The sequence below is a fragment of the Magnolia sinica genome, chromosome 11 (genome assembly GCF_029962835.1).
Source record: "Magnolia sinica isolate HGM2019 chromosome 11, MsV1, whole genome shotgun sequence".
In the NCBI taxonomy this organism is placed as follows: Eukaryota; Viridiplantae; Streptophyta; class Magnoliopsida; order Magnoliales; family Magnoliaceae; genus Magnolia; species Magnolia sinica.
This window is the reverse complement of record NC_080583.1, coordinates 21,614,218-21,686,306: the sequence shown is the minus strand read 5'-3', so window position 1 is coordinate 21,686,306 and position 72,089 is coordinate 21,614,218. Positions and strand designations below refer to the sequence as shown.

The window sequence follows — 72,089 nt, the reverse complement described above, 5'->3', positions numbered from 1 at the left end:
TTATTATGCCTCTGCACTTTCATAACCACGAGTGCCCTTTTAAAAACACCATTAAAACTGGTGAACTTGCACCCTATAGCCTCAAGTGCACCGAGAGAAATCAAACTCTTCTTCATATCAGGAACGTGCTTGACCTCAGTCAAGGTACACTTCATCCCATCAGACATCTTGATACACACTATACCAATAGCCACAACGTTACAGGCATTATCGTTGCCCATAAACACTTGTCCACCATCGCACTCCCTGTAATTGATGAACCAACTCCGATGAGGAGTCATGTGATATGAAGCCCGTGTGTCAAAGATCCATTCGTCTCTATGATCATCGTACAAGTGTCCAATCATGGATATTGACAACACATCACCTCCACTTATCTCTTCATCAGATGTGGTAGTGTTGGCCTCCCTGAAAGAAGCCTTTAAGTTTTCTTTCTTCGACTTAGGATTTATACAATGTTCTTCATGTGCCCAACCATCCCACAGTTCCAACACTTTAACTTGCCATTACCCTTAGATTTCGATTTAGACTAAGAAGATCTTGTATCTCGATTGGTATTCCTGCCCCCGTAAACAACGCATCAGTAGAGGCCCCTATGGTACCATTTTTCTTTCTCATGGCCTTTCCATGAAGGGCTGAGATAACGGTGTCTACACTCAAGGATCAATTATTGGTGCAACAAGAATTCATGAAAGACTCATATAATGCCAGTAAAGAATTCAGCAAAATACATACTGGATCTTCATCTTTGACCATTTCCTCCATGCCTAGCAACTTGCAAATCAACTTGTTAAAATTACTGATGGGGGCTCCACATCTCCACCTTCTACTATCCTGAAGTTGAACAACTATAACTTCAAGTGTAGGTGATTTTCCGGGGACCGTTTTTCATAAACGTCTTCTAATTGTTCCCACAACTCTGTCACGGTTTTCTCTCTCATGACGTTGTAGAGAACCTCATCCGTTAGACACGGTCGGATTTAGGATTTAGCCTTCTTATCTAGGATCCTTCATTCATCATCATCCATAGATGCACGTCACTCCTTAAGATCTGCATCAAGCCCTTGTTGAGTTAATCGACTAATCATCTTAATCTTTCATAACTCAAAATTATTTTTACCTGAGTACTTCTCAATGGCATACTTTGGATATTCAACAATTGATACTTCTCCTCACAGATTCAAGCCTACACCCCATTGTTAGCTCTGATACCACTTATCGAGGGACCGCGAAAGCACACAGAGATGAATATGGGAGAGTAATCGAATTACACCAAGAAAACACAAAGATAACACAACGATTTAACATGGAAAAACCCTTGCGGGAAAAAACCATGGCACAAAGCGACAGATGATCCCTATGAAACCAGAAATTACAAAGAGAGAGAGCTTACCCGATTCGAACAACCTTGAATCTCATCCTTGCTACACCCTTTGAAATCCTTGGACGAATTAGAAGCCCTAGTTATCCCTCTCAATCCCACTTAAACCCATATATATAGCTTATAGAAGGATCCTAAGAAAAATCAGAAATAAATCCCACAAAACCGTAGCTCTACGTAAAATTGTGCGGAAACTGTCGATGGCATTGAACAATGTTTGATGTCATCGAAACTAATCCTTTGATGGCATTGAAGCCACATCATTGGCATCGAAATAACACCTCAACTGTCTAAAGATAACATGATTTTTCAAAAATTCTCAATTGCATCAAGCCATGTTCGATGGCATGGAAGGTGTCATCGAACACCCTCCGATGGCATTGAAAGAATGCCCTGATAGTCCAATGACCAACTAGAGAAAAACTTAAAAATCTCTATGGGATCGAACTCTATTCAATGCCATTGAAGGTAACATCGAGCAATCTGTCGATGGCATCGACAGGCCTTATATCTGACTAGATTTAAGACATCAAATACAATAGCGAGCCCTCACCTCAACTCCCTCTCTCTTTCTCTCTCTCTCTCAATGGTGGAAATGGATTAATTTTACATATTATGGTTTCAATAAATGGGGATTTTAGGGTTCTCAGATTTGAAATTTCAGATTCTTAAATCTGAAAAAAAAAATGTATATATTGGAATGAGAAAAGATGGGTCATAACTTGCCTAACTTAGGGTGACTTACTCGAGCCAACCCTTATCCATACTTATGATGCAAATGAGTCATCAACCCACATAGACGGGCTCTACATTGACATGCAACTATATGATTGGAAGTGTCCATCTTTATAGTTTTTTTTTCTCTTTTATTGTTTTTTTTTATGGGGGTGGCTAGAAGTTTAAACAATTAGGGGTCAAGGTTCAATGATCAAAGTTATTGAGTGATGGGTCCCATTACGAAAAAATACCTAGACCAGAACATTGTTATTCATCGAATATCTGGCCTTTTCATTATTGAATGTGGACTAATGCTCTATTTTATTTCTTTACCACTATTTGTTGGACACATATTGAAGGGTTACGATTTTCCTATAAGGGATATTTTGGTGTTGATGCTCTCAATTCAACCAGTCAAGGCCACTCATGTGACTAAGTCTAACGCCCCATGTTTTCAGGACCCAGGACCCGAGTATATGACTTGTTTCCTAAAAACCTTTGTGTTAACCTATAGAGAGCCAAGTTCCATATTTTTTTTTCTTTCTATCAAAGTTAGTAGTTTAGCTTAGAATTGACAAATCAACATAAAAGAAATTTTGCAATTTTATTCAGAATATACAAGAGGCTGCCCATAATGACTTATACAAACCAATGTCTCTGAAATTAAAAAATACAAGATTTACATAATTTAATACATGAGAAATAATAGAATGCATGTAAATTTGAGCTACAAGACTGCCCAGCTTCTCGTAACAACACAGCCGTGCATCCCCGGCACTTGTACACGACTCCTCATCAATCTGAACCTAAAAATCACTTAAGCCACATGTGCTACCTGTACGGTTATATATTTGATGGATGAGTGGCCAACTCAGTGGGAATTTTTCTCAAGATTACACACCGCCACATTAGGTAAGCATAGTTATAAAAACATAACAAGGCACACAAAATAATATATGATGCAATCTTACTAAATGCATGGATGTATCATCGACTCGAGGATGCTCATCCATTTGGCAGTTGAGCTCGTCACCCTTGCAAAGGCTAGCCATTAGCGAAGCACATCACATGCGTACATCACGTACCGTATAACGACTACTTATCGTACATCATATACGTAAATCAATAGTTGGTGGTTTGGCAACTAGCGAAACGATACCCCAATAACTCGAAGGCACGTACTACAGCACCCAGAAATATTCACCCATCATCGTAAATATGTCATGTATGCATGATTAGCCAAATCATTATTAGTCCATATATAATCAGCCGGTTTAATAAAGCTTAAAGGTCACTACGGGGGGTTCATAACCCAACGTAGGTCGACAGCTTAAGCATAGGTCCTATACTACCATCTCCGGCTCATTAGGCTACCACCTTAGGATGTTTAATGGAAACTTGTTGACTAGTAGCCAATCATATTTCAGTATATGGGGCTTACCATCGCATGGTTGCACAAAATAATATAACAAACCTATATAGGAAAAATACCAAAACAAAGCCACATAGGGCGAATATCAAAACCAAACCACATAGGGCAAATATCAGACTAAGCCACATAGGGCAAATATCAAAACCATACGATAAAGATCATTCTTAAAAATCATTTAGACACAACAACCCTGGATGGTAGGCCCACATCAATATTCGATTTAAACCACTAATTCAATAACCACCAACTCGAAGGTCTATTACAATCACAATCAATCGAGTTACATTCCAAGTATGGGTGTACATTTATAAGTGGAGGTTTTCCACTAATATACCAATTTAAGTTCCATAAGTAATCCACAAGTAGTTTACAAGCATGAGAAATTATGCATGATAAATATTGAGCATGTAATCTAGTAATTCAATTCCAACAATTAACACATGTGATTATAAGATAAAGATATCTAATATCAATTAAAATAAAAATTATTACTTAAGCTAATGGGAAAATGAAAAGCTCGAGGAGAATAAATCATCACCTGATGAACCGAATCACCTTTTAATGTCGCTAAGTGCTTCGCCCTTAGAATTGAATCCTACCATAAATCATGAACTTATACAATTAGATCCAAGTTCTACGTACTACCTAGGTTTAAGATCATAGCCTAGGGTTTGAATTATTTATCTTAAGGTTTTTAATCTAAATTTAGGATTTTCATCCTAGGGTTTAGTCCTAAACTTAGATTCTAGGATTTAAACTCTAGTTGGTGTATTAGTTACAATTTAATCTCAATAATTACGAGATAACTATTAGCGTCAGTGTTATAATTTATATTAGCTAACATATTAATAATGATGATTCATAAGTTTGTATTGAAATAAACTGACATTATCTATTATCCTTATAATGACTAGTAATCTCTCAAATAATGTAATTAATAGTAATAAAATCTTTACTAACGATGATATAATAAAGACTAATATTAATAATCATATTAACAAGAATTATACTAATTTTATAAGTAAAATGATAATATTTTCTAATGATAATAGTCATAACTATCAATAATGAATCTAATCATCATAATAGATACTATGATCTACCATGAATTATGAGATTCTATAATTAGAACCAAACCTAACCCGCTATTTATGTTTTAAGTATTGACGTAGAGTTTAGATTACTTAGGTCTAGGATTTCACCCTAGAGTTCAGGTTTAGGTTTGGATTTTTGGATTCAATTTCTAATTGATGTAATAATGATATTAATGATATTACTAATTAAAAATAATAATCTAATAATAGCTAAATAATAACAACAACACTAATTATTAAATTATAATATTAATTATAATTTCTAGTCAATAGCATTAAAATAACATTAATTGTTATAATAGATAGAAAATAATAACAATATTATTGATAACAAAAGTAACTAATGATGAATATGATTAATAAAAGAAAGTGAAAATTCTCACCTATGTTGACTTGGTCCTCTTCTCTCTTCCTTTCTTCCCTTTTCTTTCTCCTTCTTCTTTCCTTCCTCCTCTGCTTCTCTTTTTTTTTCTTTCTTTCTTTCCTGCTGGAATGTCCAGCGATGAGCCTGGACAAACAAAACCCAACTCAACTTGGTTGGACTCGGTAAAGTTACTCGAACCTGCTGACATTTAAAACTTGCGTTGGTGGCTGAACTAGGGGTGAATCTAAATTAGATCACCAACAATGCCCAACCTAGAAGGACTTACTGAGTTAACTCAGTAATGAGTTGAAGTAACTTGATGGTGTCCCGAACAACTCAGTTTCCATCTCGAGATCAAAACAACTAGTAGGCAACTTAGGTTTCAATCAAGCATCTTGAAAATCTATTGACACAAAACTGAATAGATGGACTAAGCTCGATCCAAGACTTAGTGGAATCAAATTGAGGTGATTCAACAATAGTAGGAAACAGCCCAACCTACTCAACTTTAAACCTGAGATCAACTCAGCAAGCATTGATTCAAACTACCTGAATCAACCCCCAATGATGAACTAAATCGCACCCAAACTCGATTACCACTCCACTCTCTTTCTCTCATTCTCTAATTTTCTTTTCTCCTTTCAATCTTTCCTAGGATGACCTAGATCGAACCAGGCCCAAGCCTAACCTGAACTACTGGACTCGATTCCAGACATGGAAGCTATTGCCTTGACAGTGAGTCAACTCGACAACAACCCATGTGTAAGACCCGTATCCTAGTTTGTACCGTTCCATATACGGTCCTCCAGGTCGAATTTCGGCAACCCGCGACCTGTAACCGACGTTTGTGTGCAAACCTAAGCTGAGTCCTGCATATCTGAGTTGACTCGACCTGAGACTTGTACCAGTGCGACCGCACCGTCGCCGCGGTTCCGACGTCGCATCTCGCATAGTGAGGCGATGCTCGGGCCAGGAGATGTGGGTTTGCGTTCAATTCGGGGAAAAGGCCGCGCTTTGCGAATTTCGATAGAATCTCTACAATATATCCCATCAATCACATCAATTATAAGTCAAGTATATCCTATCACAAGCCATCACCCACCCTTACCTCTCCTTACCCAAAGTCAATGCAACCCATGCTTAACCCATTCTTTTCTTACAAAAGTCAAAAGAACCCATCCCTTTCTACTCTATCACCACTCCTCTCTCTCATTTCTCACTCTCCCAAGAAACTCCCAAGGAGAGGAAACATCCAAGCTCTCCATGAGAAGAGCTATGTGTGGCCCACTCCCTACCACCCTATTTCCCATCTTCACTCTTGGATCATCATCTCCACCATTGAAGGAGCACTTTTAGAGCATTGGAAGGCTAAGGAGGAAGAAGAAGGATAGGTGGGTGCTTCTCTCTCTCTCTTCCTCTCTTTTCCATTTTTTTGGGGGATGATGTCGCAGTGTGGCCTACCCAAATGTACCCCACCTTGATGTATGTCTTGTCCAAACCATCCAAGCCATGTGGGCTCTACCTTAATGGGATGGGAAAAACATAAATATCAGATTGATCGAGTGGGCCACGTCTGTGTGCGACCCACCTTTATGGACATTCACACGTCCGTTCCTGGATGTTGGACGTGGTCCAGTGAGGTGTGAACCAACAGTGGGTTGCACTCACAGCAAATATATACATATATATATATATATATTATAATAATAAAGTATCAGCTTGGTTCCAAACTTTTGGGTGGGCCACTCATACAGGCCCCACCTTGTGCATTGGTTCAATCCACGTCATCCATCCTATTTCGCAACCCATTTTAGGTGTTGAGCTGAAAAATGAAGCTGATCCGATTTTCTGGTGGGCCATAGCATAGAAAACAGTGGTTTTCACCGTTAAAATGCACTCTGATCTTCTACACACTGAAACATGCCAAATATTGGACTTGTTTGGCTTGTCTTAAGCCATAGGAGCCAATAGACAGGGTGGATTTTGCTAATGCAGGCCCCACATGGGAAAAACCATAGAAAAATAATTTTTTAAAAGAAAATAATATATATATATAGCAGCAGGTGCTGCTGCTGACTGTCAGAGGACGCCAGCAACGTCCTGCTACGTGCAACGGTAGCCAGGGACCATGGGTCCTAGCGGTGGGTCCCATGTGATGTGCGTGGGACATCAACATCGTGAATTTGGTAGGCCCCCTTTGGACAATGGGCTACCCCAAAAATTAGCTATTTGTAGAGCTCAGGTGGCCCACATCACATAGAACAGTGTGATTAAACGTCTACCATTAGAACCCTTTCTGGGTCACAGAAGTTTTGGATCATTATGAAATTTATTTTCCCTTAACACTCAGGTCCCTGTGTGACCTTATTAACGGATTCGATGGAACATCAACGTTATGGTGGGCCCCACGTGGGACCCACCTTGATCCATGTGTCATGCCAAAGGGACCACCATGATGTATTTATTCACACCGTCCATCCGTTGATGGAGTGGGCCACTATGATGTATGTTGTGTATTCACGTCGTCCATCCGTTGATGGAGTGGGCCCACCCCATACGTGTGACACATGTGGGTAGGTGGGACACACCTTGATTTATGCATTGTATACCCAAGTCGTCTGTCCCTGGACAGTGTACCATGGAGTACACACTGACGTATGCGATTTCAGTTATGCCATTCACCCTGCTTGCTGGATAGGTATGGTCCACCGTGATGTATTTGTTTTATCTCCACTCTATCCTTGTCCAGGACCGTGGACCCCACGGTGATGTATGTGCTACACACACCGTCCATCAATGAGGACCTCACCTTGGTGTACGTTCCTTACACCCAAACCGTCCATTCAACCAAGCTTCTGGACAGTAGCTTTGTATATTTTTTTTAAGAAAATATAATAATAATAATATTAATAATAAATATATATATATAATAATATATATAATATATTATAATATATAGGTATGTGGTGGGGCCCATGTGAGACCCACCTGCTAGACAGACTGGTTGGGATCCCTACACCAGCTATGTAGCTGTGTAATGACGTCACCAAATTCCGTAGGACCCACCTTCATAGTATGTGTTTCATCTGCACCATCCATCTGGACGGTGCCGTGTGCTGCCCCACCAGGACGCAGTGTTAGACCTGCACCGTCTGTCTAGTGGCCCACCGTAATGCTTGTGTCTATCAAGCCGGCCATCTGTTGAAAACCCGCCGCGATGTATGTTTTGTATTCCATGCCGTCCAGTCCGCTAGACGTGCGGCCCACTCGATATACGTGTTGTATATGAGGCCCATGTAATGCGGCCCACTTGATGCTTGTATGGCGCATGTGGTGTACTTTAGGGCCCATGAGCAGGGCCCACCTATTATGTATCTGTGGCCTTCGTCAAGGCCCAATATGATGTTTTTATGGCCCACCCTGATGTATCTTATGGTCCATTCAAGAGGCTCACTTTGATATACTTGTGGCCCATTTATGAAGCCCATTAGTGCTGCCTATTGATGTAGCCCACATGATGTGTATGAGGCCCATTAGTGCGGCCCATTGATGCAGCCCACATGATGTATATTTGAGACCCATGTGATAGGGCCCACCTGCCTTGTATTTAAGGCCCATATGATAAGGCCCACCTGCTTGAATCTTAGGCCTATGGGCAAGGCTCATCGTGATATATTCGTGGCCTATGGGCAAGGCCCATTGTGATATGTATTAGGCCTATGACGTGTGGTCCTTTTAATGTATTCAAGGCCCATATACGTAGCCCATTTGATGTATATGAGACCCATGTGTAGGGCCCACATGTTATGTATTTAAAGCCCATGAGTAGGGCCCACCTGTTGTGTATATGAGGCCCATTGACGCAGTCTGCTTGATGTATATGAGGCCCATTGTGATGTACGTGAAGTCTATGAGTGAGGCCCATTGTGGTGTGTATTAGGCCCTTGCGTGAGACTATGGGCCCACTATACGTTTGGCCCTATGTAGGCAACTCTTGGGAGCAATGATGGTTAAATGTCCACATTGATGGGTGATGATGGTTGAATGTCCACATTGTGACCTTCCCTTAAGCCTGGTTAGGCCCATTCTCATCATTCTCTAATGGGTTAACCCAAACGAATGGGTCTAATTGATATTGCTTGGACCATCATCGGCCATCCATCTACGAACCCCGTCTTACGTCATGACCGATTGCTGATTCTGATTATCGAGGCCGATTATCATGACCGATTATCGATCGATTCTAATTATTGTGGCCGATTGCCGATTTCGATCATCGAGGCCGATTATTGTGGCCGATTATTGATCAATTCCGCTTGTTGAGGCCGATTGTATAGGCCGATTGTTGAGGCCAGATATCAAGGTCGATTGTCGAGGCCCAATGTGATGAATATGTGGCCCGTATTTGAGGCCCATTGTGATGCACATTCGGCCCGTGTTTGAGGCCCATTGTGATGTATATGTGGCCCGTTTTTAAGGCCTGTTGTGATGTGTATTCAGCCCATTTTTAAGACCTAATATTATGTATTTAAGGCCCATGAGTAAGGCCCACATGTTATGTATATGAGGCCCATTAACGCGGTCTACTTGATGTATATGAGGCCCATTGTGATGTATTCATGGCCCATGGGCAAGGCCCATTGTGATGTATTCGTGGCCTATGGGCAAAGCCCATTGTGATATGTATTAGCCCATGATGCATGGCCCATTTGATGTATTTGAGACCCATGTGCAGGGCCCACACGTCATGTATTTGAGGCCCATGAGCAGGGCACACCCCTTGTGCATATGTGGCCCTTAAGTAAGGCCCATTATGTTGTATATTAGGCCTTTGTGTGAGGTCATGGGCCCATTATATGTTTTTCTCTATGTGGGTCATTACTTGGGGGGCAATGTTGGTTAAATGTCCACATTGTCAAGGCTGATTGTTGATGCCGGTTATTGATACCGATTATGAGTATGTGACAGCATAGCATCATGATACATGCCCATACGCATCATCTGCATGTTTGTTTGAGATGTGGTTAACCATTGCATATGTCATTGGGCAGGTTGTTATGAGACTCCCTGATAGGCGGAGGTTATCTCACATGAGCATATGGTATGCACAGGATTGATGCATGACTGGATTGTATGACTCATGCATCTTGTATTGTGTGTTATGACTACTGTACGCCCTAGCAATATAAGGATTATAGCCTCCACAGGCATATCGTGGATGGCCAGATGAGACACCAAAAATGTTTGGTTCTAGCATACGGGCGCCATAGATGTCCCTGGGTGAAAATTCCTAAACCTCTGTGGCTAGGAAACGCCCCAACGTCGAGACCGAGTGGATCTAATGAGCGCATGAAGGCCGAATACCAGGAGGTCATGTCTCCCACTATGTTATGGTCGGTTGGGAGGGGGTGTGGCCTTACCCGCCCGAGGGTAGGGGGCATAGCTAGGCTGAGTTTGACCAGCTCGTAAATGGGTCCGCTATCGACGTGCCGGATAGATATTGGCAGACTATTGGCCAGGTGGATAGTGAGGTTTCTTATGCTCACTTGGACTGTGTTGCTAGGAGAGGGGCAGTGCCATTTGGAGTGTATTAAACCCCAATGATAATCCCAGAGATGAACAGTACTGATATGTGGACTTATTGAGCAGGGTTGCATACTCATTCATTCTTTCATTCACTATCCACTCGGGCTGGTGGTGCGTAACTATTTGTTAAATGTGCCTTCGCAATGGCCAGAATTTCGGTTGGGGCGCGCAACTAACCTGAGATCAGGAGTTTACCACATTAAGTCTGACTATCCAAATTTAGGTATGGGAATGGTTTGGATAGAAGTCCCTTGTGATGGACCCCATAGCCTGTGATACTACGTATTATCATCCCGACTTCACACTCCAGCATGGTCATTACATCCGCGGCATATGGTATTTTGGGTTACCTGTGTTTCTACATTTATATGGTTTTGATACGGCATCTGATATTTGACTCTTTATGACTCCTCATTTGTATAACTGATCTGTATCGCGTATTCTGATATTGTTCCGCATTTATATAGTTGATATGTATTACGTATTCTGATATTGTTTGACTCATGGACTTGTCAGTATATTCGCTTACTCTGATAACATATGATTCATGATCTTGCGCCTATTTCAACATTGTATGATTATGGCATTGCGTTGAATACTTGGCACTTACCTTATGCACACACTTACACCACCCTCTAAGCTTTCTATAAGCTTATACACAATAGATGCATGCAAGTGATGTTAGGTTGCAGCAGTTTTGAGCTTGGAGTATGCAGCAGTCTTCTGGAGCCTTAATTTTTGACATATGTATTTCCCTTTTAGTATTGTATTCAAAATTTATATTAGTGGATATATGATGATGATGTTGCCTTTATGATTTGGGTATACTTGTGGTTATACCTATTAAGAATTAAATGTACATTGAAAAAAGAATCCTCCTCGTAGGATCCCAAGATCGGAATCTGGCGTATGGACGCTAGAAGCCGAGAATGGGGTACTACGGAGGCTGTCGGCACTGGATTCAGCAATTGAAAACTGTGAATCTGATTTTTGAGTTTGGGGCATGACACCATGAGTTAGACAGAGTTGATGTTACACACACACACACTCCCTGTCACATCTACATCTTCCCGTCACTCTCTCTCTATCTCTCTTAGGATACTAGAACTGAGCCTGGACACATGCTCCAGTAGGATTGCTGGCCTGGACCAGACCTAACTCAGACCGAACTTGGCCGGGTCGAGTTCGGTGCAACACACACCTTCTTTCTTATTCTTCTTCCTCCTTCTCTGCTTCTACTGTATCGACCAGCAACTCCTGGACCTGACTTGAGTCTGAGTTGTGGTTAACTCAGTGACTCCACATAACTCAGTCGTGCTCGGTTCGAGTTGGCCCAGTGTAGGCTGCACTCTCTCTCCCTCTTTCTTCTTCTCCATTCCTTCTCCTTTCCCCTGCTTTGATCCTGGACTTGGTCCAATGGCACCAGCAACACCATCGAATGAAGAAGGACCGTCGAGGAAGATGGGCTCCTCAATGGTGGATCTCGAATGGGAGTCTATCTCCTCATAACAAAGCCATTGGACAGCTTTGATGGGTCTCACAATGCTTCTAGATCATAGATTTCGAAGCTCCATGAAGGATTGGTTGGTGGGTTCGATGGAGGAAGAAAATGGTCGGTTCTTTCTCAGGTGCAGCTGTAAGGGTTGGAGTATCAGCTCTTTTGCTATATATGACCTTTTCTTAAAGCCCTAGACCTCTCAGCACCGTCGTATGAGCAACGAATGGCCTAGATTGATTCTGTTGTCCGGCTTCTTAAAACTGCTAGTAAAACGGTGGTTTTTGGCACCGATTTTCCATAGAAAACCAGGATCCATGTGAACAGCAATGGATGGTGGAGATATGCCTAAATGGAGGGCTGGGATTGGTGGTTTCCCTCTCACACGGATCACCAGCTTGGTAGCAGTAGGAGACAGTTTCTATTTTTGGAAACATGGTTGTATACAACCCTCTTTTGGTAATGATCGTGTGCACACACGATTGCATCTACATGCAAGACCCACCAAGTTTTGGTCAGACCCCTGCTGCATACAATATGGACGGTTCAGATCTTTCTTTTGAATGATGTAGGTAGGCCATATCTTGACGCCAGTGGTGTCTCGTTTGAACGCCCATAGGTGGGAAAGAGGGAGAGAGCCTCTCCTTTTTGGGCAAGCTTGGGTTAGCTGTGTTTAACCGGGCTTGTAACTCTGGTGCACAGCGGGTGTACCACACCCTGGTGAATGCGCATACCAACGTGGGGCCCACAGTGATGTTTGCGTACAATCCACACCATCCATTCTACCTCAGGGTTCCTAATCAGGGCCCTTGACTGAAGATCAGGCAGATCTAAAGTTTAGGTGGGCCCCACAACTTAATTTGGGTCCTATTCATGGATTCACGTCGATCTGACGATCAAGTCATCCCGAAGTCGATCATCAACAGTTAAAAGGGTCATAAGAATTTATTTAGATGACTGGGACTACCTATTCTATGAATTTAGAATATTAAATGTTATTATTAAAATGAATTACAACATTTATTATTATTATTATTATTATTATTATTATTATTTTAAAATAAAATTTGCAAGACCTTCTCTAATCAGAAGTATTCCTCCAGGTGAGTAGACCACCTTGAGTTATGTACCTCATCCTTCGACTAATATTAACAATTAAGTGAGCCACACAAAATCAACGTCCACTTATCAACTCTCAACATCCTATGATCCAAATAATTCAACGGTTGAATTGACTCATCTTTAGTTATTAATTATCCTAGGAATCCTATGAAGCATTTAGGTGTGATCTGGTAGTCAAATATAGGGATAGATGATCCGGTTTGTGTTTCCAAATGATGGATAACCCGATGAGATGTTGTAACCTAATGAATGGTGGATCTTGTGACTTTGATCCCTAATATACTTTATGTGATTTAATTGTACTAAATAGGTTTAGTTTGAAATATTATCATGATCCAGATCCTAAAGTAGGATCTTTATTTATTTATTTATTTAAGTACAGGGTTAATTTAATCATGTTGAGGTGCTTAAATGGACAGATCGATCCCAATCTTATGATTATGTAGTTCATAGTCCAAAATCAGATGGTTAGAATGGATAGATTGAGGGCGACTGTTCAAGTAAGTTAGGTTAGCATTCATACTAAGTTAGGTTGTATGGTAACACCTGAGTACTGAAAAGTACGGGGTGTTACACTAAGGACTTTGATCAGAAGTACGTGTGCATGTACGTAAGCGTGCTAAAGTCTGCTCAACTCTAGGATATTGACTGAGTATGTTGATACCCCTGTGACGTGGTGGATAGATTAGAGATTCAGTTTAGACCTAAAGTCCTCTCGGACATTGACTAACTAATAAAATGTGTGCCGTACTCAGGCAATTTGAGTAAGAGAAGAGGTTAGCCCTTGTGAATGAATTCTTTTTACATTGTTCCAACGATTACAAAATGGGTCAGTTTAAGGACTTTCTATTTCATTGGCACTTTAACGTGGTATTCCTCAATCAGAGTAGGATATTCACACATAATAGAATAAAAGCTAGCATAAACACAATCATTCTTTATTAATGTATTAGCCCCTTTACAACCCTCATTCTTTTCAATCTAATTGAAGCGAGAAATTGGATAAATACCTAATGCGCCAATTGGAACAGACGATCGATGCATATGATCATCAGGATATGACTGGGGTATGAACAATTGAATCGAAACTTAGATGAACATGAGTTTCTGGCAACTTAAGATTGCAAATATTTAATATACTATTGAGATAAACCTACTGCAGTGGGAGTTGTTAGCCAGTAGTGAACTAGGCTAGGAAAACTAAAATAAGCATGAATGTAAAGTAAACATACAGATATATGTGTTTGGTGAGGGGGTCTCGAGCTCTTCTTTGGGTGCTCCTTTTATAGTTTTCTTGAGGTGGTGAAAGCCCTTTATTGGGCTTATAGATCCTTTGGGTTTCTTTGTGTGAGCTTTCCGGATATGCAACATTTTCCTTAGCAAATCGGGACTTGCCTTGGAAAGAAAAGACTCCAAACTCGTCGGCTTCTAAAATATTCTTTCATAGCTGATCCTTCACAGAGATGTTCATGGTCCACTAAAGATCTAGCTTGATGCTCCCAGGGCGGGTCTGGACCAATCACGACTGATCAACATCTCTAATGATGCCCTACCTTGTTAACCTTGAGATGATGGACAATCCAGATCAAATCACCTCTTATTCTTGACCATCCCTGAGGTGATGGTTTGGAGTGAGATACGATTTAACACCCGATACCAATTTGTTATCTGACCAGGTTGGATATAGTTCCCCCATCCTTTTGATCCCAAACGGATTATGGCTGTGGACCTGACCTAGATGATGCTTATGTTCCTCCTAATCATGGCCCAATCTAAAGTTGGGTTAGTTCAGAGATTGGTCCAATACGTGGATCTTTGGAATCTTCTAGATTGTTGTTGGTTCTTTGAATGTCTCTGGGGAAATCTCCCATTTTGAAAGGATTGTAAAAGATGACCACGTGGATGAGATCATATCCAGTTGCGAGATAGGATACGCTCATCCAATGGATCTTTTATAGTCATGTCAGGCATCTCCCTCATTTAATGGGCATGTTAATCGTATCCATGTGGCATGTAACGGTTTATTCCCCTAAAGGGCTTGATAAGAATCTGTACCATCGTAATAATGACATAATGTGTAACGACGAAGGGAGATTAAACATATCCTCTTTAGGTGCGAGTACGACTCTGATGGTGCCAAACACAGTGTCTCCACGTGGCATCTTCCTATTGGTTCACATCAAGGTGCCGAAAATGGGTGTAAATAGGTGCATGGGCCATCGAAAGCGATGTCCAATCATAACAATAGTTTTGACCACCAAATCATAGGGCCCCACTTACATAAACTGAAACTTGAGCAATATACCATACAAAGTCATGGAACAAACTTACTTATGTTACTGAAGTTTTATGTCGTTGAGGCTTTCATTTTGTGGTTATGAACTATCATATATCAATTAATATAATAACTTTAATGTTGATGAGGCTTTCATTACATGTTAGTATGTTACTGAAGTTTTCAAGAAAGATGCCTAGCTTGTGTGATGGCTATTTTCTACATCTCATTCATCCCTAAACACACGATTATTTATGATATTGTATGAAAGAAAGGAACTCATCATCACAACATTCAACTTATGAATATCTGAGAGGGGAGATACTGGATGTATTTTCATATTATAGGAAAGAAGTAGAAGATCATCTTTCAAAAGTTGTATGTGGTTACAGAAGCTTGAATATATTCTTTGTAAGATGCATAACGGGTAGGCCTTTTCAACCTTTTTCCATCCATGATGGGCTATCAGATGCATCGTTTTTTTTTTTGGTATGCACCATCCTTAAACAGTAGACAACCCTATTATTGTTATTATTTTCGCACACTATCCTCTATCCCATTGCAAATCACCCTTCAAATTTGAAATTTTCCTTTCATGTTATTGTTTAATATAGTAATTTTTTTATACTATTTTTAATTAAAAAAAATATATAGAATATGGACCATAGTAAAATTTAAAAAATAAATTACATGTGCAATAGAGGGAGGTATTTAATATTAAAATTAAACACAAAAAATTCAGGTAGATGGGTATGCAAATGTCACATGAAGGTGTTATTTTTAAACCTTAATAGTTTATTAATAATAGATTAATTATATTATTGTTATCTAAGTGATTGAATGCATTTCTTATATCATCACAAGACAAAATCTTGTGAATTTTTTTTTTTTTATGTAACAAGTACGATGCAGACCAAATAACAACTATGTCTAGCCATGTGATACGAACCTCAACCTGATATCATTTTAGTGTTGGATACCATGCAACTTGAAAATGTTCTACATGAATGCTTGTGCAACTGAGCTAGCAGTGTAGGGGTGGGAGAGAGCACAAAAGTGTGCATATTTAGTGAATCGATCGATGACCACCAACACAGTACTCTTACCACTTGACTTGGGTAGTCCCTTAATGAAATTCATGAAGATGTCTCCCCATACTCGCATAGGAATAAGTAATGGTTGTAGGAGTCCTAGTGTTGATGTTGCCCCATACTTGTTTCACTAGCACATATCACGTTCGGCTACAAACCTCTTGACATCCTTCTCCATGCCTTTCTAATATAGATTTTGGGATAGCCTTTTATATGTACGAAGGTAACCCAAATGGTCTACCAATGGTGAGGCATGAAATTTGTTAAAGTCCCTTAATCTACATTGATATACCATCCTCCTTTAATGGCTCGAGCTTTTAGATCAAGTGGTTATTTGACATGGTATAAAAGTGGAAGGTTAAGTGTTCGAATCTTGAGAGTTGCAAATATGCCTCTGTTTACCATTTAAAGAAAAAATAACTATCCCATTAATAAAAACTATGATTAATGAAAATTTCAGAAAACATGTGTATATTATGGCTCTCAAGGATAAATAATAATTGACTAAATTAAATGAGTTAGCCAGTACAATTACAGATGATGGAAAAAGTTCCTCATACCGTAGGATAAATGAAGTACTTACTGACAGTCATGGATGATGGAAAAAGATTTGCATACTGTAGGATAAAAGGGGGGAGTACTATTAAATCAATAATAATTAAATCATATATTTGTAAGATTTCTATAAGGTGGGCCTTATTGATCAACGGTCAAGATTGTCCTAAGTGTTGGATAGTGTGATTGGGTGTACCAGTGGAACCCATTAATTTGTGATACATCTAAAATTGTGTAAGGGGTGGTGTGCTACAACTATGATACACATACAATGTTTTAGTGGGACTGAGATTACTAAATTCATGTAAAGCCTTAGGGAGAGGAGTTTTGATGGGTTTCAAACTCCTCTGCCCTCTATAATTATAAAACAGGGCTGGGTCCCCAATCCAACACAAGAACCGAAGCAGGAATATCTATCTCAGTGCTTCTGTAAGGGTGTAAGGAGAGGAAGACTGCGACATCAAGCCTACACCAATGGCATCTTAACGAGGCACACTATCTAGTTTTTCTGATCTCCATATTTGATGCATAGCATGGTCCTTTTGTAATTCCACGTAAAGCTTAAAGTTGGTATTAGAGACATTGTGCATTAGGTATGGAGAATCGATTTAGATTAGTGGGTCAATTTTCAAATCATCAGTTAGGGATTTTGATCCCCAAATCAGGAAATTAGGCTTTTTGAATCACAAATCAGGCAATTGGGATTTCGAATCCCAAATCAGGAAATTAGGGATTTCGAATCCTAAATCAGGCAATTAGGAATTTTTATTCTCAAATAACTATTAGGGATTTCAAAACCCATTGACAAAGCTCTAATTAGAGTAAGGATGAGATCCCTTAATTGCTTCCCAATCAGGGGTTACAACAAATTCAGATTAAAAAAAAAGTAAATAAATAGAAAGAAAAAATTCCCTATGATAATTTTACCGTCGTACACCCCTCCTTGTTGATTGCCAATTTGTGTTTGGGCAATGACACTACTAATGATGGACTGCGTTATTGGAATCCATGGAGTCCCCATCACTGCCAATCGAGGCCTCATCCTTTGTCGTTGTTGTTGATTGCGATAGCCATTGATGGCCGACAATCAGCTTCTAATAAGAGTTTCAGTAGAGGAATTTGTTAATCACAACCCATCCCTGATCGGAGCTCGTGTCAGCCTTCAACATGGTCCTCTTCCATCAAGACACAGTTGGATTTAGCTTACCATCATCACTAGGAAGAGGACCAGCCCATCGTCAACAACGTGAGATCTGGTTCATCTCGCTTTCATCTTTGATCTTTGGCTTGAAATTCGACACCTCTGAGTGAGTGATAAAGACCAAAAACATGGTGTTGAGCGGTGTTCAGATGATAGTCTCAATCCAGCAGCCATGGATACCCTTATAAGGATAAAGAGAGAACCGCCATAGACGATCTATAAGACTAGGGGCGTTGTCGAAGGTTGGCTGCTTTTGTGATTGTGTAGGGGTTAGGGTTCTCCTCCCCCCCCCCCCCTCTCTCTCTCTTCAAATATAGCTCAAGGGCCGTTTGTTCCTTACAATGAGGATAGGGTGCGGCCTTTTGTTTCATTGAGTGGACCCTGTCTACAGGACTTGTCAAATGGGTTAGAGCTCATTCAGAGCTTGTGAGTGGGCCGTTTGCCTCTGGGCTATTTCATGCATGATACTTAATATCTTTGAGCCCTTTTAAGAATTACTTATGAGGCAGTTGAGGGTCAAATATTGCATATTATCCCCCATTTATATCTTGGTTTTATGAACATGATAATGCTTAATATTTTATTTTACTCATGTTTATGTTGCAAGGTGAATTTAAGAGCTTGGATTGAAAATGGTGTTAAAAGCATGGATTTGATGCTCAAGAATCACCAAGGAAAGGAATGGATCTTAGGAGACTAAGATTGAAGAATTCACATGCCAAAGATCCAAGAAAAAAAAGTGAGGAATGAAGAGAATCAAAGATTTGAAGTGAAGAAAAAGAATCCTTAAATCGTCCTAAAAACCATATTCTGAAACACTAGGTCATTTTATGAAATTGTACAAAGTAAAGTCTATTTTAAGAAATTGCCCAGAGTGAAGTCTATTTTAGCAAACTACGTAAATTTGAGACGGTTTTTAGAGTTTTCCAACTAGGTGTGAAAGTTAGAGTGTCACAACTATAAATAGGACTCCCTATAATATTCCTAGGCATCTTCTAGGGTTTAAGGAGTGGAGAAAAAGGGTGGAGAAGTCATCGCCAAGAGTTTTTCTTCTTCTTCCTCGGTTATTTTTATGCTTTCTTCTAGGGTTTTAAATCTAATTATGTTTATGATTGGCTAAACCTCTTAGCTAGGGCTAAGAGGTGAAGCTTATAACATGATAGGATGTTTCTATTGCTTTGATTGATGTTTATGTTAAACTCCATGAATTCTAATTTGATATTTAAGGAATACTTTCAGTTTTTAATAGTTTATTGTGACTCAAATTATAGTACATCTGCAATAGCTTTGAGTATCTTCTTCTCCTGATATGAGATTGTGAAATTAGTAAGTCTTATTGTTCACCATCGTCCCTTGGGTATGGGAGGGTGATGGAATCCTTCCTAATCTTCACGATTCTCTTGCTTTGAGATTATAGGATTGGTAAATCCTATTGTTTGTCATTGTCTCTTAGGCATAGTTTGGTGATGGAATCCCTGCCAATTATCATAGTTCTCCTTTATTGAGAATTAGGTCAATGAAAGTTCAAATTTGGTTTTATTGATATATTTTTCAATTGGATATGATATGACTCCAATTCTAATTGTGTTACTTGAATCAAGCAAGAGGGCTCCCTGATCACTACAAGTAGATCCTTAGCACCCTAATTCCCACCTTTAAATTCTTAGTTTTAATTACTCTAATCGTAAGTACTCTCTCAATTACTTAAAAATTAGTTTCACATCTTTTTCTAGTTCTACTTCTAGTTAATTTCCAAAACGTATAAGTTTCAGTCCCTATGGATTCGACCTTGGTCTTACCGAGATTATTACTACATCGCGACCCTATACTTGGGGTTATGAACAAGTTTTTGGCACCATTACTAGGGATTGATGATTGCATTTTCTAGAATTAATTAGCTTTAGAATTAGGTTAAGATTAGGATTTTTCTACTTTTTATTTTTAGGTTAGGATTTTTTTAAGAATTATTTTAGAAAGTAACTTAGCTTTCTATTTCTAGGTCTAGAAACTTTCCTTTTTTGTTTTTAAAAACTAATTTACTTTCTAATTCTAGGATAGAAACTTTCCTATTTGTTTTTAAAAACTAATTTTTTATTTTTTAGAAACTTTCCTAATCTGTTTTTAGAAACTTATTTCCTTTCCTTCGTCTATTTTTAGAAACTAACTTACTTTCTATTTTTAGAAATTTTCCTTTTTCCTTTTTTAAAAACTAGGTTACTTTCTTAATTCTTTTTTAGAAAGTAATTCACTTTCTTTTTTCTTCTGTAGGATCCCAAAATAGAAACTTCTAATTTGGTAACTTCTTTCTATTTCCATATTTAGAAACTTTCTTAATTTGTTTTAGAAACTAACTTCCTATTTCTAAATTTATAAAATTTCTTAATTTATTTTTAGAAACTAATTTGTTTTTAGGACTAATTTTTTGTTTTGTTTTTAGGTTAAGATTTTTCTAGATTTTTTTTTTAAGGGAATAACATTGTTTTCTGTTTTGTAGGATCCTAACACAGAACTCTCCAAACTGGTGAACTCTTTCCAACTTCTCGTCTACTTACTTTCTATATTGTTGTAGGATTTTTTTTCTTTTATTTTATATTAAGATTAGGTTCAGGATTAGGGTTTCACCATGTATGTGTAAGAGTGGGAATGTCAATATGCTGAGCTAATTTTGGAGAATGCGAGAAATTGTGAAGGGCTATCAAATGATTATGTTAGAAAACAACCTACGTCTCAAAATTTTTCTAAAAACATCATCGAGAACTAAACGGAATACAATGCTCCATCAATTAAAAAATCCTTACGCGATCATATGCGGGAGAATAATTACAGCCCATAGATTAAGAAAACAGTACATAAGTATTGGGGTTATCATAACTATGAGAGTGAGAATTATTATCACCCATCAGATAAGAAGAAAACAATGAGAGATTATATTGTGGGTGATAATATGTATCAACAACCATCAGATTCTCTCACCTATTTCCCATATGACTATAATTAGTGGAAACATCAATATTGGAAAGATGAACCAGCAATACATTATAGTGACAATTCTCTTGGGTCTTCTACTTTTGAAATTCAACCAGAAACGATCCAAGAGGATTTACTTAAAGGTTACACAGATGATTTTGTTGGCATTAGAAAAATGATAGAAGCACTTGCATCATGTGCGTGATTATATTATGGGTGATAATATGTATCAACAACCATCAGATTCTCCCACCTATGACCCGTATAACTATGATCAGTGGAAACATCAAGATTGAGAAGTTGAATCAATAATGCATCATAGTGATAATTCTCTTGAGTCCTATACCTCTGAGATCTAACAAAAAACGATCCAAGAGAATTCACTTCAAAATTCCACACAAACTCTAGAGCTCATCCAGCAAAACACACTCCAAAAATTACAAGAACTTATAAAAGATATACAATAGTTAGGTTCATATGATGCGATTATGGAGAATACTGAAATTAAGAATGAGGAGTTGGATTCTATTAATGATCATATAGTTCAATTTTTCGGAGAGTCGATCTCGATGACTGTCCAAAGTAAAGATCAAAAGACATAGGTATCTTTCAAAATAATGATACTGACACGCTTCACTCACATAATACACTTGGCTTCAATGAGGAGGAAGAGGCTAGTTTATTCGAGCCTCAACCCAACCTATAAACAGAATGTGAGGAAAGCAATCCCATCCCACTTGTGAACTAAACTGAATTAGAAGATGGTGAGTATTGGGATTACAGTCATGAGTAAAGCTGAGCATCGGACCGAGTCGAATCGGATTGGGCCCAACTCGACTCAGTCCAAAATCTACATGGCCTAACCTGAACTCGAATCGATCCGGGACCGAGTCCAAGACATCTGACTCGAACCGATTCGATGCACAGCTGGCCTGATCCAATCTAAGTCCGACTTAGTCAAGAAAACCGAGTCGGATCGGGTTAGGCACGATTCGGATCGGTCCATAAGACCTTCTTCTCCAAGCTCTTCTGCCATTAGAGGAATGAAATCCTCGAAAGCTACCGCATTTTTTGCCATTTTTTTCCACCCCTCCTATACTCATCCTCACCTCTATCATCATCCTGTTCCTCTCCTTCATCATCCTCATCATCATCCTTGTTTTCAGGAGTAGCAACCATAGGTTTGGTTCTGCTGATGACAGCTAGAACATCCTTCTCGTTTAAGTCAGCTGCTCTTAGCAAAACAACCATTTGCTTTGACAGCAAGCCCATCGCCAAGAGTAGCAAAACCAGAGATTTCCCAACAATAGCCAAAACAGCTTCTACTACAACAAATTCCATTGTAGAGCAGAGCATCCTCTCCAAAGTAACCAAATCCTTCTTGTCATCTAACTTGCGTGATGTGCATGTATCTATTCGGATCGGGTCGAATCGGATTGAATCAGATCCATTCAGATCGGGTTCGGATCGGATCGGTTCGGATTGACTATGATCCGAACTCGATCCGAAAAACTATTGGATCTGGATGACCCAACTCTATCTGCACCGAACCAAGCCGTCGGTTCGGTTCGGATCAGGTCGGATCAGATTTAGTCGGATCCACCGGATTGGATCAGACATGCCCAGCTCTAGTCATGAGTTTACAGCCCAAATTCTCTTGAAATCGATCTCAAGTATGGTTCAGGAAAGTGATTACGAGGTACAAGAAGTTATCGACCATAATGATCTACTCCACTCATCTAACACACCTGATTTAAATGTGGAGGATGAGCCTCTTTCAATTGACTCTTCCAGCTCTTTTGAAGTGTATGTAAACCACTCCCCTAATTTATATTATAATATGATTAGGGAGATGGACGAGTCGCTCAATATGACTTTGGAATTTGAAACCACCCAATTAAGGCCATCATCTGAGCTGTCAACCCTTGACGATATAGTGCCTCTACTGAGTAGTAGCAATAAACAGAATCTTCACATCAATGCGCCTACTGATCGACAATCTATTTATGCAAGGCAAGGCGAGATGTATCTAGTGACAATTGACTCTCACCAAAGTGAAGAGCAAGAGATCATATTTCCCTCTATTCTAATAGAAGATGAAGGAATCATTGGGCATATCATCACAAACCTCAATGTGAAAAATGAGCCTTTCTCAACTGACTATCTTAAATCTCTGAAAGATCACTTGGCATATTTTACATATTTAAATGATCCCATGATAAAAGAAATAATGGATGTCTTGCAAAACAATACCTCGATGGTTATTACTGACCGGGAGAACCCTTATTCCGAAGCCCCTCCTTCCATATATCTTGAATGTTTACCATTAAGGGAGGAGGAGTTGAAAGTTGAACCAAAGTCTGAAACTTCGAAATATATTAAGACTACATCACCTATTGAGAATTTCTCTGAATTTTATCTACTTGTAATATCTGATTCACCATGTTGCACTAACTCTGAAACTTTCTCTATCTCAGGTGAATCATATGTACTTTGGACACCTCAGGAGATTAAAAGGAAACTTTATGCTTAGGTCCATAAATTTCTTTAGAAATTCATGCTCCAGGACATCCAAGCCTATTGCAAAAAGGACTTTTAAATGATCTTATTGAGAAACCTACTGAGAAATTTATCAAGATATTGGCCAAAGAAGGAACCTTGCGGCATGACTGAGTAGCTCCCCTATTTTCCTAGTTAGGTTTACTGCTTTTGAAGAATTTAGGATTAGGATAGTTTACTTTCTACTGTTTTAGGATAGTTTGTTTTCTGTTGTTTATGATAGTTTGCTTATTGTCTGTTGAGTCTTTTATGCTAACGCATCTTCACACTGAGATCATTGGAAAAGCCTCAAAAATTCTTTCTTCAGGTATTACCTTTCCATCACTTCCCTTTTCTTTTCATTGCATCTTTTGCATTACATGCTTATTTATTTTACATTGAGGACAATATAGATTTTAGGTTGAGGGTATGGATTAGACAAACTAATTAGTGTTTTCTTAGTCTTTGAGCAAAAGTTGTGGAAAATTGGAAAATTTTTGAAAAATTAGAATTACAGGATGGTTAATGTTGATGCCTTATGTTTCTCAAAGTTTAGTCACTTGAAAGATCTCAAAATTAAGTTAAGTCATTAATTCTCGATTAGAAGTTTTAAACATTGATCGAGTCATGATCTCACATGTCACATCTAGCTTACATAGTAAAGTGTCAGTTTGATATTGAATTGTTAACTTGATGATTATTATGCATGGAAGGAACCAACCTGGGGAATTTGTCCATCATGTTCAATAAGAAGAATTGAAAAGAAATAAAAAGAAAAGATCTTTAAAAAGGTTGACATAGCATGCCATCGACGGAAAAATCAAAAGCTGGAGGAATAAAAGAGAGAATTAAAAGATGAATTGTAAGGCAAGTTTTGGTTGTCCTGAATGCTCTTTTAACTATCAATGTTATCATAAAACTGAACAACTGAACCTTGGATTGTGATAAGTCTAGACTTTACTATACACTCATGGAACTTAATGTTTGGAATTGTTCTAATTAGAGGATTAATACTTTGAACTTGATTATGAAACTTACCGAGTGCTAAAGTTTAGGAGAAGGTGAAGCACAACATTGATGTATTTTAGAATTCTATTATCTGGATTTTTTTAAAAAACCACTTAAGCTTATAGAAATTATCTTATAGTTCTCAAAATATTTTTCGCATACTTTGCTCGGGACTAGCAAAATGCTGATTGGGGATTGTGTTAAGGGTCAAATATTGCATATTATCCCCCATTTATATCTTAGTTTTATGAACATGATAATGCTTAATGTTTTATTTTATTTATGCTTATGTTGCAAGGTGAATTTAAGAGCTTCTATTGATAACGGGTGCTAAAAGTATAGATTTGATACTCAAGAATCACTAAGGCAAGAGATGGATCTTAGGAGACCAAGATTGAAGAATTCACATGCCAAAGATCCAAGAAAATTAAGTGATGAATGAAGAGAATCAAAGATTTGAAGTGAAAAAAAGGAATATTAAAATCGTCCTGAAAAAGCATATTTTGAAACTCCGGGTTATTTTGTGAAATTTCGGAGAGTGGAGTGTATTTTGGGAAACTGCACAGTGTAAAGCCTATTTTAGTAAACTGTGTAAATTTGAGGCAGTTTCTAGAGTTTTCCAAATAGGTGTGAAAGTTGGAGTGTTGCAACTATAAATAGGACTCCCTAAGATGTTCCTAGGTATCTTCTAGGGTTTAACGAGTGGAGCAAAAGGGTAGAGAAGCCGTTGCCAATAGTTTTTCTTCTTCTTCCTTAGTTGTTTTCATGCTTTCTTCTAGGGTTTTAGATCCAATCATGTCTATGGTTGGCTAAACCTCTTAGCTAGGGCTAAGAGGTGAAGCTTATAACATGATAGGATGTTTCTATTGCTTTGATTGATGTTTATGTTAAACTCCATGGATTCTAATTTAATATTTAAGGAATACTTTCAGTTTTTAATGGTTTATTGTAACTCAAATTATAGTACATCTGCAATAGCTTTGAGTATCTTCTTCTCCTGATTTGAGATTGTGAAATTAGTAAGTCTTGTTATTCACCATCGTCCCTTGGGCATGGTAGGGTGATGGAATCCTTCCTAATCTTCACGATTCTCCTGCTTTGAGATTATGGGATTGGTAAATCCTGTTGTTTGTCATTGTCTCCTAGGTATAGTTTGGTGATAGAATCCTTACCAATTATCATAGTTCTCCTTCATTGAGAATTAGGTCAATGAAAGTTTAAATTTAGTTTTTCAATTAGATATGATATGACTCCAATTCTAATTGTGTTACTTGAATCAAGCAAGAGGGCTCCCTGATCACTACAAGTAGATCCTTGGCACCCTAGTTCCCACCTTTAAATTTTTAGTTTTAATTACTCTATTTACAATTACTCTCTCAAATACTTCAGAATTAGTTTTACATCTTTTTTTAATTCTACTTCTAATTAATTTCAGAAACGTACAAGTTTCAGTCCCTGTGGATTCGACCTTTGCCTTACCGAGATTATTACTACATCGCGACCCTACACTTGGGGTTGTGAACAGGAGCCTCCTTTAATTGATTTAGACCAATCATGGGCTTATTTATTCATTCATCTTTGGGCCACATTATGGGGCCAATTTTAATAAGTTCTAGGCTTAATTAACGCTTTGTGGTTGATTAAGTTAAACGCCTCTAAATTTTGAGCCCGTACCTTTATTTTTTAGCTCGTTTTATTTAAAAAAGGCATGTTAGATGCCATTTAATGTATGTATATAGGTCCTCGCTTTCAAGCATGTTTATGAACTTACATTTTGGATCTGAACCATTTATTTAGTTTTTTTTTTTTAAATGTAAAAAAAAATGAGTGCATGATCTGGTTCATTCACTAGATGGACAATAAAGCACATGAACCTTTCATCATGTGGACCCTAAGTATTGGATCTGAACCATCCATTTTACAGACACTAATGTAAGGATCTAACCATCTATCTGAATCGTTCTATCTCGACCGTCTATCTTGTAAATGTTAAGGACCAGATGTGCATTGTTCATTGATGATGATCAGATTATATGGAGTGTAGATTCAGCCCATTACCCATCTTTTCAAAGCTGACATGGACCTTTGATTTAAAAAGAAATGTGAGAGAGAAACCAATAGTTTGTTTCCTTTTAAAACACTTATATTTCAACGATTAATGCCAGTTGCTTTCTAAGCCAAACTAGACTATTTGCTTGATAATTCGTTGAGAGCATGATTAAATTGCAATCCTAAGTCCGTACTTGTGAGATTGAATTCAGTTCTGTTAGCCACCATAATGACCTCAATAAGAGAAAATTTTACAGGTCTAGACTTGTGAAATTGGAATTCAGCTTATGTGAGACCTGTATCCTAGCTCGTACTGTTCCATAAGCTTCCACGGTCCTCCGATCGAATTTCGGTGGCCCGCGATCTGTAATCAGCATTTACGCGTAACCTTAAGTCGTATCCCGTATTTCAGAGTCAGCTCGACCAGAGACTTGTACCATAGCGACCGCACCGTCACTGCGATTTCGATGTCGTGTCTCGCGCGCCAAGGCGATACCCAGGCCAGGAAATGTGGGATCACGTTCAGTTCGAAGAAAATGCCATGCAATTACAAGCCCAAGAGAATTTCTAATCAAATCAATCTTATCAATCACATCACTATTCAAAGTATAACACCCATCCCAAAGTACAACCACCCTCCCCAAAGTCAACTCTCTCTCTCTTACAACTAAGTACACCCATACTCACCCATCACTCACTCATCTCTCTCTAACAACCTCTCTCTCTCATCTCTATCTCTCTCTCATTCTCCAAGCAACCCACGTCCAAGCTTCCATGAGAGAAGTTAGTGTGGCGCACCTTCCTACCTCCCATCTCCACCATCCAAGCTTCATCTTGACCGTTGAATCTCATCCATTAGAGCTCTACAATGCGTTGATAAAAGGAGAAGTCCATGATCAAAGGTGGGTGTTCGTAGTTGTAGATTATAATTTTTTGATGTAGGTCCCACCTATGGTGGGACCCATCTTGATGTATGCATTGTATAGAGGGGCCCATAATGACGGGGTCCCTCCGCTACCCGATCTCCCTCTCTCTCCTTCTCTGTTCTCTCTCTCTTTTGATATGTGTGGCCCACCCTGATGTACCCCACCAGGATGTATGTTTCATCCTACCATCCACACCTGGACGGTAGCAGTATGCAGTACCAGTTGTCTAGCTGGTGGGCCACGTGTAGTGGGACCCAACCCAGATGTATTTGTTGCATCCTCACCATCGATTAGGGACGGTGGGATCCACCATGATTTATGAGTTTTATCCCACACCGTCCATCTGTGTGTGATCCACCATCCAGTAGTGGATCATCCAACAGTTGAGGCTGCTGGACTATGTGAAAGGAAAACACAAATATCAGCTTGATTCCTAAACGTGTGGGCCACACTAACATGGCACCACCCTGATGTATGTATTTCATCATACCGTCCATCTGTTAGGCTGCTGGGCAGTAGCCCAGCAACATATAATTGCTGCAGGGACGCAACCAATTTTTTGAAACCCACACGTGATGTATGTTTTGGATCCACACCGTCCACATGTGGGACCACCATGATGTGGGTTTTAATCCACACTGTCCACCGTGTGGACCCACCTCTGTGTACATGTACATCCAAACCGTCTGTAGTTTGGACGCTGGACTCCCGCATATTATTATAATAATAATAATAGTATATATATTATATTATATTATATGGTGGGCCCCACGTGGGACCCACCTACATTAGAAGTAGATTGGTTGGTGTATTTCACAGCAGTTATATGTTGGCTGTATTAATGTCAGCAGGGCCTGTGGGCCCTGTCATGAGGTATGTGCTTTTCTATGTCGTCCAGATCATGGGCCCCACCTATTGGGCACGTGTGGTGCATCCACACCATCCCAACTAAGGCAGATGCAAATCTTTGGTGGGACCCACCTTGATGTATATATCTGTATCCACACCTTCCACCCATGGACGGTGCTGTGTGGGACCTGCCTTGATGTATGGGCCCTATCAGCACCGTGCCACCTTGGGACATGTATTTTATCTCAGCCGTCCATCACGTGGGCCCTCCCCTGATGAATGTATTACATCCAAACCGTCCATCCCATTTGGTGAGCTCGTCCTAAGGCTTGAGACAAAAATGAGGTAGATTTATCAGGTGGACCACATTGCAGAAAATAGTGGAGAGAGGAACGCTTACCATTGAAACCATTTGGGGTCATAGAAGTTTTAGATCAATATGAAATTTACTTTTTAATCCAGGTCTTTATGACCTTATGAACAAACTGGATGGAAAATAGTGTTATGGTGGGCCCTACCTTGATGGCACGTGTGGCCCACCTTATATGTATGTATTGTATATCTAGGTCGTCCATCCCTAGACATGGACCCTACTGATGTATATGTTTCATAGGCTCACCTGCTATATATATTTGCGGCCTACTTGATCTGTATATAGGCCCACGTAGTACGGCCCGTGGATGTGGCCCACTTGATGTAATGAGGCCCATTTGCTACGTATGCGGGGCCCACCTGTGATGTATATTAGGCCCATGTGATGGGGCCCACCTGTTGCCTATTTGAAGCCCATGGGTCGTGGCCCATTGTGATGTATTTCTAACCCATATGTCGTGGCCCATTGTGACGTATTTCCAGCCCACATGGTGAGGCCTGATGTGATGTATTTGAAGCCCATGAGATTGGCCTATTGTGATTATTTTCAGCCCATTTGGTAAGGCCCATTGAGATGTATTTTCGACCCATATGCCGTGGGCCATCGTGATATATTTCCGGCCCATATGATGAGGCCCATTGTGATGTATTTTTGACCCATTTGGTAAGGCCCAAGGAGATGTACTTTCAGCCCATATGTTGTAGCCCATTGTGATATATTTTTGACCCATATGCCGTGGCCCATTGTGATATATTTTCGGCCCATACAATTAGGCCCATTGCGATGTATGTTAGGCCTTTATGTGAGGCCATGGGCCCACTATATGTTTGGCTCTATGTGGACCACTCCTTGGGAGCAATGTTGGTTAAATGTCCACATTGTGACATTCCCTTAGGCCTTGTTAGGCCCATTCTCATCACTCTCTACATAGGTTAACCCAAATCATTGGGCCTCATCAATGTTGCATAGTCTGTCATCACCATAAACGGATGGATCCGTGCTATCGAATTTGGAATATCCATGGCCGAGGGCCGATTTTTATATTATGGTTTAAATCGACGGTTTATCTATGGACCCCGCCTTGTATATAGGCTAATTATTGATACCGATTACGAGTATGTTACAACATAACATCATGATACATGCCCATACACATCATCTACATGCTTATTGTGAGATGTGGTTGACCATTGCATATGCCATTGGGCAGGTTGTCTATGGGCTCAATGATAGGCGGAATCATTCCACATGAGTGCACGATATGCACTGGATTGATGCATGATTGGATTATTGACCTTCACAGACATATCGTGGATGGCCGGATGGGATACCGAAAATGTTTGGTTCTAAGCATACGACTACTATATATGTCTTTGGGTGAAAATCTCTAAACCCTCTTGGTACCATAGGTTGCTCCAACGCTTAGACCAAGTAGATACAAGAGCGCATGAGGGCTGTATACCGTTAGGTCGCGTCTCTCACTGTGTCGTAGTCGGTTAGAATGAGGTGTAACCTTATCCGCCTGAGTGAGTGGGCAATATCTAGGTTGAGTTTGACCAACTTGAGGAATGAGTCTGCTATCAACGAGTCGGGCCCGATATTGACAGGCGGATAGTGAGGTCTCTTCCACTTACCCAGTTGTGTGCTCGGATAGGGGCGACAAACTAGCGTAGAGTGTAATAGATCTCGGTGATGATCCCAGCTATGTACAGTACTGATACGTGGACTTATTGATCAGGAGTTGTATACTCATTCATTCATTCATTCACTATCTACTCGAGCTGGTGGTGCGCAACTAATTGTTGTGTACCTTTGCAATGGAAAGAATTTTGGTTGGGGCGCATGACTAACCTGAGATCAGGAGTTTACCACATTGAGTCTGGCTATCCAAATTTAGGTATGAGATTGGTTTGGATAGAAGTCCCTTGTGATGGACCCCATAGCCTGTAATACTACGTACTATCATCCTGACTTCACACTTCAACTTGGTCGTTCCATTCACACCACATATTGTATTACATCCGCAACATTTAACACTTTGGATTGCCATGTTTCTGCATTAATATGGCCGTTAACATTCATGCCTTGCATCGCATAGCCTTGGTAGATGATATTGGCTTATTATGTTTTTGCACCGCATAATCTAGATAAGGCTAATGGTATTTATGGACTTACCAGCATGTTTCCGCATTACTCTGATATTGTGAGATTTATAAACTTGTCAGTATTTTCGCTTACACTGATATCTATATGCTTGGCATGTACATCGCACACACTTACATCACCCTCTAAGCTTTCTATAAGCTTATGCATGATTGATGAGTGCAGGTGGCGTTAGATTGCAGCAGCATTAAGTTTAGAGCGTAAAGCAGTCTTCTGGAGTTTTGATTTTTGATATATGTATTTTTCCTTTAAGCATTGTATTCAAATGTTTATATTAGTGGATATGTGATGATGATATTGTCTTTGTGATTTGGGTAAACTTGTGGTTATGCTTGTTATGAAACAAATGTGTGTTAAAAATTCTCTTTGTAAGATCCCAGGATTGGAATATGGCGTATGGACGTTGGAAGCCGAGAATGGGGCACTACGGAGGCTGTTAGCACCAGATTCGACAATCGAAATTTTTATGAGCCCAGTTTTCGAGTTTGGGGCATGACAACTTATGGATTGCATGCAGTTGCGTTTATTTTCAATGCAAATGGTAATGAAAACACAAACGATCACCGTTTGGCAAGGGCATGAACGTGATGAAGTAAATAATACCAGTAATGTAAGGCTGAAAGACTCATCTTACCAGTAGGTGTTAAGCGTCTCAGATTTACATAATTAGCATCACTTAACTTCATGTTCAGAAGATTCACTTGCATATTATGACTGCCTCCCACAGGAGGAGTGATGATGATGTAACTGATTCTTGCTAAGATCGGATGGTTGGGCCCATCTTCATCATGGGTAGTTCAATTGAAGGCCCCATTCAATTAAACTTGCAATAAAATTTGCTTGATATTCAGTTTTATTTATAAATTATTTCATGTAAATAATCTACTAATATGAGTATATTTGTAACTAGTTACAATTCCAACTCAAACGCATCAAGTTCCTATCATAATCGAGTCTGATTATGTTCAATGGAAAGCATGTTTTATTTTCATAGATAATGAAGAGATCTTATTTGATAAAATTTTAGTGGTTTTGTTATAAAGTTTATTTCTGCTTCTCTCTAAGTATATGCAATCTATTTTGAGTAAGTAAAACTACAATCGTGTCTCGTTTGAGACATTTGAAAGCTCTAGGACCTCTTAAGGATATGCACATATTATCACACTACGTGTGTAATCATTATACCACACTTTATGGTTCTTGATCTATGTTATTAAGATTGATAGTATTTGTGACCGTGCTTAGTTTTACTTCACTTAGATTAAATGTTGTAATGGCCACCGCGATCCAATATTAACAGTCTTAATGGACTACATTGTAATAACATTTGCTCGTATTATCCAACAATTACATTGATTAACCATTTGGATGTTTTTTTAAATTAAAACATGATTTCAAAATGTTTTCAAAAGATTAATCATTGACATTAATCAATGTAGCTCAAGTTGGAAAATGTAAGAATTCTATAAAGTGGGCCTTATTGATCAATGGTCAAGATTGTCCTAAGTGTTGGATAGTGTGATCGGGTGTACAGTGGACCCCACTAAGTTGTGATGTATCTAAAATCATGTAAGGGGTGGTTTGATACAACTGTGGTACACATACAATGTTTTAGTAGGTTTGAGATTACCAAATTCGTGTGGAGCCTTAGATAGAAGAGCTTTAATGAGTTTCAAACTCCTCTGCCCTTTATAAATATAAAACAGAGCTGGGTTCCTAATCCAATACAATAACAAAAGCAAGAATTCTCATCTTAGTACTTCTATAAGGGTGTAGGGAGAGGAAGACCGTGGCATCAAGCCTATATCAATGGCGTCTCAACAAGGTACATATCTAGTTTTTCTGATGTCCATATTCGATGCATAACACGGTCCTTTTGCAATTCCGCATAAAGCTTAGAGTATCACGAATGCCAAATAGATAAAATATTGTATCTGTTCGGATAAATTAATCAATAGATTAAATCTCATGTTAGCAAATGTAAGTATAAAAATAGGAAATAAATGACCATAATGGCCAAATGGGAGATGTTGGCATATGTGTGTACAAAAGTATGGTCACATGACCAATTTTGTCATCCACTGAATGATAGTTAAATAAATCTCTCTGCACAACCAGTCATGTGGGAGAACTAATGGAATTAGGCCGATTTCTCTGTAACAACAGACATGAAACCTCAATGGTAATGTATCTTATTTATATATAAATACTTTAGTGTTATGTTATAAGAAATAACCAACAACATTAACAAGAGTGTTTAAGATGAGCTCTTCTTTGAGGTGAAAAAACATATGACGCAGTGATCCAGTGACAAACGTTATACCAAGTCTCTTTCTATTGTTGATCTTCACAGCAGCTACCTTTAATCGCTAATCTACACCGTCCATAGTATATGTGTACTCATTCAAGTTAATCACTCCCAACTATGTTGAGTTTATTCGCTTCCAACGATCTTGAGTTTAGTCAAACCAACTGAGTCAACGAGTTGAGTTGATAAACCTCGCTAACTTAAAATTGAGTAAACCTTACAATTGAGTTTCATGGTAACTTAGTTTGAAATCTTACTAAGTTGAGTCAGCATTAATCCCTGGCCCAAAATTGTATAAGTCGAAAATTGAATGGCCTATTTAATAAATTGGTGGGAGATCAGATGGTAAAAGACGTGGACTTCCTCGCCCGAAGAATATCTATAGAGCATCATTGACGCGGTTTCCTGCGAAAGCCTTTAGCAGTAAGTTCCTGCGCTTGAAACTTAGGTGGGGTCCACCGTGATGTTTTTTAGAAATCCACTCCATCTATCCATTATGTGAGATCATTTTAAGAGATAAAATCAAAATTGAGCAGGATATAAGACTCAAGTGTGCCGTACTAAAGGAAAAGATAGTTAGGGAAATTTCTACCATTGAAGTCTCCCTAGGTTCGACAGTGATGTTTAAACACTAATAACGTCATTTGTACTGGGATAAACTGAAAACACAAATAATATCATGATTGAAGACTCTTTTAGCCCCACGAATATTTCAATTATAAACGTTCAATTATCACTTTTTCGGCCCACTTGTGCATTGGATACGGTTCATTTTTTGCCTCACGTCCTAAAATGAACTCAAAAAATAAATTGACCGAGAGGATTTCTCACAAATATCACAGTGAGTCACACCTGGATTCCCTGCGCAGGAACTTCCTGCAAAAGGCTTTCGCATGAAATGAGCGTCCAATCATCATGGGGACACTTTTAATATGTGGCCCCACCGTTCAATTATTCAAACTTCTCAATTTGATGGGCCTTAAATGATTTCTATTAAAAAAAAAAAAACGACGTATTTGCTGGATGAGAATCTTGAATCCTTTCATTTTCTTTGTAAACGTGAATTGTTTCAATATTTCTTTTTCTTTTTTAAACCGTCCATCCAGGAGCAATCAAATGAAGAGGTTGGATTGTGACATTAGAGAGATTTTGGAACATGATCTTCATGAGGCCCATTAGAATAACGGTTTGGATGACCAAACCACGTGCCTGGGTTGAAAGGACTTGGGCCAAGGGTCATCTGAGCGGAGGGGGCCACCTGATGTATGGGTTGGATGTTCCAGACACGAGCAAGAATGGCACGTGTGAGTGCATATAGAAGTTTGGGTGGGCCCAACAAATCTCTCTTATCAGGTGTGTTTTGTTGTTAAAATATACTAAATGGTAATAGCCGCACACTGGATCCGACGCGCTGGACTAAGAAACATTTCAGACCGTAGAACCCCTCAACACATGCGGCCCACCACCGCCAATCCCAACCGTTTATCAAGAAAGCCCTAGAATGTGTGGTCCACAATCCTTGAGATGTGATCCTGGCTTTCTGATTTCTACAGAAATGCGGCTTCTATATTGACCATCCATTTTAGTCCGTCAGTGTGTGGTTGGATATCACGGGAGCGAACGGCTCCCGTGATATACATAGCCCCAGTGAAATACTCTGACACTCTGTCAGAGTGGGGAGCGGATTAGGTGCGGCCATGGCCTCACCCAACACGGTGCATCTCTGACCGTGGAGCCAACCTTGATCTATATATTTTATATCCACGCCGTCCATCCGTTTTTCCATCTCATTTTATAGAAAAATTATATGAATTAAGCAGATAAAAATCCCAGGTGGACCACACCACTGAAAATATTGGTGATCGACCATTAGAAACTTCTTGTGCGCCAAAAAGGTTTTGGACCAAGCTTATATTTGTTTTTTTTAACCTTCATCCAGGTCTGTATGACCTTATCAATAGGTTGGATGGAAATAAAATTTACGGTAGGTATTAAGATGGGCCATAGGAAGTTTTTAATGGTGGAAGTTTAATCAACACTGATTCCCATGGTGGTCTACCTGAAATTTGGATCTACTTCATATTTGGCATTATGCCCCAAAATGGGGTGGAAAAACGGATGATCGGCATGGATATACAACACATACATCAAAGTAGGCCCCACACTAAGGGCCGCACCGTCTTGGTTGGGGACGGGGCCGCACGTAATCCACTCCCTTGTAGATGCACTCAGCAATCGTACACGTGGAATGTATCATACCTTAAATTAAGGCCGTCCAGAGCGTCAGCCCCACTATCCAGGGATCATATACCTACCGAATGACGGCTATCCAGAGCGATTATACAATGCTAGCTTTTGTAAGCTCTTAGTTTGTATAAGCCATGATGATATGATGGGCCTCAGCATGAATGGCCTACAACAAAACTCTCCCATATTGGAGAAATCCAACCCTTCCCTGTTTCCAAGGAAACAGACGGTTAATATTGAATATAGACAGCAACGGTTCACGTTAGGCTTGAATCCGGGGTTTTTGTATGTGGGCCATCTGTAATGAGTTCCATCACATCAACGGTTGCGATCACTGCACCGTGGGCCCTACTTGTAAAACTGAAAGCCAGAATTACAAAAACAAGTGTCTATTAATCAAGGGTAATTTATCTTCCAATCAATCTAATTTTGCGAGCAGGATACATCTGACCCCCCAAAACCCCACGATTTGAATGGTCCTATCTTGGGTTCTTCACGTGCCACGTGTACGGTTACTCAGTGCATGCGGATGAACCATCGTACTCTGCCAGAGTATCAAATAGAATATATTTTCCTCACGTTTCTCTTTTTTCAATTGTGGGGGCCGGTTCCTCTACCCCGGATGGAGAATAAGATTATTCTACAATTACATGCGTATGGGGCCCAAAGTAATCTATGTATAAAATCCACTCCGTCCATTGGATTCAGCCCTTCGTTTTAAAATTAATTCCAAAAATTGGATCTACCAAAGACACAAGTGGGTCACACAATATGGAATAGTTGATATTTGGACATCCACCATTAAAAGTTTTCAAACTGTATTTGGATCACAGAAATTTCTTATAATAGATCCAATCCATTGATAAAACTCAACCCAACGAAATGAACAGTTGAAATAAAAATCAGTCTAGCTAAAATTTCATGTGGCCCACTCAGGTGATCTTAGAGGTTTTAGGAAGGATATGGACTACCTGAGTTTTGGATTAGTTTGATTAAATGGATTTGAGGACAATATGAGAGGTTTCACATGATGAACTGAGTGGATGTTATATAAAAGTAATGATGGCCCCACTCAGGCAGTTGTAAAATAAGCTTATTTTACAACAGCTGTAGAGGAACCGGCCTGTTCAATCGTGAGGCGAGGAAAGGAAGCTTTGAGAAGGCGTTGATATGTTGTGATAAAAGCCGTTGAAAGTCCAAAAGAAAACAAAAGAAAAAATAAAAATTAAAAAAAAAAGGAAAAAAGAAAAAAGAAAAAAAAAACCCTAACCAGCTCGAAATCAAGAACCCTAATATCATCTTTTCGTCTCGTTTTTCATTCTTTTTTGAATTTTTTTAATTTTCCAATCGATGGGGCTTTGGGAAGCTTTCCTCAATTGGCTGCGAAGGTAAGCGATTTTTTTTTTTTTAAATAAAATTTATTTCTGTTCTTGAATTTCTTTACTTTCGCTGATTTTTTTTTTTTTTTTTTTGGTTCGATCGATGCCAGCATTGTTTTTTCTTTCTTTCAATGATTTTCTGTTGTTATGATTTGGGGATTTTGCGAAATCGGGGTTTGGTTTTGATTTGGAAGAGTTGTGTTGAATTCTTTTGAGAAATCGGTCTAGTCAGAATGCGGTTTCTGGATTTGGACTTTGTGGAATTTGTGTGTGAGAATACAACGTTCGAGAAATCGGTATCGTCCAAATGGGGTTTTCTAAATTTGGATTTTTATGTCTTGGAAAGATTGTGTCTTTCGATTGGGAGAATCTCTATGCACTTTCGGTGTGGGAGTGGTGTGGGTCCCACATTGAATGTGTCTAGAGATTCCTGCCAAGTGCCAACCATGAACGGATGGGTTGGATTCATTAGTGCAGCAGTCACTATGTAACTGTTGGAACATGCTCTTTTCGTGATGATGTATCATAATTGAAAGAATAAGAGATAATGGAGATAGAAATTGAGACGAGGTATTGGGAGTTCCTATACATAGTTATTGTGCAGATTGTTGCTTCGGGAACTAAAATTTCTTTTTGAATGAAAGAGAATTTCTTGGCCAACCACAATTGCAATCTATTGCAATTGAGGAATGCTAGAAGCGCATTTGCAGCTGCCTGATTGAGATGGCTCTGCATTTGCTAATATGGGGTGTGAGATCCTTTGTTCATTGTTGCACATATGGTAGAAGCTCTTATAGGCAAATGCATCAAGAATTTTTGTTTAGATCTTTTTACGGTGCCTACCATTTGCCGTTTCTTTCTCATCAATGTGTTATTATAGTAAATAGGCTTCCATTGGTACCCTTGATTCTACTAAGAGCCCGGTTTAGTAGTCTCTGAAATGGTCGTCCTGTTAGTAGTGGGACTACAGCCTGCCATCTGCTGCTGAATTAGGGGAACTGGATCCTACCACTTTTCAAGGACGGGCGTTGGATCCTGTCAAATGGGCTGGTGTAATCCTTCCGCTCTAATACCATGTCAAATAACCACTTTCTCTAAAAGCTCAAGCCGTTAGAAGATGGTGTATCAATGAATATTGAGGGACTTTAACATTCTAGAATTGCAATAGCATAAATTTACAATTTACATTACTGTGGGTTTTGAGTGCATAAATTTACATTACTGCAGGTTTTGAGTTCTACCCTGCTCCAACGTAACATATCCTTATTAGTGAAATATTAACAATTTTACATTAATTAAAATATACTTTGAAACCCATGTATTGCATTTTTGAGGTTTGTGGTGGTTGACATTCCATATCTGTGTTGGATTCCAACACTTGTACCCATTAAAGTGCAGCATAGACTTATTCACTCCAGTTTTGTGTTTCTAATTGCAGCCTCTTTTTCAAGCAAGAAATGGAGCTATCATTGATAGGACTTCAGAATGCAGGGAAAACATCACTGGTTAACGTCATTGCAGTATGTGAACATATGCCTGCTCTTTCTATTAGTGGTTTGGCTATTGTCCTGCTGCTAATTTGCTAATGCACTCCTGTCTTGATTTCTTTGTAGACCGGTGGATATAGTGAAGATATGATTCCTACGGTGAGCAATCCCTACACATGAGGGAGTTTGAACCCTTTTTTTATTTCTCTCTAGCTAATATGGCACACCGTGTTTGTTAGCGGAATAGGTTTTGGTAGCAATTTATTGTTTCTAAATATAAGACAAAATAGTAATGCACATTTTTCTGACTACAGGTGGGATTCAACATGCGGAAGGTAACTAAAGGAAATGTTACAATAAAGTTGTGGGATCTTGGAGGCCAGCCGAGGTTTCGCAGTATGTGGGAGCGATATTGCCGAGCAGTCTCTGCAATTGTGTATGCATATTCTTCTGCCAAACCTGGTTTGTTACTTTTATCTGCCAAACCTGTCAAAGATGAGAGAAGATTCTCAATCTCTCTCCAAGTGTGGACACCTCCAAACTTGAATCCCCATTTTCACCAGGGTTGATGATGTGGCATGACTTGAAAAAAATTGAACTAGGATAGAGTACTTGCCAATTAACGATCAAAACCTCCATGTTTATGCAGTAAAATTGATTATCTCATCACTTGTAGTAGGAAATAGAATAAACAAAAGGAAAAAAAAAAACAAAACAGATAAATACGTGAATTCACACAAACCTTATGGAATCACTCCCAAGGGGTCGTAGAGGCATCTCAGCTCTATTTCTTGAAGAATCTCTTTCCTAGGCTTCCTGGGCTTGAATCCTATTGCAGAAAGGAAAGACAGGTCTTCTATTTACTCGAATTGTTCATTAGCATCATCCATAATGGTTCCATATGTAGGCTATGTATGTATAAATGCATAGCCAAGGGTTGAAGCCTATTTACCTAAATAATAACTTCCCTTAATTGTCTCAACTTGCAATAAAAAGTAAACCAATTCATGGAAGCTTAATAGAAGTACAATGAAACAACACCCCACTAAATAGGAGATTAAACACAACCATATGACTTTGTAGGGTTTTATATGACTTGTACAAGACCTTGTACACTCTAGGTTTGTGTATCAGACCCGTGGATTGCAGGGTTGGACCTGCGGGCTCCACCAACTGGTTATCAGTCAGGGCCATCCGATTGGATTGTGCCAATTTAGACCATTGGTTTGGTGTAAAATACCTAAAAGGACCTTTGATCTGTTCTAAACAGTCGACTGGATCAAACTGGTCCCCTGATGTTGTCTGGATCATAAATATGGATGGTTAGATAGGGCCAATCTTTCACTAAAACGGTTGGATGATTCTCACTAGATATCGGTTTGCAATTTGAATACTTAGCTGGACCCATTCATGGAGTTGGCCTTATGTGGGCTTTGATATCTGATCGGGTGGTCTGGATTTGTTACCTGAATAGCAGCTGCACATAAATCCTGCCTTATTCTAATTAGACCAATATTGGAGGACTGCAGTTTTCCAAAAGATAAGTGAGCTGTCAAAATTCAGCTTCCAAGCCCCATGAGGAGGAGGAAACGAAACTAATTAAGCTTCCGAGCTTCACAAGGAGGGGATGATCAAGCTATTTTCCTACTAACATATGTGGGTTTGCTATCCATAATCTATCCCCAATCTTTTACCAAATCCACCATTCAGACTCCAAAATTCTTTTGAACTAAGACCCACCTGATATTGCTAAAACTCGACACAATCACTATGCACGTCTACTAGGGATTGAACATCATTGAAGACCTTATTTTTTATTCCTTTCTTTCCACAACCACAATCCCCCTCACCCGCAGCAGAAAATGGGTTTAAATGAAACTCTAAAAAGGGGGGCTCACTTAGAATTGAAGAGCCATAAGAAGTGCCCCAAACCTGGGACAGCACATCTCACTGAATAAAGATGTGATCCTTCGTTTCTTCCTTCCACCCTGCTACATTTAATGCACATATTAGCTAGTCTCTAATTACATCTTCAGATTGTCAAGCGTGTGAATTTTGTTGGCCACCATCGTCCTATAGAAAAGCCTCGATTCTAGTAGCTCTTTTGGGCTTTTGGCTCATACTGACATAAGGGGAAAAGCCAACCCTAGCATCAAGAGAGAGGAAAGAAAGAGTTGGATGAGGATTTGTTGAGGTTCCTTTTCTATATCCTACAATTCCCCTTAGATATTCTCAATATGAATACCTCCCCAAGAATTTGACAAATTATTTCCAAAACATTCAGATAATGATGAAAATTTAATGTCACACACTGACTTTCCCTTCAGAAACACATAACATTCATTAGCAAGCTATCCTTTTTACCGCAACCATTCAAGTGTTCAGAATTTTCAATGCTAAGCTATCCAATTCACCCAGATATCCTCCCATTCAGAAAGACATGATCATTTGTTTGTTTGCTATGTTCTATGCCTATTTATTAAACAAGGTTTGTCTCAGATCTGTATTTACATTTTTCATGTGTTGTTTTTATGTGTCTTCTAGAATTTTTGTGAGAGCTGAGTTAACAAAACTTGTTTGTGATTACTCTAAGGGGCTGTTCGGTGTGTGTCATTACATTGGATTAGGTGTTATGGAATTGCATTTGGTCCTGTGCAAATTCCATCCGGTGCTTGGAAACAACAAGAAGGATTGGATTAATCCCGGTATCATATATTCCAAAGCCAATGGTGGATACTACAAGATTTCTGGTGGATTTCAAAATCCACTACAACTGTGGCCCCACATTTTTTGTATTTGTTTTATCCACGCCGTCCATCCATATGTGCCCTTTACACATGACATTCAAGTTGCAGATGTGTACAGGCGACTGACATCAGTTGTGAAATGTGGTCCGTTGATTATAATTCCATGGTCCACCAAACGCGGGCTTCACTTAATACAGTGTATTTACTAAAGGAAGTATTTGATCCCAAATGTCAGATTGGCCGGTGAAAATACCACGGTATTTCCAGGCATGTATCATTGTGTAACAATGGTGTTAATTCCATCTAATGCAATTCCATATCATTTAATACCTCTGTCCAAACGGGCCCTAAGCAATCCACCATGTTGGGATTTCTAGTCTTTTCTAGTTTTTCTCGGTGAACAATGAGTTGAATCACAGAAATTTTCTTAAGATACTTTTTCCCCCTTTTACCTCCTACATATCCATGGTGGCTCTCAACTTGAGTTAGTCGGATAAGGGTCATCTGAGCATATCTTGTCTTGAAACCCACTATTCATGGTGTAAGAAACCTCAGATGGGGAAAATCATTTTCTCCTCCTATCATCATAGTCTTGTCCCAAGTATTTGGGGTGAGTTTTACAAATACTGTAATGGCAAATGTTCCTACCTTAGGCCCTGTTGTTAGTAAGTGAAAAAGCCTTTATATCTCTTCGCATGACCTCTATCCACAAGATCTAAAGCAGAATTCACTCGCCTTGTAGCTGGGGAGAAGTTTGACAACCACATACTCTTACACCTGAGCTGGGGACTGGCAATCACAAATGCTACCAAGCGGAGTTAGGGAAAATCATATAATTGTATCATTATCAAAGAAAAAGAATTGTTCCCATACTTGATATTGCTGTAACTAGGAAGAATTGACCAATATGATTTAGGTTGGTGGTTGAACTAGTACAGATGGGTTTCGAATCAGTTTCATCTTCAATTTGGTCCTAGTTGAATTGGTCAACCATGCAAATATGTTTTTTGAATAGTCTCAAATTTTTGTAGCTTGCAGCAGCATCGAAGTGGCCATCGGGATTTACTTCATGTAGCGTTCCCTTTCTTTCTGTTGGCATAGTCAAGTAGGAATTTGCTGAGTTGACTAAGCCAACGTGAGAATTCATGGTTTTGGAGCGTGAAGGCTGTCTGCTCGATGACTAGAATATTGCAGTTTGACAGGGTTGCTATGAATAGAAATAATTTCTTTATTCTACTCAAAAGTTGTAAAATAGGTATTGACCATTGGAAGGTTGTTCATAAAGGTCTTGCCTCCCTTGGTTAAGAGTTGAATTGCATCATCAAAGTTGAGTAAAAATTTCTCTCTCGATTTTACATCACTAAAACTTTGTCAAAGATATCATCTTGGTGATATTCTCTTATAGAGTATTGCTCTAGGCATGCAGTTTTGCATAGTTGATTAATTTATGTGGAGTTGATGAAGTTATTGAAACATCCCTGGGAATAGAGGTGGTTATCTAGCACCAAACAATATGTTTCATGCCTAAGTTGATGCAAGACAATTAGTCACTTGCTCTAAAAGCTCAAATTGATAGAGCATGGCAGATCAATCCCTTTTTCTCATAGCCAAGGCTCCACATCTCATTGTTTAGGACCTCGGCCGAACCCCTCTCGTGGGCCCCACATCACATGGGTACTGCTTTACATGAGCGACTCGCCTCACACGGGCCACCCACCCCGAGTGCGCCCCTGCATCCCACAGGCCACCCTACTCGAGCCTGGTGTGAAAATGCCCTTGCATTAATTACCCTCGGTGAGGAGTCTCTAACATGAGACCTCCCGCCCTGATACCACTTTGATGCAGGACAATTAGCCACTAGCTCTAAAAGCTTGAAATGATAGAGCATGATGAATCAATCCATTTACCTCATAGCTCAGGCCCCACATCCCATGGGTTAGGACCTCGGCCGAACCCCCCTCATGGGCCCCACATCACACGGGTACCCCCTCACACGAGCCACTCGCTTCACACGGGCCGGCCACCTCGAGTGGTTTGCCCCTGCATCCCACAGGCCAGCCCACTTGAGCCTGGTGTGAAAATTCCCCTGCATTATAAGTGCTTCTATTAGTACTGGAGTTGATGACCTCTTCTCTTGGATAGGATTTGGAAATAATTCTTATCTCATGCTTCCTTCTGTTAGTACTGTTAGATCCTTACTATTTAGGTGTAATCAACATTTGGATAGCATTTTCAGAATGTTGAGGTAAGGATAGGAGAAAGCATGTTTGGAAATAGCTGCTTGGATGGATGCACCCATAAGTTTATTTCATTTGGGAACATGCCTAATTGTTGGGTCTTAGTCACTAACTTAGTTGCACAATTCTTCATCTAAGGTGCAACTCCTGCTTCAATCTTACGGTTCCGTGCCGATTTCTGGGCATCTGTACTTGTTAACATTTTGAATAGACACCTCTCCACTCCTGCGCCTAAATCCCCTTGCGCTTCACATCACATCTTGGGCAACTATGGTCCTTTGTTTCTAATTGTTCAAATTCTAAGCTCTCTTTATGAGAGGCTTATGCATATTTTTCTTTGTCAATCTTCAAAGTCGAGCTTTATGGAACAATTAAGCTCGCTTGGTTCTAGGTCTTTCCTCTCATGAGCCACCAGAAATTGTCATTATGACTGGTTTTGTTCTTCTGAATTAATTGCGTTTTTCCATGTTGTTCTTGTTTGCTTATTTATTTTCTCATCATTGCAATGAGTTGCCCTTGTGCTGCTCATGTTGCTTCAAATATTATTGTATTTGTGGTAAATGTTTTAGTGTTATTTGCATTAAAAATTTTAAAGTTCAAGATCTATAGTTCAGTAGATATATTCTTTGACCTAAACATAATAACCAGTTTAGTCAATTGACTAACATAAAGATATGAATTTATAATTGTAAGATGCATGGCTTGTGAATTTTCAATTTATTGTAAGCCCATGTTGATGGGGACATCATGCACACGCCCCCTCTACGCACATATTCGAGGAGGAGGCGGGCCCCAGTTTTGATTTGGATCGACGGTGACATCTTTGGAGGACCCCATAATTAGGGGGCTGCGTTATGGAGCATTGGAGTGTACCCGATCATCACATAGATCCTACCATCGGATCTCATGATCGTGGCCTACTACTTTAGATGATTTAAGATTTTGAGTTTTGATTATTTTTATTATTAGAAACATCATGAACGGCTTTGATTGCTTAGATTAATTATTTTATTTATTTTAGTTTTGGTATTAGTGCACGCACATGGCGCAAGGGTAGTTTTGTCTTTTTGGATTTAGGGTTTTCTTATAAATAAAGTAATCCCATGTATGGACTCTCATGATATTATGAATAAATAAATAAAAATCCTGTGTTTCTTCCTCTTTCTTACATTGAGTTAAAGGATCAAATTGGGTGCAAAGCCCTCCTTTTCTCGAAGGGTTAACTACCGTGGTGCGAAGCCACACCCGCTCCAAATCATCACCATCTTCCTCCGCATCTCATCCATCATCCTCTACACTCCATCCACTATCAAATTCACCAATTTTCGCATCAAAATCCTCTCTTACAACGGTGCACAAGAAGGTTTTCAGATTCTGGCGCATTTACGGGGCTGAAACTTCGGCGGAGTACTACACACAAACTATGTGCCGGATCGAAGTGATTTTTGGTATGGAAACAACCCACCCCTGGCCAATCCTAACCTAGGAGTCCTTTCCTGATTTTGTGGGCCCCACACACGTACGGATGCCCAGTCACACACGTGCATCCAAGCCAACCTGCTGTCCAACGTGCGTGGGCCATACCAGGTCCTCTTTTCCCCTCTGTTTCTTTCATTTTTTTGGGCGTAAAACCTCCTCATAGGATCCCCCATTAATCCTCTACCTAAACCCCCTTAGATCTACCCTAATCTTCACTCCTAAACATGATCAACATGTGATACAACGGAATTATTAAATCTGAAAATTGCTAAATCAGTCCCTGTTCCCTCGAATACCTTGACCGATCCCTGACCGTCATCTAGAAAACCTCATAATCCGAAATCTATAACCTCAAAGGTCCCAAATCTCAAATTTCTCCAATTTTCAAACCCTAGATTTTTCCCTAAATTGAAGTTTATTTGGAGGGTTTGATGTACTTCATTCTACCAGTCCCTTCATCAATAAACTCTTTAGATTTTACTGGTGTTGTTTCGATTAGATCATTAATTAGGAATTCTTATCAGAGTAAACATCTAGAAGTCCCACCAAGCCCTTTGTCCAGTACCCTCACTGGATACAGACTTTCTATAAGAGGCTTTACTGCTGACGTTTTGATTGAAGGGGTAGCTGGGACACTTTATCCTACAAAATGGGAGACGGCAGGGGAAAGCCTGAAAGGAGAAATTAGATGGAGATCTAAACTACTTGGATCAGGGTGGTGAAAAGGGATTTGAGGGCTTGTTCACTTACAAGGATAGAATCTTTGGAATAAGTAGTGAAACATGATTTGGAAACTGGACCCCAAATAGTTCGGATGAGGTTATGATGATGCTGATGATTTGTTAAGGTTGATTATTTGATTGAATATGGGTCTAATATTATAGATGGATGAGGCTTGGTATATGTTCATGTATAAAATGGGATTAACTGAATCCTTTCAATGACCAGGGAGGATTGGCCAGTAGTATTGAAGAACATCTGGCTCAAGTGGAAGCTGAAGCGTACTGGGAAAGTTTTTAAATACCCACGAAGTGTAAATCTTTTGTTTTTTTGAATGGTGATAGAGATTGCTTGGTTTATTCCCAGAAAAGGGGGAAAGTTTCTTCAAATGTGCTTTTAGTGTCATCAAAAGATTGGAAATGTTATAAAGGGATCTTCTTTGGAGGCAAATGGAGTAAAGACTCAAATTCTACTTTGTGGAATGGTAAGTGGTTTTAAAACCAGATATAAAGCCGTCAAGCTGCCGACAAGTCACGGCTCATAAAGCAAACCGAATCTTATAAAGTCCTTCAGGGTATAAGATATCCAATCCCCAATAAAAGAGATCTAATCAATCGTTAACACAATGCAAATATATTCAGTAATTTTTATTTTTATTTTTTTGAAAAATGAAATTTTATTAAAAGAAGAAGAGAGAGAACAACAGACCAAGAACGCCAAAGAGAAATGAAAAAAAAAAACCAAAAAGAACAGGAAAAAACCTAGAAGAAGCTAGAGAAACCTAGAAGACTAGAAAAACAAACCTAGAAGAAACTAGAGAGAAAAAGAGACAACCTAGAAGAAGCTAGAAAAAACCTAGAGCTAGAATACAACAACAACCAGCTCAAGAGCTGGAAACAACCCTGAATAAACATTACGGGGCCCAGTCCCGCATGAATTGAAGAACCCTCGAAAAGACTCCTGCCTCCCTTCTTTTGTTATAGAAACAATGATCGTTCCTTTCGGCCCAAACAACCCAAAAAACTGCAAGCAAACCTATCCGCCATCTTCTTTTCCCCATTTTCCCCCTGTCCGAGGCATGCCACACTGGAAGGAAGCTGTCGATGGAGCACGGCATAGCCTACTTGACTGAAGCCAGAACCAGAATCTCATTTCACATACAGAGAGAGAAAGAGCAGTGAAGTAAAAGATGATCCACTGACTCAGCTTGCTTGTAACACAACAGGCAAACATTCGGGAGAATTAGACCCCGTTTTTGCAAGTTATCAACTGTAAGGATCATTTTTCTTTCTGCTAACCAAGCGAATGCAGCCACTTTGGGAGGAGTTCCATACTTCCACACTTCCGCTGTTGCACGCTGATTTTCCGAGTTCCCTTCCGGAATGAGTTCCGAGTAAAAAGATTTGACTGAAAAGATTCTGCATGCTCCCAGCTTCCAAACGATCGAGTCTTGGATCACTGTAGAAATCTTGAAGTCCTGCAGAAGAGAAAGGAGGGAAGTAAGAGATTCAATTTCAGAATCCCCCAAATTTCTCCTCATAGGAGGAGACCAAATCCTTTCTTCTTCATTCCAAGAAAAACAGGCTGCTACTAGAATATCCTTATCCAGAGAAGGAGCTGCAAGCTCCGGCTATAAAGAACTCAACGGCTGATTGGAGATCCAAGGATCCGACCAGAATCTGATTCTATTTCCTTGGCCAACTGAAAATTTGGTTCCTTCAACAACAAGGGGAGCTATGCTGTTTATATTCCTGCAGATAGTTGACATCCTATAAGCTGAGGATTGCCTAATCCACCAACCCGTAGGAGGCGTCCCGTATTTAGCTTCCAAAATGGATTTCCATAGTCCCCCGCCAGACCCATTTACCCAAAAGGGAGATATTAACCAAATCTAATCTCTTGATACCTGCTCCTCCATGAGATTGAGGTGTACAAACCTCTTTTCAATTTAAGAGATGAAATTTTCTAGGTTCCGATCCACCCTCCCAAAGAAAGTCTCTGTGCATTTTATCTATCTTCTGCATGACTGAGTGTGGACATTTAAACAGAGACATAAAGTAAACAGGAAGGTTAGATAGGCACTTGTTTATTCGATCTTAAATATTCTATATTCTGCGCATTGTATCCATATTCAGTAAATGTGATCTTAAATCTGGCTTCTGGCAGATTCAAATCAGGCCTGAAGATAGATATAAGACCACATTCACCATTCCATTTGGTCACTACGAGCGGAACGTAGTGGCCTTCGGTTTGAAGAATGCCCCTTCTGAGTTTCAGAGGATTGAACGAAATTTTTCATCCTTTCAAAACCTCTTTATTTTTATTATTTTTTTTCAAATTGGAGGTCTACTAGGGTAAGTCTCTTATAGTTGTTAGTTGTTAGTTTTTTTTGTTTTTTTTACTGTGCGAACATCAACTTATTTATTTCTGGTATTGGGTTTGTACCAGATTCTGAACCAGTTTCAGAACCAGATGTCTCTTCAAGTGGTTCATCCTGGTTCTCAGAAATCGTATTGATTTGGTTTTTGTCTTTATTCAAGTTAGATGATTGTAATCTTGATGCTAATTCTTCTAGGAATTCTGCAAAAAAATTGCTAGAATTGGTTGGTTTGGAAAAGGAAGGTCTATTGGGAATGTGAAGCCATTCTTGTCCAGACCCAAAGTGCAATCACCATAGGTATAACGATTCTAATTTAATGTTCCATCATTTTGATAACTAGGAAAGAAATACATCTTTATACCATCGTCACTTAAGGTTTTGATTTTTAGGTTCATTAATTGTTCTTTATTTTTCTTGAAAATATCTTTTATTTTTCCTACAAAATGTTGGACAATGTTTAAGATTAAAGTTGGGACTTGATTGCCTATAGGATTTCCTCTATTGTCTAGGATGGGTTCACCAAATTGATCTAGTTTAACTGCTGTCATGATACTTTCTCTTTGATTTGGGGAGAGAAAATCATGCCACCACCCATGTAATTGGCCAGTAAATTCAGCAGTTATAGCACCAGCTATAGTTTCTTCACTATGTTATTGCATGGCACAGGCAAATTGGTAAACTAGGAGATGATTACACATTTGGATGATTTGATATTCGGATAAGCCATCAACGTTCCATTCATAATCTTGATTTCCTTCATAATGGAGACGAGGCAAATCTTTATTTTCTTCAAATTGGAGGTCTACTGGGGTAGGTCTCTTATAGTAGTTTTTTGACTGGGCAAACGTCCACTTATTTCTGGTATTAGGTTTATACCAGATTCTGAACCAGTTTCAGAACCAGACGTCTCTTCAAGTGGTTCATCATGGTTCTCAGAAATCGCATTGATTTGGTTTTTGTCTTTATTCAGGTTAGATGATTGTAATCTTGATGTTAGTTCTTCTAGGAATTCTTTAGAAATTTTGCTAGAATTGGTTGGTTGAAATGGGACTTTAGGAATGTACTTCAGAATAAACATAGGTGGTTTAGGAGTTGGTTTGTAAAAGGAAGGTTGAAAGGAAGAAGAAGCTTGATTGTTTTCTTCTTTCTTTTCTATTTGCTTCCCAATAGAATGTAAGCAAATATTGGTAAAATTATTTTGCTCTATTATATGGGCTAAATCTTTATGAGTGATTGGCTGGTCATTTTTGAATTGAGATACTTCCTCGATAGGCGCTGTAGTGGTGTCCATGTATTTGATTGATCGAAGAGGAGGTATAGGCGGAGTGATTAATTCTCCTCTAGTGTTTTCCCACTGTTGAACCTTTTGATGAAACATCATGATTTTATTTGATCCTGTATGAGGGTGAGATTTACAAAACCAATTAAAGAATGGAATATTCTTTTCTTGATTTTCCATATCTTGAAACCAATGAGATTTCAATTGATCTCATTCACCTTTATTAAAGTTATTAAAGAACCAATCTTTTAACTGGTGATTTTTTAATTCGTCTCCTAAATATTTTTTTTATATCTATTTGGAATGAATTGGATCGCTCATGGATAATCATATTATCTTGATATCCTGATCTAAAATCTCTTTCAGTCAGATTGTAGGAGTCAGGAGAATCAAAATTAGACAAACCCTATCTTTAACAAAAAGATAGAGCAATATCAAGCTAGTCTTTCGAAATATTTTTCAGACCTTCCGTCTGCCTTCTGGCATAGAAAGGTTCATCAAATATCTCTATCTTACATTAAGGATTTTAATGAAATAGATATTCCAACAAAAGCTAAATGATCTCAGATGGACTCTAGGCTTCTCTAACTATGTGATCAAGAAATCAAGGATCTCTTCAAGAACAAAATTAATTCAAAAATGAATTCACCTTGGAGTTGTGCAACATTTTATGTTGAGAATGCAGCCGAGCTCGAACGAGGAGCTCCCGGACTTGTAATTAATTACAAGCCTCTCAATAAAGTCCTTTAGGATATAAGATATCCAATCCCCAGAGTCAGCAGGGCAACCTGATTTCACTCCATTACAAAACTACTTGATAAACCATAAAGTTTAAAATTAATGATAAATACGATATATACCGAAAAGGCTTCTTCGGTGGCTCTGATACCAATAGGCAGGATTGCCGATACTCTCCGGTTATAACACTCAGAAAACACTCAGAATTAAAATCTAAACCCAAGAACAAGCTCACTCTAGGACGAAACATGTCTTGCTATCAAAGACTTAATTACAAATGGGACCAAGGTGTTCTGTAATGGTAACGATGGCCACAATGGCCACCATCGTTACCTTTACGATATGGGTCGTAACGGCTGTTACGGCCCCCGTAACGACTGTTACGACCTCTTTTCTTATTGAAAAGAAAAAATCTGAGAAACTTGTATTTGCCCCGTAATGTTGATTAAAAAGTATGGAAAACCTGAATATGCCCCATGACAAACAATTACGGGGTTGTTATGGTCTTTATAGGGGACGTAACGTGCCGTTAACGGCAATAACGAGCCATTTTTTTCCATAACGGCTATTACGGCCGTTACGACCCAGTAATGTGTAACGGTTGCCACCGTTACCTTTACGTAATGGCCTTTATGGCACACCATGAATGGGACTTGACTCTTAATTTATGGAGCATTTGAAGTCAGATTCGAAGGGCTTTGGATTCCACGAAATTGAAGCTCATTGAAATCCAGAGTTGAAGCTAGTTAAAATCTGGAAGCTTATCTTGATGAATTGTTTTTGTTTTTTATGCAACGTGGTGGCACTGTAGCTCCGGTTGTGGCTTGTCAATGCCTGCTTTATAAGATTTGGCTTGCTTTATGAGTCGTGGCTTGTCGATAGCTTGGCGGCTTTATATCTGGCTTTATGGATTAATGGTTTGGTGGCTTAATAGATGGCTCAATGGCTTGATGGCTTTATTTCTGCAATTCTCAGAATATTTCTGATTCGGAGATGACTTCATTTTCTTCTTCTTCAACGCGGTCACTGAGAGAGGTGCTCTTCAGAGACCCAATCAGGCTTTGCTCTTCAAGGCGAGAAACTGCGACTTGGGGTGAATTCATAATGATTCACATGTTTGTATGATGGGCCTCACAGTATATGATTGATAATCAAAACAATCTTCAAGATTGGAAGGGCCTATATATGGTACACAAAAGAATGTTTAAACGCAACAGCCCATATTCAAAGTAAAAGAGTTAAATGATTGATGGGTTGAAATTTTCCAATCTGTGTTATCATCATTATTATTATTATTATTTTATTTTACCTTAGGTATTCCCCATGAACAAGGACACCCATTATAAAAGCAGTTTGGTTCATTGAAACAGGACCTCTGATTCAACTAGTACTAACCTAAAAGTAGCAATACCTTGAGATGTATTTGTAGAAAACCCCACATTAAAGAGACCCTTTCATAACCCCTTCTCCATTTTTTCCCACATCTAGCAAACCACTTCTTTTGTCTCTTCCTTGTGCATTGCACACATGGTGTGCCGTAAAGGCCGTTACGTAAAGGTAACGGTGACAACCGTTACATGTTACGGGGTTGTAATGGCTATTACAGCCGTCATGGAAAAAAATGACTCGTAATTGCCGGTAACGACACGTTACATCTCCTATAAAGGACATAACGGCTCCTTAATTGTCTGTTATGGCGCAGATACAAGTTTTTCATACTTTTTAATCAACATTATGGGGCAAATACATGTTTTTCAGGATTTTTTTTTTCAATAAAAAAAGAGACCGTAGGCCGAAACAGCCTTTACGACCCGTATCGTAAAGGTAACGGTGGCGGCCGTTACGGCCACCGTTATCGTTACAGAACACCTATTTGCACATGCCTATCCACTAGTATATGTCTATGTGTGTTTTCCACACCTAGAGTTGTAACATTGTTCCATAATGTATCATTATGTTGGGTTAACTTTTCTCCACTCAATACGTTTTCACTAAACCTACACATGCACCTGCACGGCTGTCCACCCATGCCAACCTCGGACCTTGATGGGAGATGTGAGCCATGCGTCAGGCAGTCCCACTGAGCAGATGATCAGGCCCAAAAATCAGGCCAGCCATCCTTTAGGTGGATTGCGTGCTCCAAAACGATTGATTAAAAAGATTTGATCACGTGATATGAGTAGTAGGCTGATTTTTTAATTTTTGTTATTTTTTAAAATTCTTTTGGGCCTGGTCATCTACACTTTGGGACCCACCTGACATGGCTCGGATATCCCTTACATTGTGATAGGTTGGCATGTGTTGGTGCATATGCTAGTGCGGATTAGCTTAACAACACTACAATAGCATAATGATCATACGTTGACCATGGTAGGTGATGTCACCAGTACATGATACACTAGATGTTGAACAGTTACCCTGATTTCCTTGTGCTTGCAGGTATGTCGTTGATGCAGCAGATCGTGATAACTTGCCCATCTCAAAAAGTGAGCTACATGACCTGTTGAGCAAGCCCTCTTTGCATGGGATCCCTTTGCTGGTACTTGGAAACAAAACCGACAAGCCTGAAGCTCTTTCCAAACAAGGTTTAACTGATCAAATGTACGTAAGTCCAGTTCACTTTTTGGGGTCTGATTTTTGTCCCATAAAGTTGTGTAGTGTACCCTAAATGAAATTGAGGAATTATAGCATTCCAAGATTCTGAAGACACAAAGTTTGCTCTCGCTTCCAAGTTCTGTACATGCGGTGCCTATGGTTCAGTTTTCCTGACCATTGATCTGATGGACCAGTGTGGATGGGGGATGGCCCAAAAATCTCCTTGATATTTTGAACCTAGCCTTCTATTAGTTGTCCTATTCCATCTACTGTGGACTATTTTTGAATTGTTTCACAAGTCTTAACCATCTATTTGTAGGTCATCAATAGAAAGGGTACTCTGATCCGGGTGATATTGGGAACCCCCTTCATGGTCATGTATTTGAGTTCCTGAAAAATGGATGGTAAACGGCACTCAGTAGATTTTATTTTATTTTTTCTTTCTTTCATGATCATCCATTTTCTTCCTCACAAAGACCTCCAATGGAATGGGCAGGATTGTCCGATTATTTTGACTTTTACGGTATGCTCCACATCCAAGGTGGAACTTCCTTGATTATCGGTTCGGATATTGTATATGTTTGCCACATTTTTTGAAAATCGAGTCCCCTGATGCCCCGTTCGGATGCATTGATGAGGGTATACCATTTTCTTGTTTTTGGGAGTCTGAAGAAATGTACCATTTCCACGGAAAATGAATTTCATGTTCATTCCATTTCATCAGTTTCTCAATATTTACATTTCAATTTTTAGATTGTTTCCATTTCTGGACCAGCCTTTATCTACCATTGTTTCTTATCGTGAGCTGAGCCTAGTGTTTCTTAAGAAGAAATCATTAAAGTACATTTCTGTTTCAGCTTTTCCATGAAAAAATCTGACAAATGTTGGAAATGGAAATGCTGTCATGATAAGTCATTGTTACATCTGATTTCTAATGGAAATGGAAATGCTTCCAAATTAGCTTGTTTTTGTGCTTCATTTTATGGATTACTGAGAGTCAATGGTGCATCGAGTTGCAGGGGACTGAAGTCAATCACCGACAGAGAAGTGTGTTGCTTCATGATCTCGTGCAAGAACTCAACCAACATCGACCATGTGATTGATTGGCTGGTGAAGCATTCCAAGTCGAAGAACTAAAAAGATAAAAAAGACAATCCCTTCTCTAGTACTGCGAATCTCGTGTGCATTCTGTGGATTTTGGGAGTGGCTGCATTGCATTAGTGTTGGTGGTGGTGGTGGTGGTGTTGTGAGATGTGATCTTGGCTAACCCAGCTTCTGATCGATCTGATCTGACCGTTGTCTCTTCCCTCTTCTTGTTTGCTTCTTGTACTATGTAATCTTATTATTTTTCCCTTTTGATTGGGAGTATCTTTGGAGGAATCAGTGTTATTTTTAGCTCTCTGATTGGGGGATCGGAGAGAGGATGGGGGTTGTTTGATGGTACTGATGTGTGTGTATAGCATTATCATGTCTATTTGCATTTGGAGTGTTTGGCATTACTTCATGATGTTGATGTTTCTGCATGATGTTTTAAAAATCGCAGCTCAGACAAACATCTTGACTAGGTCGAGTTGGTGGGATGATTTGATTGAGTTGGCTGACTCGGCCAACTTGGGAGTGATTTGGCCGAGTTGGTCGAGTCATCCCCTATTTTCAATCATGACCCCTGGCTGGTGTTGCTGAAAGAAAATGTACTTGACTGAGTCGCATCTGAGTCGTCGTGTGAGTTAAAAGTCAAAATCTCTGATTCTGCAACCAATATGTGATGCAGAGGTGGATGATTTACAGGGTCTCCCGATTCCCACATCAAGTGGGACCCACTGCTACGGATGGCCTGGGCCAAAACTCTTTTGACTGCTCCACACACCAGCCATGTTGCATTTGTACGTTGGATGTGGAGTGGGCCATTGATGGATTTTTTTTATTTTTTATTTGGAAACATTGATGGTTGTCATACATCTTCTGTTTGTCTGATGAGTTGACCAGCTTGTACTTTTTTGGTGGGACTAATCTACATAGTGGGGCCCACACGATGCTTAGCTTGGATGGTCCACGCTTTCCAGGTTGATTGTGTGGCCCCATAGAAAGATGCTTGTGCCTTCCAGGATCGCACCGGCCCTAGCCAACCTGACTATCAAGCTGAAGGCCGGCGTAGCAAAGCCCAGTTCGCCATGAGAAATGATGTGTATGGCTCATGTACCTTATGTTTTGGAGTCTTAGTCCCTGTACTGGGTGGGCTACCAAGTCGATATCTCCCAGTCCATTACAAAATATTATTGTGGAAATTCACATTTCCAGTTTGTAGGTTAAGACGGTTACGATGGGCTGATTAATGGAGATCTTTTATGTCATGACACATCCATAGTGCAACCTTGTAGGGGGGCACATGGGTTGGTTCAGTCCGGTTCCGGGGTGAAACTGGAATCGAACCGTTCCTAACGGTTCTAAGATAATCGGAACCCGACTAAGATAATCTGAACCGGACTGTTAAAATCGGTTCAGTTGGAATCAAACCGTTCCTAATAGTTCTAGGATAATAGGAACCGGACTGTTAAAATCGGTTCGGTTGGAATCAAACCGTTCCTAACAGTTCTAGGATAATCGGAACTAGACTGTTAAAATCGGTTCAGTTCATTCTGGGCTTTTTATAATCCAACTAGAGAGAGAGAGAGAGAGAGAGAGAGAGAGACTGACTGGAGGGGGATTAGGGGCAGCTGGGGTAGAGTCGCTGTAAATAGGTGAAGGGTATTAGGGTTTTTTTAATTTAAAAAATACACGTTCAGTTCCTAGTTTGGTTTCTCGGTTCCATTCTACAGGGTTCGGTTCTACGTACTCCCAAATTGAGAACCTTTCTCGGTTTGATGATTCTACGGGGTTCGGTTCTACGTACTCCTAAATTGAGAATTGGAAGGGTTCGGTTCTACGTACTCCCAAACTGAGAACCTTTCTCGGTTCGATGATTCTACGGGGTTCGTTTCTACATACTCCTAAACTGAGAATTGGAACTAGAACCGGTGCACTCTACAACCGGACCAAAAAGTACGGTTTGGTCAATTCTGATCCAGCTACCGGTTTGATGTGCACCCCTACAACCTGCCCCACTCCCCCTTTTTCTCGTTTTCCAATGATCAAATTGATCATCTGATAGACCTTTTATAGAAGGGAATTTGTCCTGAAAAGACAAAAAAAAAAAAAAAATTCTTCCCATGTGCAAGATCATGTCTAATTGCTGGCCAGCAGATGGAGTGGACGGCTAAAACAGAAAGAGAATATCCTATTTTCCCCACCGGCAATTATTCAATTGCGGTTTGCAAGGCACAGTGCTTTACTGTTTTGATGCAACAAATATCACGTTGGTGTGCAAGGGTTGATGACACATATGGCCGCTCCAGATCAGGCAAGGGTTTTGCTAACATTTACCACATTTTGGCATGAGTCCAGCCTCCTTCCCTTTCAACTTGGCTCGAACTCAGTCTGGCGAGCGGGCCGATATGGTTGAACCGCTCAGCAGGCTGGTATGACGACATTGCTGGTAGTTCACCACCATTTCCTGAACGGTGGTCACTCATTCTCTTCCGTCGTGGCCCATCCAGACCATCCAAATTGTGGGATGTGGAGGTAGAATGGCTCGAAGATCATGCTTTTGACTTTTGAGACATTTCTAGCCATCCATTCAGTACCTAAACTATTGATGGTTAAATAAGGTTGGTCCAATTTCCACGAGCAAAATCAGATGGTTACTTACGATCTCTGATTGATATAATTTCTGGGCCATCCCAATCAACTCACATCCAACCTTTGAAACCTAATTTCATTTGACTGTTAGATAACTTTCGAACATGTCATGTGCTTGGAAAATCCAGCCCGTTGACAAATTAGCCCCCATGACGATCACCTACAACAGATGTCGGCCCCTGGCCACTCCAAAGATAATAATTATAGCAGCTGATAAATAGAAAAATACAATTGTGGGCCACCTAATAATTTGATGGGGCTGATTTTTAGATGGTAGAGGCAATCTGTCTCGATTTTTGCAATGTCGAAATTTATCTGCTAGGTGAACGGTAACTCATCGTCAACGGGTTGGATGGGAGCATCTCTCTAAAATGGTGGTGAACTATCTCTAGTCAGTACGATGTCTAAGTAAATTTCGATGTTAGGGTTTTTGAGGGTCTTTCTTATAAGCAGCTGAAATTCCCTCTCTCTCTCTCTCTACCAGAAAGCAACGCAGGTACTCTCTCTCGCTGTCTGCAAGATCTAGGGCTCCAAATCAGACATTTCTCATTTCTTAAAGCTTTCTAGATTCAGGTTTTCGATTTCCTTCTCTCTAATATTATTATTATTATTATTAAGAATTTCTATATTATATTGTAATCGTATATTTTCGTGATATCTACACCATCTCTTTTTGATGCATTACCCCCTCTCTTCTTTCTCTTGGCATTGGATAGTGCCGGAAGTGGAGTGTTCTACTGCAAGAAGTTGATAAAAAGGGCGTTTTCATCAGAAATATAGTGGTGTGGATATCTTCTCCGGACTCTCTTTGGTGTTGTCCTATGATTGAAGATTTCGTTGTCGTAATATATCCATGGGAAGTTCATAACAACTTCCATCATGCTGTTGAAAGACGGGTGGGCGAGAATCCTGTCAATATTTCCAAAATGATAATTTGATCACAAGTGCGGACTTGCCGATTGTGGTCCAGTGACTGGCGGTAGTGAATCCCAATGCCCATTTCAAATTGGGATTTTGATGGAAAGTGGGCACCCGCAGGAATCTCGCCATGCATTTTGAGAAGGTATTTGGGTATGTAGCAAAGGCTGTCTCTAGCCATTCAAAGACGAGTGGTTAGGAATCCCAACACGTATTTCAAAATTGGAAATTTCCCATTTTGAAAAGAGTGATGGGAGTCCTGTCCATCTGTTGTTGGGTGGTTGGATATATAGGTGGCATAGTGAAGTTAGGCTCCCCATGTGTACGCACACGTGATTCAAAAATGATGGAGATATATCAGAGGAAAGCATATGTGAGAGATTCTTCTCATCTTGAAAGACCATTGGGACATAATAGTTTTCTCGACTGTGTAAAGGTTTGGTAATTTGCAAGCCTACCAAAAATTGTATCCTGCAGGATTTCCATCATTCGTCAAGTGGATAACACAATGTGTATTTCCATCATTCGTCAAGTGGATAACACAATGTGTGGTCTGCGATCAGACACGAGTTCGATTCCTCTCCCCAGGATTGCCCGACGCACGTGGTTTGTGGGTAATTGCGTGCATCTGCAGGGACTAGTCTCGCCTTATGGGGCGGGGACACCGTTGTGTCATAAAAGAATTAAAATAAAATAAAAATGTGTGGTCCGTGATACAAAAAATGTCTGTTCAGTCCTGACCATCCAAATACTGAACTTTTCAATGGCTGAATGTGTCTGGTGGCATTTTTGGGTTTAACTTTTTGTCTGTGGGCCATAATAGGACAGGCTAAGTTGCCTAGTCTGGACTCTGTAGGAATTTTTGATTTGTAAGTCTTCTAAGGTATTGCCCACTCGATGAACAGTTCAGATTATGAAAAGGGTGGGGCCTGTATGTAGTGGATGTCTCTCTTTGGGTGAACTACAATATGGGGGTTTTTCCTGTGAGTTACCTGACTTCATTTGTTTATTCAATTGAAAGTCAGTGGTCAGTTGTGATTGCTTGAAAAGCTTTAGGTAATCATTTATTCTTATTTTAAGCTTAGTAATATATGCATGGAGTGTGTGTACTGACATGGGTGTGTACTAACAAGCTAACATTTAATATATATATATATATATATATATATATATATATATATATATATATATATATATATATGTCACATGAATAAACAATTTCACATGTCAAATCGCTCATAAAGCATGCTGCAGATTTTTGGAATGTTATATTTGCTCTCTAAAATGTTATTGGACTCATATGGTTGTAATATTAGATATTAGAATGTTTTCCTATGTGTGCTTTTAACAGCCACTCAGTCTCCTGTAATGGCCAAATTATCTCAAACTAACTTTTTTTTTTTGGGTGGGGGGTGGTTATTGGTTCTTCTTATTAATTGTTTTTCTTTTTCCAGAGTCAAAAGGCAATTGTTGGAACAATCTTCAACAGGAAAGAAATGTCAGGCGGGTATGTGAATATATATGATTTCTGTTTTTTCACTTTATTTTTTCTTGGCTGAAGAAGATTAATATACTTATTTTATTTTGTTGGTTGATATGATTAGGTTTTGTTATTTAATCTATTGCTTGAGATCATGTGCTTTAATTTTGATTTAACTCTTCTTTTTCCGTTGTTCCCGATCGTTTGTTGCTCTCATTTTGATTCATTTAGTTTCATTTTGTCGTTATGTGTTATATACCATATTATACCGTGTGATGCAATTGTTTCATTTAATTGGTTGACACAGATATATGGTTTTCACTATCAGTTTCTTTCTTTCTATTTTTTTTTTTTCCAAGGTCATCGTGGATCTTGTTTTATTCTTGAATTTTTGTTCATTGCAATGTAGCTGGGACATAATTTTGGTTACCATTTAATTAATCAATACTCTATTTCCTCTCTCTCTCTCAATCATACGGAGAGAGAGAGAGAGAGAGAGAGAGAGAGAGAGAGGTGGTCCACTGTGAGCAGTGCTGCGCCTTGCGCCTTGATGTGTATGTGACATCCTCATCATAGTTGGCAAGATTAAGCCCCATTACAAAATATGTTCGTGGCTAGCTGCTTTTCCCTTCTTGGTAGCATTGGTGTTTGGTGCCCTCCTTGCCGAAGGGATTTATACTATTAGGTGGCTGAGTTTGCCAAATTATTGGAGTGTCTCTAGAATATCCATCCTTCCTTGGCCTCTAAGGATTCTTTAGTTTGGAACCTTTCTCCATCGGGAAAGTTTACAATTCAATCCTTTTACTAGTTGCTCCGAAAATCATCCATCTCTAGACGTTAGGAATTTTTTTTTTTCATAGTTCTTTGTTTTATGGAGCTCCAACTAAGGTGGTGTCCTTTTTATGGTTGGTTGGGAGAGAGAATCTTAACTGTAAACAACCTCTAGAAAAGGTTTATGGTCCTTCCTAATATTTGCTTTGTGTATGAACGATGCATAATCGATAGATCATCTCTTCCTCCATTGCCCTTTTTGTGGGGCACGTTTAGATTGCTTTCTTGGCAATATTTGCAGTTGATTGGGTAATGCCTTCTTTGATAGACTGTAACGCCTCGAATTTCAAGGGTCGAGCACGTACTCGATTCGATATTCCGGGTGCTACTTTTGCCTTGTGGAAGCGTGATTCAGTTAAGCAATTACTAAGTATATCATAAGCATGCGTAAGAGGTAAACTAAATAGTGTATATCATCATTATCGCAAGTGTACAAAAAGACAAGTTCCAAACATACATATGTACATCCAAATAAGTCATAGAGTCACTTAATATTCAATTCCAAACATACAATGTAAGGTGCGTCCCTATCCCCAAAAGAAACAAAAAAAATCGGGAGTTCGAAGGCTCCAAGCTATAATTGGTCGGCTGCACATTGGAAATACGAGAACTCGGCGGGGTACACGTACTCCTTAACAGGTGTATCCTCCTCTAAGGCACCTGCATCGAAGAAATTGTTTGGTTGGTGTTTTAAAACACCGTCCCAGGTGGGAGTGAATGATCAACTCAATGCTACTATTAATCGAGGTTTCACATGTTATCAAATAGATATGGGCATTGGCGATGATGACATATCAAAACACAAAAATCATATATCTAGTTCTTTAAATGCATCTGGTTCTTTAAATGCATGAATGACATGAAATGTGTACGGATGGCCTAAGATCAACAATACCAATATAGAACCACATCAATGCTATCGCTGGTGAGAACATCAACATATCCGCAATGGTTGGCCCACAACATAACCCAACAAATGTTATGGAAAACATGATTAGTTGAGTATTTATTAATGTTCATGTCAAACAGCCGGTTGGTGAAGCAGGGATACCGCCGTCTACTAACGGGTCTTTATCCGAATCACGTGGTTTGTTGCGGCACTAGGCGGCTCCTCACCAGTATCCCTTGTTCCACTTTGGTTTTCATTACCCCTAAGTCCCTATACTTAATTGGATTTGTAGTAGGGCTAATCGCCCAGGGACGACTGCTACTAGGGCAAAGGTCATCACTTGACCCCATTGTGGAGAAGGACACCACCCATATCATCATCATCATGATAGGGTTGCGACCTTCCTATGTGCTCGACGGTCACTACGGGAAGGTTCGCCATCTAATGTTTTACCAACATAGCGGGCTCGTCACCCAATGTTTTGCTAATGTGGCAGGCCTGTCGCCCCAATGTAAGCCGATAGCCCGGACACGGTGTCTCATACCACCATGTCCGGCCCTCGAGTCTTGTTAGATCGTATTGCGCTAATGGTTATGAATGAATCTCATTCGTTGGTGACAGGGTATCCCGGATTCCATATTGTGTCACAAACATTGGTCATATATGCGATCGAGCCGCACAAAGGATTGATCTGATTGTCCAAGGTGAACCCTAAACAAATCGACATTGGGTTCAAGCATCCCATGTAGTTCCAACTACTGCCGATCGCCCGAGTTCCACCCCAGTTAGTCACATGAGTCGGGATAGCCAAATTCAGCGACCATCCCTTGTTTCAAGGTTAGGCAAGGCTCGACCTCTATCTATCATAGCCTAATTTATAGAATATGACTAATTAGTGATATGATATTTATTTGACATTAACAGAGATCTCAAACTTAGCTCTAACCAAGTAATGTATCTCAAGGCAAACATTAATTGAAATTTATAAGTATCCATATTCAAGTCACAACAAAATATGCAAGGAACATACCCAAAGCTATAAACACATTAAACACTATTGAAATCTACCATTATCATTACAAACCCTAATCAATACCAACAAGGTAAGCATAAAAAGAACATGCATTTCGTCTTACGTGTTAGTTACCAATACTAACAAAATCAAGGATTTTTAGGGCAAAGCATTTAGTGCATAATTGATTTAAGGGTCCCTACTAAATCAAAAGAGATCATAGTCTATCACCCTTAAGGGTTGATAAACGGAAATCTAGGAGAATAGTCCGCACCTTGTGATAGTGCCCCACTTAGATTGCTTTTAGGGTTAGGGTTTAGGGAAGGATCGCTGAAACCTAAACAATTCAAACAGGTCTTTTGTAAGGTTTGGGAGAACTCAACCCTAAATATCTAGATTTGGGGATTTCGGCCTGAAGTTTACCTTCAATTGCTGGGGAAGGAGATCCAACAAAGGATCCGGTCTTGGCTAGATCTCCGATTGAAGGGGAGGAAAGCAAACCCTCACAATTGATCTTCCTCTCTCATACAACTTCCTCTTCTCTTCTTTCTCAATCTTTTCCAAGGCTAGGGCACAAAATTCGTATGGGGAGGGTGTGAATTGAAATGGTATTTATAGTGCCAAAATGTGTGCAAATGGCCCCAAAGACTAAGTTTTCATTATACTAACCCTATGGGAGGTTGTTTCCAACCACCAGGGCCCACAGGGAGGTGCACTGTGCAATCAAAGCCAGGGAATAGGTGCCCCACTAGGATCTAAGTTTGGATATAAGTTATAACCATCCGATGATTGGATGTGCTGATTAACGGATACGGTCTTAATCTAGTTCGACAGTCACCATTGGTTGATTAGGTCCGCATCTATACGGATGTGTAGAGAAATGTCTCAAGTTGGCATCTTAAGTTTGATCATGATCCAACGGTTTGAAAGTCACAACTTCAGCAAAGAGCGCATGGTGATCATTTCACTTAAGTTCAGGTTATCAAAAAAGGCACTTGCACATCCCATGCGCTTGGCTTATGGGCTAAAGTTGAGCGATCCGAGGCGCCACATTAGCTCAATATTTGCGATGGACATCAAGCCTAACAAGACGGACATTAATCTATAGTTTCGAGTTTAGCAGACTTAGAACGTGCGGTCTAGACCTAATTTGGTTAACTGGGGCATTCATGGGATAAGTTAACTGTCGAGACTTCTTGTGGGTGTCAACTAGCATTGGACTTGTCTAAGTTCACGACCCTACCCATTCGTGATAAGCGGGAACGGGTATTCGACTCTAATTTCCGTAAATCCATCATTTCTAGTATAATTAGGGCACTTAGTTGGACTAGTATGGCCCACTAACATTCCGCTCGCGTACATACTGGCGTTCTTGTGCTGAATTTTATAGAACGTTACATAGACGCTCTTCTTTGGGCTTGGCATGGTGGGAATCAAGTAATGGAAGAATCAATAGTTTGGCGCATAATCTTACTAGCAGTTTTATGGAACATTTGGGGGGAATGAAATAGGTGTTTCCTCAACAGACAAGGATCATAGGATGAGGTTGTTTGGAATTCCAAACAAGATGTGCTAGAATGGGCATCCGCGGTAAGGAATGTGAAAAATTGTAAAGTTGTCTTTGCTCAGGTTGTAATGTGGGGGTTGTATGATCGTTAAAACTAAAAAGAAAAAAAAAAAAAAATCATTTATAGTGTTGCAGCACCTCATAATATATAAACATGGTTTTATGTAAAATATTGCCATCCAAAACAGATAGAGAACGGTGAAATCAACATGATCATCAGCATCACTCCTGGTGAACTAAAAGTCTTCACCAGAAAGCTGACCATGCTCTAGTTCTTTGTTTCCCTCTTTATTTTTGAACTTCTCGTCTTGCCTTGTAATGTATAGCAAGATGACTTGCTGAGAGGATAGAATCCTGTGGTAAAGAAAACAAAATGAATCCAAACAAATTGAGGGCTTTGCTAACCCAATCGAAACTCGTAACATGTTCCTCTGCATGTGGAATTGCCTAGTTGTATGTGACATCCTACTTGTGAATAGGGTATGCCCTACCATGTGCACTGATGACCTTGCCAGATGCATTGCTCAATATCCAATGGGCACTATTGGTTGGCGTTTGTGTCCACTCGTGGAGGTGCATGTGGACTTAGCAGAACTCAACAAAGAGAAGTTAGTTGATAGAATTGGGTATTAGTGTTTGTCAGTGTCTTGATTATTATTTGAAATGTGGGTTATTTTCAGTAACTTCTTGCTTCTTGTCATTATTCTCTTCTGCAGTGAAGAAGCTTCCAACATTGTAGCTGAGACATCTGCTCCAGCTCTAGGTGAGCCAATGGACATAATGACAGCTTTGCAGCTGGTATTGAAGAAATCCTTGGCCCATGATGGGCTCGCTCGTGGGCTTCATGAAGGTGCCAAGGTGATCGAAAAGCATGCTGGACAGCTATGCGTTCTTGCTGAGGATTGTAACCAGCCAGATTATGTCAAACTGGTTCGAGCCCTTTGTGCTGATCATAATGTAAGCTTGATATCAGTGCCAAGCGCTAAAACTCTAGGCGAGTGGGCAGGGGTAAGTATTAACTCATGGAATAGTATGCCATTTGAAGTGTTTTTTTTATACATCTTTTGATGCACTCACTTATATCAAATTGGTATTCACTATTCAGTAGTTTTATTTATGCTTCTATATTTTGGCTCTCTTGGTATTTCTGATCTATAAGCTCTTCTTGCCGTAGAAACTTTTTGTATTGTAGACAAAATTGTCAAGAGTCTCATGAAATCCGATTTTTTGGCAGTTTTGCTGATTTAAGCTGCTATCCAGCCACAAATGGAATAATCGCAACATAACTTTGGTTTAACGGTTTAATTCTCCTGAAAAAGGTTGCCACCTAATTTTTGTTTAAATTTAATCTACAATGCCTTTCGCATTCGTTGCACGAGGTCTACCCCTCCTTGTCAGAGAGATCATATTCATGATAATGGTAATCATCTGCTTGGGGTGCCACATATTTTTCATTTAGATTTTAATCTGCAACACCTTTTGCGTTCGTTGCTCATGGTACTGCTATGTTTGTAACATGTGCAAGATCTGGACTATCTACCTGCAGTTGCCATTACAAGAAATTCCCTACCCTAATAATTTCATGTCTATTTAGTTTCCTGGTGGCTACAATCTTGCCTTTAGTCCCAAGAATAGGTACACATTCCAACAGGCGCGTTGATACCATGTAATGCAGGGGCATTTTCACACTGGGCTTGAGTGGGGTAGTCTGTGGGATGCGAGGACACACTCGGGGTGGGTGGCCCGTGTGAGACAGTACCCATGTGATTTGGGGCCCACGAGGAGGGTTCAGCCGAGGTCCTAACCCATGCGATGTGGGGTGTGGGCTATCAGATAACGGGATTAATTCGCCATGCTTTGTCAGTTCGAGCTTTTAGAGCAATTGGCTAATTGTCCTGCATCAAATTGGTATCAGAGTGGGAGGTCTCGTGTTCGAGACTCCTCACTGGGGGTGATTAATGTAGAGGGCATTTTCCCACCAGCCTCGAGTGGGGTAGCGTATGGGATGCGGGGACACACTCGAGGTGGGCAGCCTGTGTGAGGCGGGTGGCTCGTGTGAGGTGGTACCCATGTGATTTGGGGCGGGGGTTCAGCCGAGGTCCTAACCCATGCGATGTGGGGCATGGGCTATGTGATAAAGGGATTAATTCGTCATGCTCTGTCAGTTTGAGCTTTTAGAGCAATTGGCTAATTGTCCTACATCACCATGTGTCACCGATTGTTGGAGGAAAATGCACTAGATGTGTTTTTTAGTGCGCTCAAACATGCCACGCCCTAAGTGTTACATTATAAGAGGTTTTCATCATCATGGCCTTGTTCCCGCTCTACCAATCTTGTTTCGTAGTAATCCCTAAGACATAGGTAAGTCATAAAGTCTTCATCTCTTTTTTTGCCACCTCAATCAAAGTCTTTTCGGGCCTTTCATCATCCTTCAAGTCCCTTCAACCCTAACCAAAGTTCCCTACCTTATTGGGCATGTCTCCAATTCACGTGGCACATTGCATTACTGGATTGCCTTCATCATTCACACTATGAAATGCTATAATGGGATATATAATATCTTTTTTTTGCTACTGTGTTGGTGATGGCACTGAAGTGTTACACTGATGTTGGGTGGAGGGTTTAATCTTGTGGTAAGAAGAAAAGAGTTGATAAGGATTAAATAAGAGTTGTGTGGGCCCCACCGTGATGCGTGTCGAACACCAACACTGTGCATTTGATGGGTCCCCTTTAAGTTATGGAATATCCCAAAAATCAGCTGTATACGGAACTCAGGTGGGCCATGCCATCTAAAATCATGTGAATACATGGCTAAAACATATCGAAGCACTTGGTGGGGCCCGCCTGAAATTTGTATGCGTTTGAAATTTGGTCTGACCCCTCATCCAAGTGGGACACACATAATAGATGGTCTGGATTTGTGAACCAGTTCTCAGTGGTCCGAACAAATGATTATGAATGTTTTAATGGAGGGTAAACCCCTCTCAACTTTTGTATGTGGTGTGGCCCACACAAGTCACAGATTGACTTGATTTTTAAGCCCTATGCCCATCATGGAATGGTGCATCTGACTGATGGGTAGATGTTCGACACGCATCACGGTGGGGCCCACACAGCTCGACCTCATGGGAAGTTCCCATGAGCTCGACTGCATAAAACCTTTTCCTATATATATATATGGATTTCTCCCTTTTTGAGAGGGCACCTTCTCCTGAACTATTAGTTATTATCATTCGACAATCAGCCAATCTTGCATCTGCATAAAAAGGAAAAAAAAAAACTTGCCTAGCTTATAAAAGGGGTGGGCCATGTTCCTTTCTGTATTTAAAGGGGTCTTGCTCCTTGAATTCTCTATTGCAGGATGAGTTTTAGTTTGTATTTTCGAGTGCAGAGTTTTTTTTTGGAGACATCAGCTCCTTTTTCTTTCTCAGTTCTTTATAGCCTTTTCTTTTGTAATAAAATAGAATTTCCATTTTTTTAAAAAAAAGGCCTGGACTTCATCCCAACAATGAAACTCTACTTAATCCCACCCACTGGTTATTCCTAATATAAGTTGTACTCTAATAGTACTACTGCATGTTGCTGTATCGTGTACTGCCAGTTGTTACTGATGGGAGTAACGTGTGCATACTGTAGAAACCCTATTTGTAGAAAAAAGTCCTAATTTCATTGAAAGCTCTGGAAACTGTAAAAGCTCAAAATTAGCCATAACTTCTAAATGCTAATCGGATCGACAATGGCTATTTTCCCGCCTTGTTTAGAAGAAAACGCCTTATTCTGAATATACAATCTTGACTCATTCCCTCTCATTTGCTTAATTTGTCAATGGCTCATGTTAGATGTATGTTACAAAAGCATGAAAAATCTGAGCTGGTATCAGGTAGGTCATTTCACATGTCTCACTGAGTTGACTAATCCTTTTACTGGAAAGTTTTGTGGAGAAAAGAAATGAGTTGGACGGTTTGGATTGGCATGCATCTCTGTCACATGTATTGTGAATGACACACTGTAACTTAAAAAAGGCTGGTGCATGACCTCGACTCTCCAGTCCTAATGGAAAATTCACAATTTCCATTGAAAAGTTACAAAAGTACATTACGGCTGTCTTGAGCCTTTAGCTGTTCTTTATTGTCTTTATTATTATTATTATTAAACACCTGCTATGACATCCGTTTTACGCAAACTGTATTGCTCCTTAGCCAATATAATTGCATAATCTCATTTTACAACCTCGATTTAATCCTTTTGCTTTCAGACAAATTATGTTTGGCAAGATTTTCAGATAATTCTCTTGATTAATCTGACATGTAATTCCATGCCACTCGGTACAGCTTTGCAAGATTGACTCTGAGGGGAAGGCCCGGAAGGTGGTGGGTTGCTCCTGTGTTGTTGTCAAGGTAAAGTCTTGGAACTAAAGTTCCCATTCTTTTTTTCTTTTCTGATTGTTCCTTATGATTTGGAGGGTCGAATTCAGTTTGCAGACACTCCCAGTACTCTACGTGGGGCCAATGTTTCACTGATCCAAATTTTTGGTCTGATAGGATCCCTCTAGGAAGAGATTTCCTAGATTGGAAGATCCAGGTCCTTCAATAGGTGGCCATAAAATAGACAGTAAAAAATGCCACCACCGATGTGCATTGAACTGTAGAGGACCAAAGATCAGAGTCCAATCTGTCCCCCAATCAACAGTAGGGCTTATCAGATCAACATTCCAGATTGGCCCCACATGCAAGATTGATTGATCTACATCAAATCGCCCCATAATTACTCCATACAAACATGAGACCTAAACCATTCTTTTGTGAGAATTTGCAGGATTATGGTGAGGAATCGGAGGGTCTTCATATTGTGCAGGAGTATGTGAAGTCTCACTGAGTTGTAGTGAAATTTTGATTGAGGCTCTTTCCGGATTTTGTAGACTCTCTTACCCCAAACCCACCCAAATTAAAGAATCTGATGCTTATGGGTTTTGGAAAAAATCTTGCTACTTCATAATTCTATTGCTTAGGATATATGAATGAGATTTCCATTTGCTCTTCCGATGGAAGAATTGTTTCTGGCCCTTGCTTTTAGACACATTTTTCCATGTTTTAGGCATTTGCTCATGTTAACGGGAATCAAGAGTTTATTTTTCTGTTTTTTATTTATTTTTAATGTTTGATGTGTGGGATGCACCATCTGCAACTGGCAGGCAGACAGTCATATGGACCATCCGTGTGGTGACCCTACCGCTGATGGCCCATGTCCTGAGGAGGTAAATTTCTGATGGATCCTTATATTTGCAGTATAATTAAACTATTATGCTTATGTAAATCAATACACCTGGTACACTTCAGGGTTGGTTGAAGGGAAATTTATCAATTGGTTATTGACGGCTATGAAGTATTAATAATAATCATCATCATCATCTAAGCCTTGCCCCAAGTACTTGGGGTCCACTACACGATTCCTGTTCTGCCATTCCACTCTATCAAGGACGGTATCCTAGTTAAATCACAGCTCATCAGGTCTTTTCTCCCCCCTGGTGGCCTTCAATTTGAATGGCCCAGCCCTTTTGACCAGTGTAGATCTGTCTCTGTTGCTCGAGGCCAAACCATCTAAATCTACATTTACTCATCTTACCACCGTACTGGTGTTACACAATAGTTGAGTTGAAGGCATTTATTTCTAATCCTATTCTTCCTTGTCTTGCTACTCAGCTACACACATACTGTCAGCGTGTTTATTTCTCCACAGTTCAACATTGTCCCATAAGGCACTATTGGTATTATAGCTATTTCTTAAAATTTCCTCTTCAGTTTGATTGGTGTGGGTTGATCACATTCTTTTCAATCTCTGTATCTACCCTCTTGAATTGTTGAACTTAGGATTGTGTGGCGAACCTGACGCCACTGACCTTCATGGTGATATGATGTGGTGGAATTTGATTGGGCCATGTACTCCTGTTAGAGGTGCATGTGGATTGCATACCGACACTGCCAGTAGCGATGCACTACTGGTTCGGTGTTCCATGGGCCCCACCATGATGTATGTGTCTTATTGATGGTGTCCATCCATTTTAGGGCATGAATCCAAAAAAGAGGCAGATCCAAATATCAGGTTGACCACCCCACAGGAAATAGTGACGATTGCATGCCCATCATGAAGTTGTCTGGGGCTACACAAGTTTTGGATCAAGCTGATATGTGTATTCAAAAGGCCGTTTGTGGCCCACTTTAGGGACTCATTTGTGATGTAAACCACGTCAATGGAAAACAAACCCACCTTGATGTTGTGCTTTATTCCAGTCAGTGGGCCCCCACTAAAATGTGGGAAATGTGTGATATGAGTGGTCTGTGACCCTGAGATAATGTGGTGTGTGGACAGCTAAAATCCACGAATTATATTGCATGCATGACCCGTAATGTCTTAACATATATGCTGTATAGTCGGCCCCAGAGATAACGTGGTGTGTGGACAGCCAAATTCTATGAATTATGTTGATGTATGACCTGAAATGTCTTGACATATATCTTGTATAGTCCGCCCAAGAGATAATGTGGTGTGTGGACAGCTAAATTCCACGAATTATGTTGCATGTATGACCCCAAAATGTCTTGACATACATGCTCTATAGTCGGCCCCTATCGTTTGCGATGGGTGCCATGTGTACAGTCCACGATTACACGGAGTTCATGCGCCGTTGAAACTAGTGAAATGTGATGTAATGTAGACTCATAATTTGAGGAGATGATTGTCCTAGAATCTTCAGTCATGTAACACTAAATCTGGCTCATTAATTTTGAAAATGTGTAAGACAATTACGCCTTAAACGTTGTGTATGCGTGACCCATTACTTGGGCGAGTTAAGAGACTTAAGCGAGGCCCCCAATCGAACCACATTGCGAGGTATGTATGCACTTCAGAATGCACGATGAAGTGATGTCTGTGGTCATTGAACTGCATGAGTTGTTACCTATGTACCCCACTTAATCCTTTAGACTCGTATGTTTTTATGGCCACTGGATCCTTTAGACTCGTATGTTTTTATGGCCAGTGGATCTAGTGCCTAGTGGCTCGACACATGACTATGGGTAGAATGCGTGGATGTATGGTTGCCTAATCTTACTACTAAAATGATGTGGTGTGTTTTCTTTACTTGATGAAAATGTGTTGAAGCGTGGCTACTTGACCATGTGCTAATATAATAAAATGTGGCCGCTTTACTATATGATTTTGTGACTGGAAAATGGGGAAAAGTATGATGAATTGTGGCTCCCGAACGTTTGTGATAAATGTGATAAATTATGGGCACCTAAATTATGGGAGGAATGTCCAAATTGTAGCCATTTAACCATATGATGATGTATGAAAGAGTGCCCACTTAATGATAATGTGTTGAGAATATTGGCATTTAAATATGCGGTCTAATGCTATGTCATGACATGTGATATTATATGCTTCACCTTGAGTAATTATGTTCAAATATGGCCTAGTTATGATTTGACTACGTTTGAATTATAAGATATTGGGATGTGTAATTATTAGCTTGGTCGTGAGAATGGACTTATATGTTATATGTGTTTTGTATATTTAGTGGACTCTCATATACACTAAAAGGTGTGAACACTCGCTTGACCCTCGTGATCATGCATGTAAAGTTCACATTGGCCCATTGAATTTATTTGGATATGCTGTGTCTCATTCCGGCAAATAGTAGAGTTACTTGAGCGCACATATGTTTTAAAGTGATTTTTTGATACATTAAACATGCATACATACACATCATGATTGACTTGATACAAGGCATGTCAGAATGAAGCATATGAAAGATTATATGCGTGGTTTTATAATTATGGATCACATAATAGTTATATGAATGGATTGGAGGGCCATAGTTATTGTGATGTGGATCATACATAGACTAAGGGGCCTTAGACGATGATATATACATGGATTAATCCTGTGCGCACACACATGTGCTTATCAAGGGTATGCATGCACATGTGCGGAGTCGAAACACACGTGCATAAGAGCATGAACATGCATGCGCACACTCGAGTCTCTGAGGACAATAAGGCATGTGTGCAAACATTAGAAAGGTCTACGTGACAGATTGGGATATTAAAACCTATCCCTCTTACAACAAATTCATCTTCAAAAATTTTAAAAGAGATTGTATATTTAATTGAGTCATCAAACATAAATGCAATCAAGATAAAATTAGGACCCCATACTGATAAGCGATGGAGAGTTAAATTAAAATGAAATAAAAATAACAAAGATACACCTTCATGAGTGACAAAGATAAATAACATAGCACTAAGTGTTTTTGTGTTGGCGAGAGGCTCAGAACTCTACATTTCTTTTCTTATTTATAGACTTCATAAGCAGTTGTTTGTTGTGGGTGTTTATTGGAAATATAGTTATGTAACCACTTTCACCACGTGTTTTTGTTGTAGATGGTTGTTAGAGAGTAAGTTATGTAATCACTTAACCACATGTCTTTATTGTTGGTCACATGTCTGAAGTGCACATAATCGCAACCCATTTCTTTGTCATGTGTAAGTGACAGTTACTGTGAAACGATTGTTTTTGTCGTCGTTTTGTCTTATTTAGCTATTGTTTCAATCATTTCATCATTATTTCGGTCATTGATCATTATCAAAAAATCACCTATTGGCCAATCTTGACCATGAAAATTTGCCCATTGGCCGTGAATTCGACCATTAGCTAAAATTTTATCGTTGATCACAAATTTATCCATTACTTAAAATTGGGCCGTTGGTTACAAATTTAATCATTTTTTTTTTCTACATATCTTTATACCAAAATTTATTATTTTCATTGTTAAAAAGATTTTCAATGAGATGATGTTGCCACGGGCTGTTTTCTG

The 72,089-nt window shown here is 39.6% G+C and overlaps 2 protein-coding genes across 3 annotated transcripts; both read left to right on the top strand.

Annotated features, from left to right (window-relative positions):
• Positions 1-36,936: 36,936 nt before the first annotated feature.
• On the top strand, positions 36,937-54,281 carry LOC131218941 (ADP-ribosylation factor-like protein 8a). Its single transcript, XM_058213832.1, has 6 exons — positions 36,937-37,129; positions 38,559-38,640; positions 38,734-38,766; positions 38,922-39,043; positions 52,627-52,788; positions 53,802-54,281. Exons 1-6 carry the CDS (start codon positions 37,092-37,094, stop codon positions 53,917-53,919), a joined length of 555 nt encoding a protein of 184 aa, XP_058069815.1. The 5' UTR covers positions 36,937-37,091; the 3' UTR covers positions 53,920-54,281.
• A 2,629-nt stretch (positions 54,282-56,910) lies between these two features.
• On the top strand, positions 56,911-68,349 carry LOC131218940 (small ribosomal subunit protein eS12-like). 2 transcript variants are annotated; one of them, XM_058213831.1, is made up of 5 exons: positions 56,911-57,013; positions 58,890-58,942; positions 63,931-64,222; positions 67,546-67,611; positions 68,030-68,349. In XM_058213831.1, exons 2-5 carry the CDS (start codon positions 58,932-58,934, stop codon positions 68,087-68,089), a joined length of 429 nt encoding a protein of 142 aa, XP_058069814.1. In that variant the 5' UTR covers positions 56,911-57,013; positions 58,890-58,931; the 3' UTR covers positions 68,090-68,349. The 2 variants fall into 2 exon arrangements, with proteins under 2 accessions (XP_058069814.1, XP_058069813.1); XM_058213830.1 differs by having other exon boundaries at positions 56,978-57,090.
• The last annotated feature ends 3,740 nt before the right edge of the window (positions 68,350-72,089 follow it).

Excerpts from the sequence above, each read along its gene's own strand:
- LOC131218941 (XM_058213832.1), top strand. The coding sequence starts at position 37,092 with ATGGGGCTTTGGGAAGCTTTCCTCAATTGGCTGCGAAG. Across the intron at positions 37,130-38,558 it reads TTCCTCAATTGGCTGCGAAG|CCTCTTTTTCAAGCAAGAAA; the intron begins GTAAGCGATTTT and ends TTCTAATTGCAG. Across the intron at positions 38,641-38,733 it reads CACTGGTTAACGTCATTGCA|ACCGGTGGATATAGTGAAGA; the intron begins GTATGTGAACAT and ends ATTTCTTTGTAG.
- LOC131218940 (XM_058213831.1), top strand. Across the intron at positions 64,223-67,545 it reads CTCTAGGCGAGTGGGCAGGG|CTTTGCAAGATTGACTCTGA; the intron begins GTAAGTATTAAC and ends CACTCGGTACAG. Across the intron at positions 67,612-68,029 it reads GCTCCTGTGTTGTTGTCAAG|GATTATGGTGAGGAATCGGA; the intron begins GTAAAGTCTTGG and ends GAGAATTTGCAG.